The sequence below is a fragment of the Xyrauchen texanus genome, chromosome 9, assembly GCF_025860055.1.
Source record: "Xyrauchen texanus isolate HMW12.3.18 chromosome 9, RBS_HiC_50CHRs, whole genome shotgun sequence".
Classification (NCBI taxonomy): Eukaryota; Metazoa; Chordata; class Actinopteri; order Cypriniformes; family Catostomidae; genus Xyrauchen; species Xyrauchen texanus.
Window position 1 is genome coordinate 13,199,609 of NC_068284.1, and position 64,236 is coordinate 13,263,844.

The 64,236-nt window shown below is 40.0% G+C and overlaps 2 protein-coding genes across 3 annotated transcripts; one reads left to right on the forward strand and one right to left on the reverse strand.

Moving 5' to 3' along the window:
- The first annotated feature begins 14,665 nt into the window (after positions 1-14,665).
- On the forward strand, positions 14,666-37,570 carry mfsd8l2 (major facilitator superfamily domain containing 8-like 2). 2 transcript variants are annotated; one of them, XM_052133432.1, is made up of 14 exons: positions 14,666-14,778; positions 15,991-16,162; positions 16,510-16,535; positions 26,737-26,922; positions 27,087-27,149; positions 29,175-29,294; positions 29,398-29,477; positions 30,249-30,549; positions 31,167-31,240; positions 32,686-32,899; positions 33,107-33,229; positions 33,429-33,559; positions 36,257-36,365; positions 36,681-37,570. In XM_052133432.1, the coding sequence occupies exons 5-13, from the start codon at positions 27,095-27,097 to the stop codon at positions 36,335-36,337; spliced, it is 1,179 nt and encodes a 392-aa protein (XP_051989392.1). In that variant the 5' UTR covers positions 14,666-14,778; positions 15,991-16,162; positions 16,510-16,535; positions 26,737-26,922; positions 27,087-27,094; the 3' UTR covers positions 36,338-36,365; positions 36,681-37,570. The 2 variants fall into 2 exon arrangements, with proteins under 2 accessions (XP_051989392.1, XP_051989391.1); XM_052133431.1 differs by lacking the exons at positions 14,666-14,778; positions 15,991-16,162; positions 16,510-16,535 and adding an exon at positions 24,844-26,478.
- On the reverse strand, positions 18,726-23,245 carry LOC127649674 (putative nuclease HARBI1). Its single transcript, XM_052134916.1, has 3 exons — positions 23,120-23,245; positions 18,882-19,708; positions 18,726-18,729 (listed from the first exon to the last, which is right to left on the reverse strand). The coding sequence occupies exons 1-3, from the start codon at positions 23,243-23,245 to the stop codon at positions 18,726-18,728; spliced, it is 957 nt and encodes a 318-aa protein (XP_051990876.1).
- Positions 37,571-64,236: the final 26,666 nt, after the last annotated feature.

Sequence of the window (64,236 nt, forward strand, 5' to 3'; positions counted from 1 at the left end):
GAATCTCAATGACATGTCGCCCAGAATCCAACGGATGATGATGACATTGCAGCGCTATGATTTTGACCTAATATACACGCCAGGTAAATACATAGTGCTTGCTGACACACTTTCTAGAGCACCAGAACTCAACAGTGGCACAGCTGAGAACACCGCAGCAGAAGAAATTGAAACGCACATCAACATGGTCACTGCCACACTGCCTGCAACAGACACCATGCTGCAGCAGATTGTTAAGGAGACAGCAGTAGACTCTATGCTGCTCAAAGTGGCTCACTGTGTGAACAACGGCTGGTCAAAAGGAGTGTGCCCACAGTTTTTCCCAGTGCGGGCAGAGCTGTGTATGTCAAAAGGACTCCTGCTGAGAAAGAACAGGATTGTTATCCCACAGACCATGCGCAAGGACATGCTTCAGCGTCTTCATGAAGGACACCTGGGAGTGGAAAAATGTAAGAGAAGAGCACGTGAAGCCATCTACTGGCCAGGTATCAACAAAGACATAGAGGAAATAATTGCGAAATGTGACATCTGCCTCAGACACCACTACAAACAAGTCAAGGAGCCAATGCTGATGGCCGAACAACCCAATGCTCCTTGGTAAAAGGTGGGCACAGATTTATTTCATCTGCATAGCAAGGACTATCTTCTTGTTATAGACTATTACTCGAACTACCCTGAGATTGCACAACTCTCCAACACCACCGCACAGTCTGTTATAGTGCATATGAAAGGGTTCTTTGCCAGACACGGAATCTCACAATGTGTTGTGAGTGACAACGGTCCGCAGTATGATTGTGGAGAGTTTAAAGAGTTTGCGAAGCACTACGGATTCAAACATGTTACCTCAAGCCCATTGTACCCACAAGCCAATGGTCAGGCTGAAAAAGGAGTACAAATTGTTAAGAGGCTACTGAAGAAAGCCAAGGACGGTAAGACTGATCCTCACCTTGCTTTACTAAGCTACAGAGCTGCACCTCTGGACTGTGGAGCATCCCCTGCTGAGCTACTTATGAATCGCAAGCTCCGCACAACACTACCGCAATTGCAACCAGGACTAGACAATAACAACTAGATTAACAACAAAAAGAGACTCAAAATCAGACAAAAAAATGGCCTATGACAGAGCTACAAGAAGTCTGGAGCCTCTTTGTGAAAAGGACACTGTGAGAATTGAGGGACCTAATTGCTGGGACAGAAAAGTGACCGTGCTCAGTGAAGTCGGACCTAGATCTTACATTGTGGAAACAGAGGATGGACATAAAGTGAGGAGAAACAGGAGGAGTCTGTTAAAGACTCATGTGGACACTGACAAACACGGTGAAGCTGAATCTAAAAAACAAAGTGATACACCAAATGCACACCAAGCTGAGCCTCACACCACAGACTCTCAAATGACTGAACCAATCAGAAGGTCTACTAGACCTAGAAAACCACCTGAGAGACTTATTGAAAAAATATGAGGCTTTAGATGGTTGTTTAAAGTAGAGTGCCGTGTTATAGTTATTGTTATTTCTTTGAGGTACGAGTACTTTGCAATATGTTGACCTTTTGCATTTTCGTAAGGATTTATTGCAAGCAAAGTTTAAAGTTAAGTTAAACTGTTCAATGTCTTTGTTTTATAACTTTGGAAAGGGGATGTAACGATAGGCATTCTATTGAGTAACCACAAAGTGGCAGTATAGCCTTGCCTGTTGAGTGATGCTACAGGTAGTGAACAACAAGGAAGGCACCAGAAAAATGAATAAAGAGAGCCTGCTAACACACAGAGCTAGCAGCACAAATGTTCATGAGTGACTTTATTGAATAATATAAAGCAGAACATAACACTGTCCTAATCTGGAAGCGCTCTTTATTAACTGTAAGCCGTTCTACTCGTCGCGGGAGTTTTCTTCATTTATTCTGGTGAGTGTTTACATTCCTCCTAACGCGTCTGGGAACTTAGCGCTGCAACAGCTGGCTGATCAAATCTCAGACACAGAACAACAACACCCGGACTCAGTCATTATTATTCTTGGGGACTTTAACAAAACAAATCTCACACGCGAACTGCCCAAATACAGACAGCACATTACATGCCTCACCAGAGACAGGAATATATTGGATCACTGCTATACAACATTAAAGGATGCATATCGCTCTGTCCCACATGCAGCTTTGGGTCTCTCTGATCACTGTCTGGTTCATCTTCTCCCGACCTACAGGCAGAAATTAAAATCAACAAAGCCAGTTGTAAGGACTATAAGGAGATGGACTATTGAAGCAGAGCTGGAACTACAAGCCTGCTTTGACTGCACTGATTGGAGTGTTTTTGAAGCTGCAGCTACAGACCTGGATGAGCTCACAGATACTGTTACATCATACATCAGTTTCTGTGAGGATATGTGCATCCCTACTAGGACATTTTTGTCATTCAACAATGATAAACCATGGTTCACAGGGAAACTCAGACAGCTTCGTCATGCCAAAGAGGAGGCTTACAGGGGTGGGGATAGAGTCTTGTATAATCAGGCCAGGAACACACTGAATAAGGAAATCAGATTGGCTAAAAGAAGGTACTCTGAGAAGCTGAAAAGCAAGTTTTCAGCTAACGACCCTGCATCAGTGTGGAGTGGCCTGAAACAACTTACTAATTACAGGACTCCTACCCCCAACCCTGTGGCGGACCAACGACTGGCTGACGACCTGAATGTGTTTTACTGCAGATTTGAAAGGCCCGATTTCACACCCCACATGCACTCGGACCTTCATTTCACACAACCATTAACACCTCCTGCAACCCCCCTCCTCCCCCCTCCTGCTACACTACCTGCACTCAAGATCTGTAAGGACGATGTGTGCCATGTCTTTCGGAAGCAAAGGACAAGGAAGTCTCCAGGACCAGATGGCATCTCACCAGCTTGCCTTCGTTCCTGTGCTAACCAACTGGCCCCCATCTTCACTCAGATCTTCAATAGATCACTGGAGCAGTGTGAAGTCCCATGCTGCTTCAAACGCTCAGTTATTATCCCCGTCCCTAAGAAACCTAAAATCACAGGACTTAATGACTACAGACCTGTCGCCCTGACATCTGTGGTCATGAAGTCATTTGAGAGACTGGTGTTGGCCCACCTGAAGGACATCACTGGACCCTTTCTGGACCCCCTTCAATTTGCTTATCGAGCAAACAGGTCTGTAGATGATGCAGCCAACATGGGTTTGTATCATATCCTGCAACATCTGGACAGACCGGGGACATACGTAAGGATCCTTTTTGTGGACTTCAGCTCGGCTTTCAACACAATCATACCAGATATACTCCGGACTAAGTTAAACCAACTCCCTGTTCCCACCTCTACCTGTCAGTGGATTACCAGCTTTCTGATGGACAGGCAGCAGCTTGTGAGGCAGGGAAAATTCACTTCCACCACCTGTACCATCAGCACTGGTGCCCCCAGGGATGTGTGCTCTCCCACTTCTCTTCTCCCTGTACACCAATGACTGCACCACCAAGGACCCCTCTGTCAGGCTCCTGAAGTTTGCAGACGACACCACTGTCATCGGTCTCATCCGAGATGATGATGAGTCTGCATATAGAAAGGAGGTTGAACGGCTGGCTTTCTGGTGCAGTCAAAACAACCTGGAGCTGAACACGCTCAAAACAGTGGAGATGATTGTGGACTTTAGGAGGAACACCCCAACATTGTCCCCCCTCACCATTCTAAACAGCACTGTGGCAGCAGTGGAGTCATTCAGGTTCCTGGGCACTACCATCTCACAGGACCTGAAGTGGGAGATACACATAGACTCCATTGTGAAAAAGGCCCAGCAGAGGTTGTACTTCCTTCGCCAGCTGAGGAAGTTCAACCTGCCACTGGCACTGCTGATACAGTTCTATTCAGCAGTCATTGAGTCTGTCCTCTGCACTTCAATAACTGTCTGGTTTGGTGCAGCTACGAAATCAGACATCAGAAGACTACAAAGGACAATTCGGTCTGCTGAGAGGATTATTGGTTGCCCCCTGCCCCCCCTTCAAGAACTATACACTTCCAGACCAGAGTTTCCGCTAGAAAAAAATGGTGCCGGTCAAAGTGACCAGCAGAGGTTTCGTTTTACTGACATTTTGATGATATGCCGGTCAAATATACCGTCTCTTAATTAGTCAAGTTGAGGAAAACTGGAGGCAGTCTGTGTAGGCCTAACTTAAAAAATGACACAATCAGGCCGTATAGAATGCAACATATTATTATTAGCTTAACTTTCAAATAGACGAAAAAAAAAAACATGAACGTCCGATTGGCGTCAATCAACGCCAATTGTTTTTTACTGTGGTTTCACACACATTCACTTTTTGAAACATTGAGGCACGGATGTACCTTATACAAATAAATAAAACATCTCCAGTTAACTAGCAGATCATTCATTTAGTCCGTTATTAAATAAGAGATCTAGCGCTAAAATCTGTTGTTTTTGAAATCAAGCTGAGCGCTCGTGTCCGCTGCTTTCAGTTGCATGGACGACGCGCTGCGCGAGTTGCGCAATCTTCACTAGGACGCGCGTTTCAATCTATCGCCGTTGCGGAGACTATTAATTCCGGTGAAATCACAAAATAAAATGCACACAAACGTGTCCCTGCTTGATATAGACTGTAACCATGCACTGATGAACATAGGCTATTCAGTTTTGATGATAGAGAAAAAAAACTGCACGAATGCGCGGATTAGAAGCACTGATCTATCTATAATGAGATGTTCCTGATTCACCATTGTCTGGCCTCTGAAAAAAGCTTTTAAAGCTAGTCTGCCTGGGCCTGGCCATATTTGAAACGTCTCACTCAATCGTTCGTTGTTTAGGTCTATATTGCAGCCGTTTTAGGCGTGCGCTTTATTTGAAATGCAGCATGCGATGTTGTTTCATAACTTTCAAACGATAGAGCCTGTTCCTTTATAACATAGCAAGAGATCGGTGTATTTTTGCTTTATACATTTTAGGCTTATTCTCAAATTCAGATTGTGTTAGGGGGACGGGATTATTAGGCAATTTTAATCGGACAATTTGACCGGAGAGATTTAATTTTGTCGGACATTTAATTTTTTTACCGGCCAATGTCCGGTAATTACCAGACAACGGAAACCCTGTTCCAGAGTGAGGAAAAAGGCTGGTAAAATCACTCTGGACCCCACTCACCCTGCCCACTACCTTTTTGAACTGTTGCCTTCTGGCCGGCGCTTCAGAGCTCTGAACACCAGAACCGTCAGACACAGGAACAGTTTTTTTCCCTCAGGCCATCCATCTAATGAACAATTAAATTGCCCCATTGAGCAATAATTATGTGCAATACACAGTTTAATTTTAATTTATATTATCCAACATATCCACTTCTGCCATTACTTACATTGCTCTGTACATAATATACAGGTTTTTGTTCTTTATATAACAGATTGTATTAGATTTGCACTACGTGTGTGTATGTATGTATGAAGGTGAGTGTATGTACGTATATGTATAATTATTTATTTTGTGTTCTTTTTTGTTTTTAATTACCTATGTCTTGCTGCTGTGATGGACTGGCGACCTGTCCAGGGTGTCCCCCGCCTTTCGCCCAATGTTAGCTGGGATAGGCTCCAGCCCCCTGTGACCCTGTACACAGGATAAGCGGTTGACGATGGATGGATGGATGGATGTCTTGCTGCTGTTTTTGGTATTGTTTGTATTGTTGTTGACTGGAAGCTCCTGTCACCAAGACAAATTCCTTGTATGTGTAAGCATACTTGGCAATAAAGCTGATTCTGATTCTGATTCTGATCTTTGCAGATGCCATTGGTTCTCAAATGTCTTGTAAATTATCATGCTACTTTTGAATATGTGGACGCTAATCATATTTAAGAGCTACGACAGAGGGGAAAATTTTCAATTGACAACTGAAATTGAAATTTGATCTGTTCATCACAAAAAAGGTATCATATAGCTTTGAAAAATTTGAAATATAGCACTAAGGTATATAGACAACTTTTAGGGTACTTCTATAGGGCTCTTTGTCCTTTTTGGAGCTTGGCAGCCCCTGGTCACTCTATGCTTTTTTTGTATTGAAAAGAGCAGTGTGAAAATTATTCAGAATTTCTCCTTTTGTGTTTAACAGAAGAATGAAAGTCACACGGGTTTGAACGACATGAAAGTTTATAAATCATGGCAGGATTTTCAGGTATGGGTGAAATGTTTGCAGCTTTCTACTTTAAAATACTTTGTAGAATCAACAATGATCATAAATGAGCTCAGTACATTATATTACAATGGCAGATGTACCTTTGAGTTTGATTTGCCACCTCTTCATCATAGTGAAGTTGAAGTTCTTTTTCAGAGGACGCGATGTTCACCAAAGCATACAGACATGAACAGTTAGTAGTGATGCCACAGCAGTCCATTGTTTCATTCAGAAAATAAGTGTTAATCAATGAGCAGTTCGTAGAATCTTCCCAATCACTGTTGTAAATACAGCACACATTGAGAACGACATCATGCAGAAATGGTTGTTTAAAACAACAGCAGCAAAATAGCGCCCTCAGCAGACAACTGTTCTGAACAACATGGCTTAAAAATGGCAGTAAGTCTCAATCATTCACTGCAACTACAATAATATTAGCAGGGTTTGGAGGGTTACTTTTGAAATGTATTCCACTACAGATTACAGAATACATGCTGTAAAATGTAATTTGTAACATAATCCGTTAGATTACTCAAGGTCAGTTACATATTCTAAATACTTTGGATTACTTCAGTATTGGTAGATGTTTTCACTTGATTTGACAATAAAAATTCTGCCAGTACAGTAAGACAAAATACACATGTTAAAAATACATTCTCTGAAAAACCTAAATATCTTATGCAGTGTTGTTTCTAAAACAAGATAAATCAAATTGATCTTATTTTAAGGAATTTGAGATATTTTTACAGTAAAACAATACAAAAAATATTATCAAGAATAAAACCTTACTAGACAAAAATGTATTATGATCCAACAGGAATTTTATTGATAAAATATGATCATGCCTGGAAAGATGTGCATGTAAAATGGCTGAAATAGCATTTTAGCCTAGCGTAAATCTGTCAATTTCCACAAGGTTTTTAACTCACTGCTTAAATGCTCTTTTGGGTCACATCATTTATATGTATACATTTTATCCATCTGAAAGGGCCAAATATTAAATGAAACAAATGACAATAAAATACAAAGTAATCTCTGCTAATCAAAATCAATTTTTAATGTAACTGTACTCTAATTACCGATTATTTGTAATTGTAGTGGAAAACAGTTACTTATATATTGTATTTTTTTTTATTGTATTCCTGTTACATGTATTTCTCCCCAACGCAGAATATGAGAACGAGAAAAATTATTGTCAGGTGAAAAATGTCAATGTATGCAAACATTGTACTGTACAGATACTGTAATGTATTGTATAGATACATTTTTGTTTGCTATTAGAGTGTAGCTGTCACAGAGACTAGTGAGATATCTCAGGGCACATATTTCAGTAATATCTTACAATTTGTCAGACTAATTACTCATTTGAATTTTAGTCATTTTAATTTCCCTGGGATATTTAAAGAGATGGTTATGTAACCACGGTTCCCTGAGCTGAAGGGAATGAGACATTGCTTCATGCTCACGCATATGGGAAATCCTTCCGATGACCTTGTTGAAACCCTTCAACAGTAATGGCAATTCTAACAGTGGCTATGGTGTTTAAGCCCTGCCTTTTTTGGCCCGGTATTTACTGTAAGCGGCTGTTCAAACATCATTCCTCAGAATGTTCTGACTCGCAAATCTCTCGTACCTCAAAAAATGAAGAGTCTGTACTGTGGCCAGCTTACACAATGTCTCGTTCCCTTCATCTCAGGGAACCGAGGTTAAAGTTGTAACCAAGACATTCCTTTACGATTCAGTTTACTCGACACTTTATCATGCTGACACATATAGGAAACTGAGTCCCATCACGACGCACTACACAACATAACTCTCCCAGAGAGGGATATCGAAGCATAATACTTGAAAGAATGTGACACAGCAGTCCTGCGGGAAGGTGACCAACACGAATATGCCGCAAGTGAATAATCCTCATGGTGAGCCAGGAGGGGAGCACTTAGAATGGATATATGAACTATAGTCACATAGTATAAATTAACCCTATATTTGTTTTATTTACAATGAAAGTGCTTGTATCTTTATGAGAAATACAATGGTCTGAATGCAGGCAGTTGTGTAAAATGACAGGGAATCCCATACATAAAAAGGGGCACAAGTTTATGTTTGGTCAACAAAATAGCAAGCACTCTAGACAGAGAGGACAATCAGTGAGACATCTTTGCTGGGAGATGAATATTCCTTTTGTGCACTCACACAGGGCATAACAAATGCTGAATTCCTCTGTTCCTCTTCCAAATTAAATGGAGGAGGTAAAAAGGCTTGAAGGTGAACCACCTGCGTTCTGAAAGGCGTGGATAAAACCTTAGGCACATAGCCTTTTCTGGGTTTGACAGTGGCTTTCGAAAGACCCGGACCAAACTCTAGGCATGAATTGTTGACTGGTAGCACTTGCAAATCACAGACCCATATTACTGAGGCCAGAGCCAGCAGTAATGCGGACTTAAGAGAAAACACACACAATTCAGCAGAGTCCAGAGGCTCGAAGGGGGGCCCTGCAAGTGCTTTTAGAACCAAAGTTAGCTCCTAAGTTGGAATTTAGCCACCTTGCTCCCCTAAGGAATTTTATGATCAAATCATGTTTGCCTATAGAGGTGCCAGCTTCAGGTGCGTGATACGCAGAGATAGTCACTACATAAACTTTTAGCATTGATATAGTGAGCCCTGCGTTTAACTGCTCTTGAAGAAATGTAAGAATTTCAGGTATGGGGCAGTTCACTGTGTCTTTGCCATGTGAAAAGCACCAATTAGCCAACACATTCCATTTCAACGCATAAAGGTGTCTCGTGGACAGCACTCTAGCCTGTAAAATGGTTTTCATAACCGACTGAGTCAAATATGGTATGTTTAGTACACTCCATTCAGGTGCCACACCTGCAGGTTCCACAGCATGGCCTGAGGATGCCAGATTGCGCCCTGTGTTTGAGAGAGGAGATCCCTCCTCAGCGGTATTTCCCATGGGGGGCCGTCCAGAATCTCTATCATTTCTGGAAACCAGGACTGATTGGGCCACTTAAGCACAACCAATAGAATTGTTTCCTTGTCCTTTTGGACTTTGCATATGACAGAGTGAATGAGGCACACCAGGGGAAACACAATGCGTCCACTCCTAGAGAAGCTTGGAACTTGGAGTACCAGAGGTACCTATAGATAGACCTCCGTTTTGCAGAATATTTCCCAAATCCTCAGGACAGTCTGAGGATGAAGTTTCCATTCTGTCAGCATCGCTCCTTGGCATAACAGGTCCGCACCATAATTCAGACGTCCTGGGACATATGTTGCCCGCAAGGAGAGGAGATGGCACTGGCTCCACAGGAGGAGGCGCCCTGCCAGGCTCATCATTGACAGTGAATAAATTATGCCCTGGCGATTTACGTATGCCACCACTGTCATGTTGTCCGACTGAATCAGCACATGGTGATTCTGTATCTCAGAATGAAAAACCTTCAGGGCTAGAAAGATGGATAATAGTTCCAGGCGGTTGATGTGCCACACCTTCTTCGTACCTCTCCAGCATGTGTTGGACGTGTCTGTGGTCACTACTTTCCGCTTGAAAACCTGACCCAGCATAACACCCTGACGGTAGAAAGTTTGAGCTGTCCATGGTGCTAGAGCAGCCAGACAGCGGCAAGTTACAGCAATACAAATGCTCCCCCGGCGCCATGCTAGCCAAGGCACGCAACGCTTATGCCAGCACTGGAGAGGTCTCATGTGTAAGAGACCTAATATTATGATGGCAGAAGCTGCCACCATGAGACCCAATATTGTTTGAAAAGATTTCAGTGGAAGTGTTTCCCCCAATTTGAACTGAGAATACACTGAAGAATTGTCTGAATGCACGTGAGGTGCACACACATGCTCACCGTGTCGAGTCGGACCCCAAAAAAGAAATTTGTTGGTTGGGGGAAAGTTTGCTCTTGCCCAGCTGACATTGAGACCCAGAATGTTCAATTGCTGAAGTACTAGATCTCTGTGCTCACACAATAGAGCCTCTGATTAGGTTAGCATTAGCCAATCATCGAGGTAATTCAGATTGCGCACGCCGTTCTGTTTCAACGGGGCGAGTGACGCATTGATACACTTCGTGAATGTCCGAGGAGCTTTTAAGTTAAGATAAGTTTTTAAGTTTAATAAGTTTTAATCCCAGTGCGCCTTCCATCTAGAGGTCTGCAACCTGATCCGGGCCCGATGGGAAATGAGTACCCAATGTTTTTCGGGCTGAGTTCGGACAGTTTTTCAAGTAGGACTTTGGGTTTGGGTCAGGTTTGTAATTAATGAAAAAATAAACAGGCTTACCGAACTTGTTTCACGCTCTCACTCACATCACTCACACATTTCTTTTGGTGATGTTACAATATAACTGGTTGACAAAAATAAAAAACTAAACGTTTTTTTACTACAACATAACAACAACAAAAAACAAACCCCTCCCAGCCCCAAAAAACCAAAATGTGTGAATCTAAATTTACAATTAAAAATGTTTGAAAAGGAATTTTTGAAAATTCATAAAGATTATTATTTAAAACTAAATTAACCTGAATACATTAGGCTTCACAGAAGCAATTTTCAAATGTCAAATCAAGTAGAAAACACACTTTAATAACTGCAGACTGCACGTAGCCACTTTTTATGGTGTACTCCAATCTAACCATCTAACTACAGAACTTTTAGTTTTAAGATTAGTTCTTGTACTGCTATTGTTATATTTGCAAACACTCAATGCAAAACTCAAATTACAGTTTAATCTCCTCCTAGTTTCTGCAGAACTACAAAAATTGCTTTAATAAAACAGAACACAGAGGCAGTGAACTGATTTCCTTACTTACCACATGTGTCATCATCGAGTGCCCTGCAGGGTTTGTTAACAGGAACGCTGAAAGACCCCTGAGGGGACTGATTCAACAGCATTTCTATCTGGTAACTAGGTTAAAGAAATTAACATTACACTAACACGCCTGCATACTAAGGTCAACATACTAAATGTCCAGAAACAGGACCATACTGATACACAGTCAACAGACATGTAGTGCACCACTGAGTGCACTTAAGGGATTGTTTTGTTCTCACCCAGATTAGATGATGCACTATATCTTCTCCTTGCCCGAGAATGGATGCCACATACACTGTAAATAAAAGTTCATGTTTTTAATGGTAAAAGACTCAAAAAATTTGACAGTAAAAAAACATTAAGTGGTTAACATGTAGTTACCTTAAAATATATGATAACATTTTTAATTATTTAAAAAGACAATACAGGTTTTGTTATGGTAAACATATTTTTTTTTTTTTATGTAAAATGTATGATTTTATGTTTAATTAACAGTAAAAATGTATATTATGTTTAACAAAAGAGTACATGTACTTTTTACCATGAATTATTTTTAAAATTAAAGTAAAAAACAATACAGAATTCCCTGCTTGACCCAATTTATTGCATTTTATGGGAATAGTTCTGTTTCTTCTTATTTTTAATATCAGTTACATACATTGGTGTGTTCTGTTTTATATTTTATGTAGTTTAGTTAATGTTTATTGCATTATTTTAATATCACATGTGTTACCTTGATGGTGTTTAGTGTTTGTGTGAGTGACACTGAGCACTGTCTTTATATTGTAAAGGGGATAAAGGGAAAGGAGGAGGTGAGAACCAGCTTGACAATATAAATAATATTTTTAATATAAAACTGAACAAAAAGCCACAAACACACACATGACGGTTTGCTTACCGTAAACGATCTCTCTCTCTCCAGCACCACCATCCGCAGTCGGCCTTTATCCCTCTCGGAGGCTTAATTAGCCCGATAAGGGACCGGGTGTGTAGAATCACTTCCTGGCCCGCCCTCCGCCCTGTCACATATATGTTTATTGGTCCTGGATGAGCCACTATTGATGAACTTCATGTCATCGTGTGCCCTTCTGTAATTACTATGGTGATTAGCAATGCATTATAAAGTGAAAAGAAGCTTTTCACAATTTCATAAGGTTAATATATTATGTTTATCGCTTCATAATTACAACGGTAAACAACGGTAATACATCGTAAAATATACAGTCATCAAAATAACATTCCGTAAAGCCTGAAACGTGGTTACTGTAATTTTTACGGTGAATTTCTGGCAACCACAGCTGCCAGTTTTTTTTACCGTTAATTTAACAGGATTTGTTTTTACAGTGTGTTTCTATAGGAACTTCTACAACCAGGCACAGCCATAATTATTTCCTCTGGGACAGTGAGCACACCTGACAGTTTATTATTCTTACATAAATCCTGGAGCGTCAAACACTGCACACTTCCATCATTATGTTACAATCATTTCTATCATTTATACTCTATTTCATTAGTTTAATCACTTGTAATTTCAAAGGAGCTGGAATTAGTGTAAGGAACTACAATGTAAGTTGTAACATGTAGGCCTACATGAGTTCCCAACAATGATATAAAAAAATGCAGATTACTATTTTCTTCATTGTTTTCCTCTTTTCCATGTGCTGTTGTTTGGCTCCATGGTCTGTTTAGAATTCTGATGAAGTTAGCCAACTATCTAGTCAATTTTCAGTTTTTGTTATCCAATGTGTATGTTCATTCAACTGGATTACATAAAAATAAGCAAGGAAACAAGACAATTGAACACAGTTAAAAATGCATATAAGAAATTGTTATACAGTATCAACTTTCTGAACAACACACAATGTACAATTCAAATCAATCTACTCAACAGTATGAATCTCACTTAATAAATAAAAAACTTTTGTTTGTGTTTTTAAGACAGCAATGTAACAGAAGTGTTGAACAGTGTATAAACTGACCTGAATGCGATTCAGTTTGTAAAATTATATATTGTATGGTATCAGCATTGCTCAAATATGAAAATGCCATGAAAGTTTTCTATGTTCAAAGTGATTCTAAATACTAAAATGGTAACAATTTACAGTAAGTTTCTATTTGTTAACATTAGTTAATGCATTAGGTATACTTATCTAACAATGAAAAATATTTTGGGATTAGTGTCTATGCATGATTTTAATTCCAGCTGATTTTGATTGTGGTCGTACTGAACAAACCAAAATTGTAATTATCGCTTTTCTCCAGTGTTCAAATTACTTGAAAATACAGAAAATATAATGAAAATAATGATCTATAAATCAATAGCCTGCAGAAGCTCAATATTTTACTTCAAAGTAACATACATTCTGAAATGTTGTTCATTTCAAATGATATCTTACCTGAAAACGTGTATTCTTCTGTGCAATATAGACATAATCACTTTATAATAGTTGCAGTTATGAAACTGGACATTGGAAAACTGATTCAGTAAATGACAGAATAACAAAACTCACAAAATTTTAACTTTATGGCCAACAATAGTGTTTAAATAATGAATTAGGTTTTTATCCAAAATAACATTAATATTAATTGAAGATTTATATAAAAATGTGTACAAGTTCAGGGCTGAGTTTCCGATAACGTTGTCTCTTAGCGCGCTACGAAGACTCTTAAGGTATAACTGAAGGTATACCATTTCTAGGTGTGTTCCTCGAACCATGCCTTAGGAAGCCGCTTAAGATATACCTTCTTACGCGCGACGTTACCCGGTGCTGTCCGTGGCGATGGTGCTGAATTTGTTGATATCGATGGCTCGAGAATCAATTATTCTCTCGTGCAGGGGCTGCTTCACTGCGTTATGTGAGAAAGCGGTGTTCTTTTTAAAAGAAGCACTTCAGAAATAGTGGAAATTGCATTTATTTGGACTCATGGGATATTATAAAAAATTACAAATTACAAATTGCAAACTAAATTAAACCCTGGATATTTTATATAATTTCGGAAAGAGTGCGCGAACGCACAACCTCGTGCTCAAACGTGTCATGCGTCTAACCCACTACAGTAACTGTCCGTATGCTTTAATTGCATTAGAAAAGGCCACTTATATTATCATAATATATTTGCTATAATTTCTTTATTTACTCCACAACCAGGGTTGATTGCCCAGCAGCTGCATCACATTATTGGTGTAAATAAAAATGTTCTGTGATTGGATGACCTACTCAATAAAAGCGCAACACGCGAAACATTTAATCAATAGCTATGGCGGAGAAAAAAGAAAGAAAGAGGAGAGCCCCCAGCTTTAATCCAACTGAAATGGACATCCTTTTAGACGAGGTGGCACTTCACAAAGATGTGCTTTTTTCGAGTTTTCGGACAACTGTGTCCAACAAAACGAAAAAAGATACCTGGGAACGCATTGCCATGAAAATGGCAGCATCAAGTTCAAGCCCACAGAGAGAGTGGGAAGTTGTTCGTAAAAAGTGGCACGATTTTGCCAGTGCTGCCAAGGCAAGAGGTGCTGCAATCCGGAGAGACCGGGCAAGAACAGGTGGTGGGCCCACCCAGCAAACATGCGACGTCAGATAGACGTTCATATCGTGTCTATATAACTTCTGTCAGTTCAGACCCACTTTTGTATGTCAGTGGACGTGCAAAACAGGTTAAAAATCTGAACGTCTGACTAGGGAATCCTATGGACGTCTGTGGACGGGCAAAACTGGTTCAATATCTGGACGTTTGACTAGGGACCCTTACTGTGGATGTTTGTGGACGTGTAAGTAAGCCAGGACTCCTTTAAGACAGATGACTATTTCAGTATCTGAACGAATCTGAAACATGTCATTGTGAAATGTATAAGAAATAGAAACTTTCTGGGAAATGTCTGAAAAATTTGTATTTTGGAAATTTTGCCCAATTTAAATTGCAAAAGTGCAACACATTCAGTGCATGTACATGTAATTTCCAGCATTAAAAGCAATTCAGTAGAATTACAATCAAGCGGTGCAGAGCACACTTCATGATTCTCTGGATCTTGGGTTGAGCCCACAATAGGCCTAAAATTTTACAGATTTTTGGAGTGAGATCATATGCATTTTTTTATTCAATGCTTAGTACATATCTCACTACCACACTGCAATTATTAATATTAGTTTGACCATGTCATTGGAGGACACGGAATCATGTACTGATGAACAAATATAGCAAACGTTTATGTGTGAGATTAGGGTTAGGTTAACCCTAACCCTAGCACAAAATATTTCATTATACAGCAAAGTTACAGCATACAGCAAGTAGGAAAATCAGAAGCTAAATCGATAATAAAGAAGTTATTAGAATGTGGCAGGAACATTGGAATAGAGGAAAGGGAAATTAACTATTTTATAAACTCAGGTTGGGTAAAGAGTGTATGCAGAATTGCAAGATTACGGTTAGGACACACTGCAAACTCTGCATGATACTGGTTTATTTAAGAATTTTAATGTACAGCAGAGTTGTTATGATGTGCAATAAATATGATAGTCAAGAGGAAAATTGAGCACGAGACTTGCATTTCAATATGCATATAGATTGCATATAGCACTTATAGGCTACTTGCATATAGCTTGCATATTGCATAGCTTGCATATAGCACTAGCATATAGCTTGCATATAGCACTAGCATATAGCTTGCATATAGCACTAGCATATAGCTTGCATAGCACTGAACTTGTTGTCCTACTGTTAGTTTATTGTTCTCATTTGTAAGTCGCTTTGGATAAAAGTTTCTGCTAAATGAATGTAAAGGAGACTTATTATAAGACTATTTATTTAATATTTCTTTTTTCTTTTTTATTTAAATAAAGGATAAATAAAAAAGAAATATTAAATAAATAGTCAGGCCATAAAATAATTAAATATTTATTTGAGTTTCTGATAGCTACCAAGCTGGATATATATCCATATATATATATATATATATATATCTCATAATAATTATATTTGTAAGCAAGAGATCATTCATGGGGGTGGCGGTAATGAACTAAAACGTCTGCAACCGCCGTTAAAAAAAAAATCAAAAAGAAGAAGAATCGCCACGTCACACTGCAACGTCACCACAGGAAAAGGATCCTACCGATGCTGCAGATCGACACGTGGAGATACTGCGTGTACGAAAACAGGTAAGTTAAAAAAAACAACCATCAATTTAATATGTTATTCAGTTAAGTTTAGATCACATCAGATGAAGTGAATTATCTAAGTCTCATATGCCCCTTAATACCTTGAAATACTTGCGCGGGGTCGACAAATGCGCGGGCGCGTTTGCTGGTTTCCCCCACAAAATGCTTTCTTAAAATACTCTTAGAAAAAGTCCTAATATTAGGACTAACATGCCCATTATTTTTAAGAGTTTATCCTAAATCGGCAAGTTATAAGAGCTGCTTTTAGCCATAAGATGTTTTGTGAATACAAATCTGTATATTAAATAGTTTTGTAATTTGGATATTCGTCTTTATCTCTTTTTTAGGTTGAAGCAATAAAGATAAAAAAGAGGTAAGTTTCTGTTCAAGCAGAAAACCTTTGTTGTTTCTCAAACTAAACTGAATGTACTAGGAACTAGTTTGGACTGAGCACAAACTAGAGCTGCTCGATTATGGAAAAAATCATAATCGTAATTATTTTGGTCAGTATTGAAATCAAAATTATGTAACACGATTATTTCACATGACTTTGGGAACGTGTTGCATTTATTAAAAAGACACCTTTCAACAAAAAAATCTTAATTTGAACATTTAACTTTTTGAACTATTAAAATAAATAATATAACAGATAATACTTTAATAAGTGTTTTAATAATTCCTGCAGGTCTACCACTTATAATGCGGGAAATTCCCCCGCAAACATTGATTCACTTTAGCATGTAGATTGTATGAGTAGCCTAAATTAATCCACACATATTATAAAATCAAATCAATAATTTAAAAACTTTCTCCCAGACGCAATTTCCCAGATAAGTGTTCAGCGGTGCCGCGTCTTCTCTCTCTGTCTCTCAAAATGTGTAGCGTCGAAACTACACTCTCGCATTTAGGAGTCAGGACCAGGGATGTAGTGGAGGCTAAACGCACGTAAACGCCGTTTACGCACCTCCCAAAATTCGGAAATAGCGTTTACCCACCTCCAAAGTGGGTTTATCCACCTCTAAATTGCGTTTATCCACCTCTAAATAGATAGTTCCTAAGCCATTTTAAATGAAGCTTATGTCGTTTTAGTTTCATATTGTTCATTATTAGTTTCATAGGTTGTTAAACCTAAGACGAAGTCTTTCATAATGCGCTGCTGCCAGTGTTTCCCCATGCGCGTGCATCGATATTGACTACTACCAGCTATATACAGCGTGCTGACCTCAAAAATCCAGCTGTATTCTAACAATAACTTAGCTCTCCTTATTAGCTAGGCTCCTTGCATGCTGGCTAATAAGTAATAACTGACAGTGCTGTGTTGGACAGATTTATGCAGCGGTGTTCCATGTCGGAGAGAGAGCGCGAGAGGTACGGGTGAGAGAGAGAGAGAGAGGGACGAGCGAGAGGTAGCCTAGTGCTGCGCGAATACGCTACGGCTCTCTGCAATCAAATACGATTTTAAATAGGCTTAGTAAAAAATAAAAAATAAATCGAAAATCAATGTGTGGCGGTCAGCGTTGATATTGTGGCGGGCCGCCACAAATAAATGAACGTATGGGAAACCCTGGCTGCATTACTGTCAGTGTTGACCAATCAGCAGGAAGCAGCAGACTGCATCAAGATTCATCCGTCACTCACTAGCCCAAACGTCTCATGTAAAAATGGATATCCGGCAATTTTAAAAAAAATATGTGGCACCAGATTCATTCTTCTGTCGTTAATCTGCTCTGTGCCTGCACTCAGCCCCGACGAGGAAAAGGCCCTGGCAATCATTGGAGAAGCGGCCTCAGAGGGTATCTCAGGGGGTATAGATCTGAGAGCAGGTGTGGATACCACTCCATGCTCTCAAAGCAGGCCAGCCTTGCCAACTCGCACCCTCACGCCCTCTCCCCCAGCAGCAGCAGCGACAGGGCATCTCCGCGACCGGCGTCACCACGCCGGTCTGCACCTTCATGTGCCTCCACTGAGGTCGCCCAACACCAGCAGTCTGCGAGTGGCTCCAGAAGGCGTTGTTCTATCCGATGCGGCTGCAGTGAAGAGCTGGTGAAGCTCGAAAAGGAGAAGCTGGAAGTGCTGCGATGGATCGAGCAGGGGTTACAGGAGGCCAACAACCTCGCCCGGACCATGCTGGAGGTGAAGAAGGCGAAGCTCCAGATTTTGGAGAAGCAATATGCTTTGTCCGAAGCTAAATTTCAAAGGCCAACCATTTCTGTTCCAATTATAATGCCAGGTCAAGGTAAGCTTGATTATGATGCTCGGAACTACTAGAGTGTTGTCTGTTAACTTTTTGATCAAACTATTTGATTACATTACAGATGAACTATCAACAACCCAGTGACTGCGTGCTTCAGGAAAGCAGACTTTATATATGTTTATTTTCAAATATATATTTTCAGTGCTTTTGTTTGAATAAACACCAATTTGATTAGACAAACTTGCTGTCATCGATGTTGGGTCTGCAGAGCATCTTTATTGTAAAGAGTTCACTGTGTAATGATCAATGGCACATAATAGTGAATGATACGTTACTTTAACCATCCTCTACTGTGGAGGAGAAATAAACTCAGCTGTGCACAACAGCAAAAAAAAAAAAAAAAAAAGACAGGGAGAAACTGTGTATATCCACAAAAAGGGGAAAGTTTTATGTTGATGATGAAAAATAGGGTGCAAAAATACATTAACCAAAAATGTTGTGAATGATTTGCTGCCTCGTTTGTACACCAGCTGCGTGTAGGGCAGTTGGGGTGGGTTATGGACACCTTCCTCCTCCTCCTCTTCTTCTTCTTCCTCCTCCTCTTCTGGCAAAGCTGCACCTCCACTGAGTGCAATGTTGTGTAGTATTGCTGTAACTACTGCAACTGCACAACATCTTTCTGGCTTCAGACGCAACCCTCCAGCTAATTTATGCAGGCACCGGAAGCGCATCTTCCAGTGCCCAATCGAGCGCTCCACCAAGTTGCGGGTATGGATGTGTGCAATGTTGTAATTCTCCTCGGCCCGCGTGGTGGGGTTGGTGACTGGATTTAGAAGATAGGTTCTGAGGGGGTAGCCACTGTCTCCTATAAAAAAGCTCTGCCCAAAAAACCCTCTTTCTGCATCTTGAACCACTACTGAATTGGCCCATACAAAGCTGTCGTGTGCGCTACCAGGCCACTTTGCCACCACGTCTGCAAACATCCCCCTGTGGTCCACCACCACCTGGACATTGATGGCCGCGAAGCCCTTACGACAGATGAAGGCCTGGTTGAGTGCTGATGGGTTGGCTATGGGGATAAGTGTCCCGTCGACAAGCCCTATTATTTGTGGTATACCGGCAATGGCATGGAAGCTTTGATGCGCCTCCATTACTTCGTGCCTGGCGGAAGGCATGCGGATATAATCTATGGCATGACGGAGCAGGATGTTTGTGACTGAACGAACGCACCGCCACACCGAGGTCTTACTCAGTCCATATCCATCCCCAACCACCTCCAGAAAACTCCCCACTGCATAAAAACGGAGAGCAGCTGAATTTCGGGGCTGAGGGGGTGGTTCCGTCGAGTTTGTCTTGACACATCCGGACTAATATGATCTAAAAGCTGCTGAATTTGCTGTCGTGGCAGGCGAAATTTCTTTTGAATTGTATCTTCTGACATGGTAGCCAGGGGACTAAAGTTTTCACGAATATAATAGTGCACATACACTAAATGGCTTCGCGGACGGCGCCGTCTTTGATTTAGCACAACTATTCGCTGTATCGCTGCCATAGTTTGACCAAATTCCCCACCACAGTCATTCTCTTTAAATAGACGAATAAGCCTTTACTTTCGAATGGTTTGCCAGCTGATGTACCTTTGGATAATATAATTAAAAAGCTAACAACAATCAGTGTGATGACAATTTTATTATTTGCATGAAAACACTTGAATTAGCCTAATTGAACACTGGGTGTATTCAATTTAAAATAATATTCGTATAGACTAAGATGTAAAGAAGCTTTTTGCAGTGGTGCCCACTAGTGGAGTGAACTGCCAACAGTGATAAGGTATAGCTAAGAGTGCTCCAGACCAACCTTCCGAACGTATGACTTACAGAAGGTATACTTAACTAAGAACGTTTCGGGAAACACGTATTAACGATAAGGTACAGCTTAAGGTGTAACTTAAGAACGACGTAGCGTTAAGAAGGTTTCGGGAAACTCAGGCCAGAACAGCACTTTGCACCTGGTCAGCTCTATGGGTTTCCTAGGGTGTAACATGCTGTGCAAATGCAATTCCTTAAATGGGAGATATTTTCAAGATGATTGCCTGAGAAATGGACCATTTTATGTCAAGGTTTATTAATGAACTCCATTATAAACTTTACATTTAAAAGTGTACATTTTGTACACAGTGGACTCATGAACAGCTTATCAATCAGTGTTGGGTGTAATCCAGTTACAAATTAATTACATACTGTAATCGAATACATTTTTAAAGTAAAACAATTAGTGTAATGCATTAAATTTTAAATTATTGTATTCAGATACCGTTACTGACTTTCAATTAATAACTTTTATGTACATTATAGGGTTATGCTGATTTCTAATATATTATTAATGTAGAATACATGAATTACAGCCCTGTAACGAGTCATTGTGAAGTATAAATATGAGGGGCTGAGTGTATGGCTTGTGTGTAACAATGAACAAAAAAGAAATATAGACATTATTTTGAATTTGTTGAGCGGAAAAGTGTTCTAGAAAGGAACTTCAGTAAAGTAATTCGTACTGTGTTTACGTTTCCAATGAAATAATTAGTAAAGTAATGTGATTACAATTTTAGATAAATAATTATTAATTTGTAGTGGATTACTATTTTAATATAAAAAATTGGGTAAATAAATAATTTACCGAACACTGCTTCTCAGCTGCTGCATGAAAGATGAAAATAGATTTTTGAATTTTCTGAAGAAAAGCTGCCCTAATTCATCATCTGGTTGCCTGGCTGCTGCTATGTTCCGAGTGAGGGTTATCACATTGCTAGGCAGTTGCTAGGTTGTTTTGGGTTGTTGCTATGGCATTTTTGGATTGTTTTTTACTTTGATGTTAACCATGGTAATTGTAATGGTTATTTCCGTAACCTCCGTTCCCTGATGGAGGGAACGAGATGTTGTGTTGATGTAGTGACACTAGGGGTCACTCTTGGGAGCCTTCTGATCTTGGTTGGATTGGTTGGGTGGGGGAAAGACACCACGGAGACCACACTCCGACCAGGGAGAGGGTTTTTTTCAAGTGGATATACACCCTCTTGGGGCCCCCTACCCTCTTGATGGAGGTGAGCGCTGTCAGGACAGTCTTCATGTCTATACCGAGGGGTGTCTTGGTCAGGGCGTACCAGAGCGGGCAATGGTAGGATTCTGGAGAGGCGAACAGGTCTACCTGTGCCTGCCCGTATTGACTCCAGATCAGCTGAAACACTTGAGGGTGGAGTCTCCACTCTCCCTTGTGGGTAACCTATCATGACAGCGCAACTGTAGTGTTGAGGTCACCCGGGATGTGAGTGGCTCGCAGCGACTTGAGGTGTTGCCATAGAATTGACATAGAATTGGAGTGGAGGTGGTGTAGTGGTCTAAACCACTAAACTGTTAATCAGAAGGTTGCTGGTTCGATCCCCATAGCCACCACCATTGTGTCCTTGAGCATGGCACTTAACTCCAGGTTGCTCTGGGGGGATTGTCCCTGTAATAAAGGCTCTGTAAGTCGCTTTGGATAAAAGCATCTGCCAAATGCATAAATGTAAATGTAAATGTAGAATGGGAGCGTAAACCGTGCTGACGGTTGATATATGCCCACGTTGCCATGTTGTCTGTTCGAACCAACACGTGCTTGCCCTGGATCAACAGCCTGAGCCTCCGCAGGGTGAGCAGAATAGCCAAAAGCTCGAACTTGAAGTGCCAACGTAGCCGCGGGCCCGACCAGGAGCCGGTGGCTGCGTGCCTGTTGCATACAGTGCCCCAGAACATCATTGAGGTGTTGGTCATAACCACGACACACCTGGAGACCCGTTCTAGGGGAACACTTGCCCGTATAAATGTGAGGTGGTTCCAAGGGCTGAAAAGGCGGTGACAGATCGTCGTGATAGCCATGCAATGTGTCACGCGGTCTCATATGCCATATGCCCCAGGGGCCTCTGAAATAGTTTAATTTCAACTGTCGTCTTCTATCTGAATGCCTTCAAACAGATCAGCGACTGGGTGTGCTCGTTCATGAGGCGCGCCTTCTTCGAGACTGAGTCCAACTCCAGACCGAGAAAAGAGATGCTCTGAACCGGGAGGAGCTTGCTCTTCTCCCAGTTGACCCGAAGCCCTAGCCGGCTGAGGTGTGAGAGCACCAGGTCCCTGTGCGCACACAACACGTCTCGAGAGTGAGCTATGATTAGCCAGTTGTTGAGGAAGTTGAGAATGCGAATACCCACTTCCCTTAACAGAGCAAGGGCAGCCTCTGCGACCTTCGTGAAGATGCGATGGGACAAGGACAGGCCAAAAGGGAGGACTTTGCACTGGTACGCCCGACCCTCGAATGCAAACAGGTTGCAAACATAGTGATTTTCGAATTCAGGTCTATTGCCGCAGACCAATCTTGATGTCGGATGCTAGAATGTGCCTTTGCGTCAGCATTTTGAACGGGAGACTGTGTAAAGCTTGGTTCAGTACTCGCAGGTCCAAGATTGACCCCAACCCACAGCCTTTTTTGGTACAATGAAGTAGGGGCTGTAGAACCCATTCTTTATTTCGTCTGGAGGGACAGGCTCTATCGCACGTTTCCACAGAAGGGTGGTGATTTCTGCGCGCAAGGTAGTGCCATTCTCTGTACGAACTGTATCATGTAGCCAAGTCGGACGGTCCGAGTCAGCTGCCACGACAGGTTGGAGAGCGCAATCTCGTTGGACGTACCGGCGGGTGAGACTCACAGCGGGGCGGAGATATCGAAGCACTTACCTGACTCCTGATACTCACCAGTGGATCGGTCAAGGAGGGGGGAGGAGGTGTTTCGTCCCCATGGTCCGTCGAAACCGTCCGGGGTTGAGCATGTTTGTGCCACAGTTTGGTAGCACCGTCCACCATTCCAAAAAGGAATGGTGGACGGTGGTTGTTATGATGGACATACACACTGGTTATGTGACCCAGAGAATAAGAAAACCGCTCTTATGTTAAACGTTTGGGTACCACAGCTACTTGAGCATGTGGCGAAATTAAATGAGAAAGGAATAAAACATTCTCCTACCGGCCCTCCGGTAGGAGGGCCGTTCTAATTACTCACATACCGGGCTTGATCAATCCACAGCTGATCCCCATTTCATCTCCCTCTATTTAAGCTACACGCAGTCACACACTCGGGGCTAAGTCTTGTTTGTTCCGCTACACTACTGAGCGCTCTACTACCATTCCTGTTTGATTATCTGCCTACCGACCTTGCTTTCCCTGTTGACTACGATTGATTACTGCCTGCCTACCTGAACCTTGCCTGTCTCTTCGTGATTGCCCATAGCTGCCTGCCCTGACATCCTGCTTCCCTCACAACGCTCCTGCTCTGCCTACGTTTGCCCTGATTCCCCATTGCCTGACCATTGCCTGCATATATCTGTGAGTTTCAATGAAACACTGCTTATGGATCCCAGCCTACCTGAGTCTCTGTTACAGAAGACTTCGCCAAACATCGATCCAGCGGTGATATCACGTATGGCTGAAGAGCTCACCACCCAAGCGAATCAGCTATCTGCACAACACCATCAACTCGGCCGTCTGATGACCGCCGTGGATGAAATTATGCGGGCTGTACAAGCTCTCAGCCAGCCAGCACCGGCGCTCACCGCGCCTCCAGCCAGCCCAGCAGCCGACGCCATTCCTCACTACCAACCGATCACCGGCCCTCGCCTCGCACATCCCGAGAAGTTTGAAGGTACGCTCGAGTGCAAAGGCTTCTTCATGCAGTGCACGGTCTTCCTCTCTCAACAACCGCACTTTACCCCACCAATGAGAGTAAGATCCTCTTTGTATGTTCTGTGCTCACAGGCCGAGTTCTCGATTGGGCTACCGCGATCTGGACCAACCAGGGTTTCGCCCAGTCAACCTACGAATCCTTCATGGGCAGCCTGACCACAGTCTTTGATCACCCCGAGAGTGGCAAGAGCCCAGGCGAACAGCTGATAGCCCTGCGTCAAGGTAATCGCACGGCAGCGGACTACACGCTTTCCTTCCGCACTCTCGCTACGCAGACCGGCTGGCCGGAAAGCCCCCTCAAGATCCACTTTCAACAAGGGCTGAGTGCCGAGCTTCAGTCTGAACTGGCCTGCCGCGACGAGGGTATGTCTCTTGATCAATTCATCACTCTCGTCATACACCTTGACAACCTCATCCGCTCCAGGCGGTCAATCCGGTGGTTCGCGCCGGCAGCTCCGACTCGCTCATTCCACGAGGAACCCGAACCTATGCAGGTCAGTCGGACCCATCTCTCTCACGAAGAGAAGGAACGCCGCCTCTCGCACAACATCTGCCTCTACTGCGGTCAAGCGGGGCATCTACGCGCCAACTGCCCGCGACGCCCCCCACAGTCCGAGAGTCCATCCAGAGAGACCGGCCCTCCGCCCTCGAGGTCGACCCCGGCGCCGACCAGGTCCTCACTTCAGGAGCCGCTCATAGGAGGGGGGTTCTGTCACAAACGCTTTCGAGAGCACCTCCGCGGTCGGCCACCGGAGATCCGATTCATTAGTTCTAATTACTCACATACCGGGCTTGATCAATCCACAGCTGATCCCCATTTCATCTCCCTCTATTTAAGCTACACGCAGTCACACACTCGGGGCGAAGTCTTGTTTGTTCCGGCTACACTACTGAGCGTTCTTCTACCATTCCTGTTTGATTATCTGCCTACCGACCCTGCTTTCCCTGTTGACTACGATTGATTACTGCCTGCCTACCTGAACCTTGCCTGTCTCTTCATGATTGCCCATAGCTGCCTGCCCTGACATCCTGCTTCCCTCACAACGCTCCTGCTCTGCCTACGTTTGCCCTGATTCCCCATTGCCTGACCATTGCCTGCATATATCTGTGAGTTTCAATAAAACACTGTTTATGGATCCCAGCCTACCTGAGTCTTTGTTACAAAGACGTTCCAATGTGTGCCACTCTTTTAGAATAGATCTCTACAGTGCACCCGTGCAGAGAGGGGAGAAAGCCGCTGTAATACTCCTTATGTATACAGCAGAAGTGAATGGAAGCCGTGGGAATTCAGCTCGCTTATTTCTCAATGAAATAGCGACTGCTCGGCTCCGAAGAGAAAATCTGATTGAGTGGTAAGCACGCCCCCTCCTTTATATCCCTATGTCTGGGGGAGTGGCATGCAAATACCACTCACCAATTCCCATTGGACTTTTATAAAAGATCAGAAGGTGTCTCGGGCTCCCAAGAGTGACGCCTATTGTCACTACATTGTCACAACGTCGAGTGAGTGACAGACAGGGAAAAATATTTATTATGCTTTAAGGGTTATGAATATGAACATGGGATTAAGGTTATTTCCATATTCATGCACCATGACATTTGGGTTATTATTACATCATTTTATAATCAACTGTATGTCAATGACAAATGTAATTATAACAAATTATAAAGTATATATAATTTGTTATATATACTGTATATATAACAAATTATATATACAGTATATGGATGGCCATATTACTAAATTAAGGGTTTCAAACCTTTGTAATACATAGCCAATAAAGTAAAGATACAGCTTTAAGGGAATAGAATTACAGTCCACTTTACCTGAACAAAATAAATAATGGATACAAGCCCACAGGTAATACTAGATCTCTGAGGTTAGTGCTCTGTGTGAATATGGCTGAAACTGTTCGGGGTGGCTCTATTTATCTTAAATGATCCTTTAATGAAGAAAAAGGCTACATTATGAGTCATGAATGCAACTTCTACACATTATGATGGTAGGTGTGTTTGTCTAAAATCATCTAAATCCAATTTTCCATAAAAAAAAAAATATTTTTAAAGATGTTGCCGTTTCTGCTTGATCGTATTTCACAGAATGATACATTCGAAATGGCTTCAAAAAGAGTTTTACAGTGAGATGAGCAAAAAAGACTCAGTAGTCACATTCAGATTCAGTAACTGAGAACATCATCTCTCTCATTACACTAATTGAACCATGAGGAAGAGGAATGACCAAGCTCTGGGAAAATAACATATATAAGATACGATACAACTGATGGATTATCTACAAAAAAGAAAACTTTCTTTTCTTACTATTGGATTAATATTTCTTTTGAGCGGCGTGGAATATGGTAAGTTTTCTTTTTTTCTTTGTGATCTTCCTCATCTCTCTGGCCCATTTATGCAACTAAAATCTATGCTGCAGATCAGTAATTTTAATCGATGAGTGGATGCTTAATATTCAGATTAATTGGTAAATTCAGAAAATCTGAATGCATTGATCATTGTTAAAGAGGTCATTATTGCAACTGTTTAGATATGATTTTTCACAATACAGCTTAAATTGTGACCCTCCTCGTGCTCTTGGTCACTGTATTTCCCTCTCTCAGCTGTCATTCTACCTACAATATGGAGATATCTGCAGTTATTAGAGGCACCACCCTATTTTCTCGGCTTGGGTCTGTCTGCGTTCAGCTTCAGTGGACTGGTGACAGGTCCAGTGTTTGGCCATTGGTCTGACAAAACCAGAACTACAAAGACAATCATCCTTTTCTCCAACATTTTTGAAATCGTGGGTCAGTATTGAAAATTACAGACATGTAATGTGATGCAACTGGCCCTACAACAGATCAGATGTCTTGTGCTCTCGACTCATGCATTTCTGATCTACTTATAATGTTTTTTGTACAGTACAATGTTACCCATATCCATACATTAACTGCATACCTTTGACTCATAGGAAACTTTATGTATTTCATGGGATATTCAAAATGGCTTTTGTTGTCCAGTCGTCTGGTTGCAGGTGAGGATATTTTGAAGTTGCACTGTTATTTCAGTTCTTAAGCAACATTAGTTTGATCTAGAAGACAGAGACGTTCTGTTGGCATATTATACAAATATTAAAGGGTGAATACAAAGAACATATCCTGGTCATACTTAACCCCAAAATCAAGCACACTGTATTACTGTACTGTAATGCATTCAGGTGTGGTTTGTTTTTCTCATTATTCTCATTGATGGTTTTCATTAGATTCCAATTACTGTAATACACTAATGAATCATCCTGTCCAGACACTATTATCTGTTTGACATTAAGCCAGCACAAATTACAGATCGCAAATTACAAATGCAGACAAATAGTACCATGATGTATAAAGACTTTACAATGTATCCATTATAGTGTTACAGTCTGGGTTTTTTTCTGAAAACTATAGTTAATTTCATACAGTTGGAATAAAATTCCATTAATTTTATCACACAGGGCATCTGAACACACATTTATTGATAATTTGTATAAAATTTGATTGGCTTTATTTCACTTTGTTATACCTGTGTTGTTCCCAATATAAAATGAGCAGCCATGGGAAATGAATGGATTTAACAACAAACTACAGAAATATTTAGTGTTCAGGAGCATCCAATCATTTCGATGAGCACATATTTGGACACACACACACACACACACACACACACACACACACACACACACACACACACACACACACACACACACACACATGTTGGGTTTCCATGTTTTATGGGGACTTTCCATAGACATAATGGTTTTTATACTGTACAAACTTTATATTCTATCCCCTAAACCTAACCCTACCCCTAAACCTAACCCTCACAGAAAAATTTCTGCATTTTTACATTTTCAAAAAACATCATTTAGTATGATTTATAAGCTGTTTTCCTCATGGGGACAGACAAAATGTCCCCACAAGGTCAAAAATGTAGGGTTTTACTATCCTTATGGGGACATTTGGTCCCCACAAAGTGATAAATACAGGCTCACACACACACACACACACACACACACACACACACACACACACACACACACACATATGTTAAGTGGCCTTTTGTGCATCGTCTTTCCATCTACACTCTTTGAGGAAGATTTCAAGATCTACTTATCATATTATGTCATTATCTGTGTTATATGTATGTTTCAGGAAGTAATAAGGAAGAACATGACATAAAGACACTCCTGTTTATTTTATGTATGTGTGTCAGTGGGAATTTCATACACTAAATCTCACTACTGTTTGGCCTCTGACTGAAACAAATTTGCTCATTGGATTTTACTAATTGAGACCTTTTCAACGATATATAACACACAGCTATCTCATCTTTTTTATGTTTTTAAAAACAACTCTGAATAGGATTGTTGTGATGACAAATGAGCTAATTACATGAACAAAACAGTTCTAAATTGTCAGCAAATTAAAAGTATTTTTAAGAATTGGTAGGATCAGCTATATGCATGAAAGGTCAAAATGAATATTAATATAATATAATCTTCATAAAAGAAGTACAAAACCTGTAATAATTACTAAAACATTAATTGACAAAAATATCTAATGCAATATATTGGGATGATATATGGAATATGAGAATTATTGAAAATGTATTGGGCCACAATAGATGTTTGCACAAACAAACACAACACAAGGTTTAAATCATATCTAGTTACTTTTTTACATTACAGTAATTAGAATAGTTCTTTTGCATTACAGCAAGGATAATTATATTTTTGTTTGCAGTAGAGTAATGAGAATTTAAGGGGAAAATATGCTTAATTGTCATGAAAATAGTGTAAATGGTCCTTGTTAGAAAGTCCGTCCCGGACAGTCCTAAAAATAGGCTTCATGTTCTTTCGGCATTTTCTCTTAATTTTGAGGTGAAGCATGGCCTGGATGTTCTTGACAGGTTTTGTGAAATTCACCCCAAATAAATTACATTTCAAAATTGCACAAAAATGTTGCAATGCCTATCCGTATAAAGCTGTAGTTTATTGTACAAAATATTTACCATCTGTCAGGTATCGGAGCGGGAGCTGGTTCCTCCATCTTTGGGTTCCTCACAAGGACTACCCTTCCTGATGAGCGAGCGAAAGTCTTTGCTGCTGTCATGGCCTGCCGTCAGGCTGGACTTCTGATTGGTCAGTCAGTGGTCCTCCAAATTATGAGCAACAATAGACTATTTAAAAAAGACATTTTATATTCTATGTATTATATTTTGACAATGTGCATTTTCACTTTCAGGACCAGCCTTCAATATCTTTCTGAGGTTGTGTGATTTTAAACTGGGCCCATTTGTTGTAAACAAGTATACCTCACCTGGGGTAAGACTGTGCTGCTCATTTGTAGTGGTCTTTAGTGTCTTCTTTTTAGACTTACACTATTAGGAACACTATGGGCCTTAATAAAGTGCCCGACGTGGTCTTCTGCTGCTGTAGCCCATCCGCCTAAAGGTTCAATGTGTTGTGGATTCTGAGATGCTGTTCACTACAATTGTACAGAGTGGTTATCTGAGATACTGTAGCCTTTCTGTCAGCTCCAATCAGTCTGGCCATTCTCTGTTGACCTCTCTCATCAACAAGGCGTTTCTGTCCACAGAACTGCTGCTCACTGGATGTTTTTTGTTTTTGACACCATTCTGAGTAAACTCCAGAGACTGTTGTGTGTGAAAATTCCAGAAGATCAGCAGTTACAGAAATACTCAAACCAGCCCATCTGGCACCAGCAATCATGCCATGGTCGAAATCACTGAGATCACATTTTTTCCCCATTCTGATTGTTGATATGAACACTAACTGAAGCGCCTGACCCGTATCTGCATGATTTTATGCATTGCGCTGCTGCGAAATGATTGGCTGATTAGATCATTGCATGCATAAGTAGGTGTACAGGTGTTCCTAATAAAGTACTCAGTGAATGTATATTGAAGGACCTGAACCATATCTAGTGACCAGAATACTATAAAGACTTATCATAGACGGTGTGCTCTTTTGACTTGCACTAGTTAGGTACTAGTCCACTCACATTGTCTTTAAAAAAATAAAAAATTGCCTAATTTAAATGAACTAATGGACTAACCAATAGACTTAATGCAGCTCTTCATGTGCGGGATGTGGCTGCTCATGCAGTTAGCAGTGATGGTCCTGTACTGGGACATCCCACCACTAGACTCCATCTCTGAGCAGAACACCCCCCTTAGAGAGGTCAGAGGTGAAGAGGAAGAGGAGCCTCTCATGAGTCTGGAAGATGAAGACAGAGCCTTAGGAGGAGAATCGTATGGATCGGTCAACCCCGAACAGGCTGAGACCCAGCTCTCATCCGAACTCCCACCTTCTCCTCCCGATTCCCCCCCTACAGCTACTTCCGACCCCTTTGAAAACTTCAGTGCAAGCCAAGGTGAAGGCCAGAGGTTATTCTCAAAAAGCAAAAGTGCTTTGGTTTTCTAGGCAGAGCAGTATGAGTGTAGAATATTTCTCTCTCTCTCTCTCTCTCTCTCTCTCTCTCTCTCTCTCTCTCTCTCTCTCACACACACACACATCTATCTATCTATCTATCTATCTATCTATCTATCTATCTATCTATCTATCTATCTATCTATCTATCTTTCTTTCTTTCTTTCTTTCTTTGCCAGCCAGAGCCAAGGTCAAAGCCAGAGTTTGTTCTCCCAAAAAATAAATACAATACAAATAAAAGTGCTGTGTGTTTTTTGGCAGAGCAGTTTGAGTGAGTGTAGCATCGATTCTTTTTTTTCTTTTTTTTTGCTTCTGAGGGTGATAATGTGTGTGAGAAAAAGTCTGCTAAGTTCTCATCGATTTGCTCATTCTTTCTTTGCTGGACGATTCCAGTGTGTGTTTGTGTGTGTGTGTGTGTGTGTGTGTGAGTGTGTGTGTGTGTGTGTGTGTTTGTGTGTGTGCATTTATACTTCCATTATATTCAATCTTTTCTTGGCAGCATTGAAAAGCCTGAGCTCTCTTTCTCTCTCTCTCTCTCTCTCTCTCTCTCTCTGTTTTCAGAGTTTCTCAGGGAGGAGGTAGTGGTTCTCCTGACCGCTCAGTTCATCACGCTCTTCAATCAGACAGCACTCGAGGTAACAGCAAAAAACACTTACCACAGTTCTATTTACCTCAGCATTCAGCATCCCTAACGAAAATCAAGAATATATGGCAAATTTGCTGCAAACTTGCCGCAAATTCGCCACTGATATTTTTCACATGCAAATTGCCATACCCGTATGTTCGGGGGAGGGACATACAAATTCTGTCTGCCAATTTCTCATTGGGCTTTTCTCAAGTTCAGAGGTAACCGAGGCCTTCAAGAAAGACCCCCAGTGTCGGTTCATTCGACACAACGTCTCGCTTCCTCCATCAGGGAACGGGGGTTACGTTCCTAGGCGAAAGTAGCTCTAAAAACAAGTAACATTTTCTCCCCAAAAGATTATGTTTTTTAAGGTGAATAATCTCCCTTCTCTAAACCTTAAACCTGGAGTGTCAGAAAAAGTAAGCGATTTCTGAAGCAACTGCCTCATTTTGTGGTGCTTCTTTGACACTTTTGGCTCACGTGTCAACTCGCATGCTCTTCAGGACTTATATACGGTCCTTAGCAACGCTCTATCTGTTGAGCTACCACACAATTTGATTGTGCTTGAACAAGTTTGTAAATGTAGTTGAATATGTGATGTTAAAACCTTAAACAGTATTGTCTTACAAGACATGCACCAATGGCGTAACTACAGAAATGATAGATAGTAATAGCACACCTCTCTTCAGCAAGTATCTGAGGTAGTATGAGTTATGTTTAAGTTAAAGTTTCAGTTGAAGTTTAATACTAAAGTGAAAGTTTAGATGTGGAGTATTAGGCAATTTGGAAAGAAAAAACAATAAAAACAAGATGCAATAGCTGATTGGGAAACAATATAGTGTGGACATATGGGACATAAGTGTTTATGAATTCTTGATTTAAAAAAAAAGAAGAAAATTTAAATTTTGAGTTCTGGTTCCACGTTTTAATATGTGTCTTTAACTACTGTTTTCTTAATAATTTGATACAATGTACTTATTATGAACATACGTGTTGTTCCCATGTACTTACATTTAAATTACATAATTTAATTACATCTGTTGTTACATTGTTAACCTTAATGCTGACACTTATTAAACCCTAATCTTAATCTACCTGTACCTCAACTTCAGTAGCAGAAAATGTGAATCTTGAGACAATTTTGCAGAATAGCATTCAGTTACACAATAAGTACATTGTCTTGTACTTATTTTAATGTTAGTACGTATAATAGCTAAAGACACCTAATATAAAGTGGGACTGGAGTTCTTCTTTTCGAAGCATATTAAACAGTAATTTGTTTAGCATTCATAAAACTTATAGCAGTTAACACAGCACAACATATAATTATTTTATTAGCTGTAATTAAATATAGGCCTACATATAAATGTATACTATATAACACATATAATAATGAACTTAAATACAGTGGCTGGTGACTATTCTGACTCTGGTGACTCTGCTTTCTGTCTCCAGACCATGGTGACACCTCTTACGCAGAAGTACTTTGGCTTTGGTGAGCTGGGGAACAGTGTGATGTACAGCCTGTGTGGGGTGGAGGTAATTGCAGGTTTCTTCCTGGTGCGCTGGCTGAGTCATGTGCTGGAAGACCGGGTGGTGTTGGCGGTGGGGCTGGTCATCTGCAGTGGAGCTTGTGTCTGGTGCCTCATTTTCCTGGCCAACCCACAGGGTGAGCATGTGTATGTGTGTGTGTGGCAGACGTCCAGAGAAAGTGGCATACACCTGGGCATGGACAGACACAATATGTCTGCACAGTTTGGTGCCAGCACGATGATAAGCCTTATTAGTTTGGAACTGCTCTATATCTATCTATCCATCCATTGTCTATCTTTCTGTCTGTCTGTCTGTCTGGTTGTAATGGATGTCCTGTGATCAGGTGGTTTTGCATTTGAGTTGATGGAGTTCATCACTGGAGTGTTTCTGCAGTTACTGGGTCTTCCATTTGTGGCCGTGTCTCAGGTGTCCCTCTTTTCTAAAGTTACAGCTGAAAAGACACAAGGTGAGAAGCAAAGACAAATTCTGTGGAAATGAAAGCAAGAATACAAGAAAGAAAAAGATAGATGAGACCAATAAACCTAACACTCACATTTGTATAGGTGTTTAATATTGTTACTTTTTAAATATTTACAACTACATGCTGATTCTATTGACTCTCTGTGTACGTGTGTATGTGATTATATATGTGTGTGTGTTTGCAGGCTTTAGTCAGGGTGTGCGGCGTTCAGTCGGTGGTCTTGCTACCATCCTGGGTCCCCTGTGGGCAGGTGGTCTAATAGGAAATCTATACGTGATGCTGGGTATGATGATGTTTCTACTGACCCTCATCATGGTGAGTAAACAGAGTCATTATGACTCTCGAACAGTATCAGAGATCTGTCTGTCAATATTTTATCATAACAAACATTTAGTCTACCAGCTCACTTAAGTGTACACATAATACCTTAGAACGCGGAACACATCAAAACAAGGTAAGGATCATTTAAACCCACCAGACCATGACATTTCACATACAGAGATAGACATGTCACAAATTACATAGCCTAAGAAAACATAAAATCATACTTAAGCCTCATGTGTCCTCCCTGAATGGTAATAAGGTTTTCCTGTTGTGGAAACCATCCACAGCAAAGGCAAGTAAAATGTTCTTGTTTAATGCTAGTCCTTTGACTGCACATAAGCAACAATAACTATGTAATTTCTTTAGTACATCTAAATGTTGAGACATTGGTATGAAAAGTGTCATACTACAAAGTTTCACTAGCATCAGAATAGTATTCAAAACAGATTTAAGTGCAACAAGAAAGATTTAAAAAAAAATCTTTCTCGTTTTTTGAAGACAGAGAGTGAGTCAGCTTCACGGATGGAGTTGGGAAGGTCATTCCACCAATGTGGTATGATGAAACTGAAAGTGCGGGAAAGTGCTTTGGTGCCTCTTTGTGTTGGTACAACAAGGCAACGTTCCTTAGCCGTTCTGGCAGGAGTATAGCTCTGCAGAAATGATTTTAGGTGTGCTGACTGTTTTGTATGCCAGCATCAGAGCCTTGAATTTAATACGTGAATCAACTGGCAGCCAGTGGAGAGAGACAAAGAGTGGTGTAACATGTGCTCTCTTTGGTTCATTAAAGACCAGACGTGCTGCTGCATTCTGGATCATATAGGTCTAGCTGCACATGCAGGAAGGCCTGCAATGAGAGAGTTACAGTAGTCCAGTCTTGTTATGACAAGTGACTAAATAATTAGTTGTGTGGCATGTTCAGAGAGGAATGATGACGAGACTCAAGTTTTCCTCAGTTTCATTAAAGATAACATTACCTTTATTAATGGTTGAATATACAGTATGTGATCGAGAAACAAGAACACTCACAATTTAAAAAATTATTTCAGACATATACAGTAATAGTTTGAAGTGTTAATAAATCGTACTGTGCCTTCTAAAGCTGAATTCATAAATAATAATATATGATGTGATATAACTTTGTCTTCAGAAAACAAGGTTGATAGTAACAGGGTTAACGTACTGGGGAAAAAAGCAACAAACTAAAATGTGCTTTATGTGGTACCATCAAAATTAACTGGTTTTAGATGTCAAAATATTATTTAACATGACTGAATCTTATATACATATTCAGTTGGTTCCATCAACAAAACTAATTTTAAGGGTTAGATCAGGTAGAAATAGCACCAAAAAGTAACAGTTGGTGGTTTCACTTTTTACAGTGCAGGTTATTAGTTGACAGGGTTTTACAGACAGTTTTACCGTTTTTTTTTATTTATAGTCTAGTGCTCAAGGTCATGACACTTCAAGGTGTTCAGTACAAAGAGTATTTAATGCTAATATGTCTTTTACTAATATTCAGTTTTCAATTATCAATTGTTTACCACACAAAATCATGATTACAGACTTGACAATTTAAGTTTGTTCCCTGAAAAACATGACAAACCTATAAAATATTAATAAACTAAAAGGAAAAAAGAGAGAAAAAAAAGAGAAATTGTATTGTAATTAGCAGAGTTCACTTGCCAAAAGAATGATGTCATTATGAGAGGTCTTTTTTTAATCATTATTATTATTATTTATGCAATAGTACATTATTTTCATAAAGGAAAGTTGATTGTCTAGACTATTGGTGATGTGTTAAGTAAAACATCTCTAATAACACACATTAAAATTATGTGGCAAGTTCTAATTGCAAGTCATTATATTCTTTCATATGTTTTGGCAGTAGAGGACATAAAAGGCCCCTGTTTTCACACTGATAATTTAGCCTATTTTTTAATATTTACGCATTTCAATTTCATTATAAAGTTCCATAAAATGTAATTGTGTAATGTTGAACAAAAAATAATTTTTGTAACTTTATTTTTTAATTTTATTTGATTAAAGATTACTCAGTTCAATTTTTATGTAATTTTGCTATTAAATTTAAATACATAAATCTTAAGATGATTATTTTGACTTTGAGTTTCCGAATTCACTGGCTGACTTTTCTTGAGCCAAATTCGGTTTGCACCGAAATTCAAATCACTGCCCCCAGTGGCCGAAGCGGAAAGTGTTATTGAAAAGAAAATGGGCACTTGTGAGCTCCAGAATTTTTTCCAGTTTTGGGGTGAAATGCCCACCGAGGGGCGAGTTGTTTTTAGCTGTAAATTATGTCACACAAAGAAGAGAAATTCATATTTTACAAACCATACGCCCAAACCAAAACCCCAAACCTAAACCTAACCATCAGTGGAGTAAAAAAGTAATGTTAAGGGAAAATGCAACCTCTGAATCACACTCATCACTGATTATGCGGACACAATGCGGGACAAAATGCGCAACGCTATCAGACGCGTTACAGGAGAAGGTAAATGCACTTGAACCTGATGAGAGATGGTGCTTGTCGGTAACTAGGCAAAATGGGGACAATATCAAGGTACTGGAACATTCAGAAGCAACATGCTGACTTCCCGTGTTATCATATGAATTATCATTTTGAAAAATGCCCCTTTAACACTAAGTATAATGGTGGCTTTTTCTGGTCAGATCATGATGGTGTTGTCCTATGAGAAGCTGGTGGAGCCGCCCAGAGTTGAGCACGCACAGGACTCAGAGAATGGAGGATAGAGACCACCCTTCCCTTTACAGGACACCGGTGAGAGAGTGGCCTCTTGTGTAACTAGTGTACACTTTGATAACGTTCATGCTTATACATCTTTTCTGTGCTTATTGAGTTAAACGGATACAGACTCTAGCCACGGGGCTTTAAACCTTAATATAGGAATAGTCCAGAATTGAAAAACAGAACTACAGTAAATGTGGAACATGCCACATTGTGGGCTATTGAGTAACAAATGTTAATTTTCTAGCAACTGTCAGCATTATGGCATAAAATAACACTCTCTGCAATGCAACAGAAGCTGTCATTGGTGAATGAATCTATCTGTGTGATTTTCTTATTTCCGCACAGAGCCAGAGCCCCTCTCTCTCTGCGGTCTGTCTGCCAAAATTTAGTGCTCGTGTGGGGCTGTACAGAGCAGATGCTGAAACAGTGGGAGATAAGAGGTCCTGCCAGGCCCAGCAGACCACAAACAGCAAGAAGGGCATACACGCACACATTACACACACATATTACTTTTGGCACAGCATCTAATTAATTCTGTCATCATATTTTGGGTTTATGCTGCAGATTTTGGCATTCTGAATTAAAATGTATGTAATTTTCCCCTTATGTCTAACTTAAATTAGCACCTCTAAAGCACATTTTTATCATATTTACCGTGAGTCTTTTTTATGAAAATATATTAAACATATTTCACTTGAATATCTGCTAACAATTGTGTGATCTAGTGGTTCTCAAATGATGGGTTGCAGACAGCAAGGAAAAAAACATGATAAATGCAAATAATACACTGTCAGTATAATCGCACATTGTGAGGATAGCAATATAAATGTGTTTATTAATTATAAAAAGGACGAGAAAACTGTTCCTGTATCTTACATTGATGACGTTGATGTCAAAGGTTGTGCATCTAATCAAACACATCATTGTGGCACAATTCATCTGTCACTTGGTAGAAGCTAGCCAAATTAGGCAGATAGCAACATGGACATCAAAAACCATGCACAAAACTACACTTTTTTTGTCAATTTCTGACCACGACCCAGACTATTTAAAAAATTGGTTCGCTTGCAATGAGGATAAACATGGTTTGTGTCGACCGCAATGTGTTTTGTACTTCTTGGTAGTTCATAGTAATAATTTAGTAAAAAATCTCAATGTTTTATTTGACATACATTGCTCACGTTTGTACTGTAAAACATTTGAGTTTTTCTTCCAATGTAAAATCTGGAATTAAAACCCAGTTATAAAACACTGCTCTCTAGAGTATGGATGTTTACAGTGAATCAACACATGATGGTGCTCTTGTCCCTTAAAGAGATTCACATAACAGAACTGAAAAGAACTGCAGGACTCTGTACAGGAGAATGTGTGTGTGTGTGGGTGTGTGAGAGAGAGAGCGAGAGAGAGAGAGAGAGAGAGAGAGAGAGAGAGAGAGAGAGATGTTTAGACGGAGAAAGGGAAAGAGATAGAAGGAGATCGATGATAAAGCGAAGAAAATTGAGTTTCTCAAAAACAAATGATTCATGCAATTATTCTGCACATATCATCGGTCATTTCCCCTGATATTTACCCATACTTAAGAGGGAAATGGAGGATGCTTATGTCCTCTGGTGCCTAGGATCAGCTTTCTGTAGGTTGTTTTGAAACTGAATTACTGTAAACTCATTAAAGTATGTGTCCACCAAATATGGAAACTTTTAAATGAATGAGTAAACCTCAACTTTGTTGTGCCATCCGTCATACAATTATTCTATTTTTAAAATTCAGAGCTGTCCTTATGTATCCTGGTTTTGTAGCCAATACTTAAGAAATGGGACCAAACATGTCCCACAAATTTATCTGCCATTTGTCATCAGGGATGATTAATACAATGTTCCATTGTGCCAAATCTATCATATTATTTTGGTAAATCTTTATTTAATCAAAATTGTTCCATTGCATTATCACTCCCTATAAGAGTGTAATCTGATTACAGAGTAATTTGTTACTGCAATCGAATTACTTTCTATGTTAAAACAGTGGTCTAATACATTACATTTAAGCAGAAAAAAAGGTTGTGAGAGAGTATTTTAGAAAGTAAATGAAAGGTAAAGTTATTAGTAATGTGATGACTTAATCAGTAAGGTAATCTGATTACAAATTTAGAGAATTAATTAGTAATTTCTAGTGTATAATTTTTTTTTAAACTAAAAAAACCCACTAAAACCACCTGTCCTCAAAACATAACTCAATATTTTAAAAAGGCTATATTAAAATATTTATTAAACTTAAAGGTGCTGTAAGCGGTTTTTTTGTCACTTGGAAAGGTATGCAAAAATGTTTCTACTCTTTGAAAAATATTAATGAAATAAGTGTCAAGTGTCACTTTCTGCCTGTCAATCATTTTGCCTGTTCTAATAGTTTTGTAGTTGCAGCAAATTATTGAGGTTTAATGCCATTTTAATGCCATGTTGCTCATAGCAGTTGTCAGCTGAGGGTGCCATTTTACTGCTGTTGTTTTGACAACCGTTTCAGCTTAATGTCTGTCTCAAAATTTGGTATCTTTTGAGTGGAGAATGTGTATATATATATATATATATATATATATATATATAGAGAGAGAGAGAGAGAGAGAGAGAGAGAGAGAGAGAGAGATAGTTTTATTGTTGACACAATCAACAATCAAGATTTCCTTTTTGACAGTATTCATAAGATGGAGTTTTAAATCAGTTTGAATCCATCCTACATTATAGTCTCAATTCATCCATTGATTGATGTAAATGCTAGATTTATCAATTTTTAAAATGATTATTTGACTATGATTGTTGTTCTGATAGTTTTGATACATAATGAGTGATAGGCAAGGATAAACTAAACGTTGCACAGATTATTTAAAAATAATGGATTCCTTGATACATAAACTTTTATTTTGTAGCCTATTTTGTAACAGAATCATTGAGTTTACACATTGTCGCTGTTAGTTTATTGCTCTATTGTACATATTTTACTATAATTTGGATTGTGGCTCCAATTTCAATCAAAGTATTGAAGCAGAGCATCAGAGAATTAGCATTTAACCATTCACCCTGCAATCCAGATTATCTCTTAATCCCTCAACGGCTCTTTGTGGAAAAAAGATTATAATCCCAAATCCCACATACAAGTTCACATCTGTAGCAGTACTAAGCATGAAAACTGTGGACACACTGTGGCACAGTAATCACTGTAATTGAAAGCAATTTTGACAGTTATAATCATGACACCTTCATAAATCTGTCAGACACAACGTTCATCTCATTCTGAGTGACGGCTTGAATGTGATAGCCAAAAATATATTTTCTGATGGCTTTACTGTTCATAAATTGTTTATGAGTGACTCTCCTTAACTATACTGGCTGTGCCATCTAGAACACATCAGATGTTTTACGTTAATGAGAAGCATTCCTTGCTTTTGGACATGAGAATATAATGACATAAATGATGAAGGAAAAACAAGTGCTTTTCGAAAATGAATGCCAAGTTTATCCAGGATGTTCTGCATCAGAATAATGGGTTGCCAGTGGGTTGGCATTTTCATTCGGGTTTTCAAGAGAAGAGCATGCAATCTCAGCAAAGCTGCACTTTCTTCATTTGAAAATGTCATTTGGATGGAGCAGGTTGTGGCCAAGGCAACATCAGAGAATAACATTTTTCAAATCCTAATTTGACAAATATGTGTCAGACAGACATCATAAGCGGCTTGGGATTAACCAAATCGCCCAAGCAAGTTTAGCGTCGAAAATCACAGAGGGTAGCCCAAATGATTTGAGGCCAGAGCCACAAGGGAATTCAGGGTCTGGAAAAATATTTAGATTTTTTGTCACAATCGTAAAGTGGAAAGACAGAAGCATAGAATCATTCATCATAGATTGTGTAAACCTGTATAAAGTCATAGAATTGTAGACCTAGAATTGCAGATGTTATGAGTGGAATCTGGTCTGAGCTGTTTTGTGAAGGGGCATTTACTTGGAAAGCATTTAATAATAAGGTTTAAGGTATGTTCAAGTGTGCAATTGGTATCTGATTAACTGTAAATGTAATAAATCAACCACATTTGGAGCAATTATCCAAAATGAAATCACATTTACACAGTGGGTGGTGGAGCAATTAGCCCTATGCTAGTGTTGCACTGCATACGCTACATGAATGCAAAGGCAAACACTCATAACCCTCCTCCAGACCAAGACTATCCTCCCCTCTCATCTTGAAAACACTAAAAAGATACTGAAATTTAATGTTTGCTCTGACACTGTGGGACGTCACCTTTGTTCTATTTCCCGAAATTGTAGAAAAGACTAATGCTAATTATGCTAGCTGTGCATGAATAATTTAAAGAAGATCAAGATGAAAAAACAACTGGTTGGAAAAGTTGAAGGATCAGATGTTTAACTAATAAACTGATGTTTTTTGAAATAGAAAGAATAGCTTTGTACAGTAAATGATCCCTACTGTTCAAGTACATCACCTAGACTTCTATTTGATGTGTGTGTGTGTTTACATCTGGAAGACATACTTTGAGGTTGTTTGCTCATGGATACTCACAGATGTCAATAAGACATTCAGCAGATGTCTTTGAGATGTTTATGGTTTAGAATGGTGGTAAAACTTTTTAAGATGTTTTGCTGATGTTAATTAGATTGTGTTGCTTTCCCGATGAAAAGATCTAAAACAGACAACTCTGAGATGTACACTCACTGAGCACTTTATTAGGAGCACCATGGTCCTAATAAAGTGCCTGACGTGGTATTCTGCTGTTGAAGACCATCCACCTCAAGACCTGATATGTTGTGCATTCTGAAATTCTATTCTGCTCTCTACAATTGTACAGAGTGGTTATCTGAGTTACCGTAGCCTTTCTGTCAGCTAGAACCAGTCTGGCCATTCTCCGTTGACAAGGCCTTTCTGTCCACAGAACTGCTGTTCACTGGATGTTTTTAGCTTTTTTAACCATACTGAATAAATTCTAGAGACTGTTGTGTATGAAAATCACAGGAGATCAGAAGTTACAGAATTATTCAAACCAACCCATCTGGTACCAACAATCATGGCCATGGTCGAAATCACTAAGATCACATTTTTCCCCATTCTGATGGTTGATGTGAACATAAACTGAAGCTCCTGACCCCTTTCTGCATGATTTTATTAATTGCACTGCTGCCACATGATTGGCTGATTAGATGATCAAATGAATAAGTAAGTTTACAGGTTTTCCTAATAAATTGCACAGTGTGCTATCTGGGGAGCAAATTTGAAAATTCATAGCCAGTTTTATTTCTTGTTGCAGGTGGATTGACCTGTGTACCCATGCTAAAACAAGCATGAAAGTGCCCTAATATATTGGTGGCACTTTCTATGGAAAGGGTAATATAAATAAAATATGGCATGAAACTCCAAAAACTGAAGTCATATTTTTACAAGTGATTTTAAAACACTGTTACTATATACAATAATAATAAAAAATAAAGAATAACAAGGTTGCTAATATGTATAAATTAAGCTGTCATTCAGGGGCTAGCGAGTTTTGGACCAGATGTTATTTTGTAGTAGCTAGAACCTGGTCCCATATAATCAAATTTTTGCAAAATAATTTTTGCGTGGCTCATTATACGTATTGCGACAGTTTCTTGGTGAAAAGAACTTCATTTGTTTGAGAGAAAATGTTACTTGCTTTCAACGCCACACATTGGACATTTTATCTTGGAACTGCCATAATTTAAGTAAAAATTGAGAATGGAACAAGAATATACTTCCCACCATGATCCAAATGATGTTACTTGATTAGGAACAGACCAAAATGCTTGTGCTGTTATTATTTTATTAAAAAGGTTTTGGTATAATAATTTGTGAAAGTGTCTCGTTGGAATACTTTATACTTATCTATACTTACCTTACATTCTGCTATTTGTAAGATAGTTGTAAGATGAACTAGATTAGCTGGTTTAGACTTTTTTTTTCAGCAAGGATCCTTTTCACATCCAGTTCTGTGTGTCCTCTTGCCCCTCAAAGGAATGAAGAGTCAGCTCGTGTTAAAACCAAGATTTGTGTCTAAATTGTGATCAGCATTGTCTTTCTTTCTCATTAGCAAGGACTGGTTTCTATGGGAACTCAGAAGGATGTTCCGGTGCTGTGCTTTTCACAGCGAGGCTTCTTGATTGCATTAGAAGTGCGCATGGAAGTTATTACAAATTGATAAGGACTTCATGGGAGGTCAACAAGAGATCGATGACTAATCGTATTATGGCATCATCCTGAAGGGCACAGACGAACATACACCAACACACACACTGGACTGCTTGAAAACAAGGCCTGCCCTTTATGGAAGCCTAAACCACATTACCTGTGCTCATATGTGAGAGAAATACCTTTCATTAGCTCACTGATCAAAGCAGGGAATGTGTTATGCAGCACTGGTTGAAAAATGGTGAAAACAAAAATCAACCTTGAAGTGATGCGGGCGCCTCCATTTGTCTTCATTGTGTTTGGCAGGTAATCTATTAGTTTTAATAATCCTCGCTGCCATATTGTGGAGCCAAGCAGCCATGTTGCTGGGGCCTGAACCCAACACTTAGATATGTCATTATGACAGTGTGAGCCATTCAACCAGTAAGACGGTTTACTTCAATGAACGATATCATGACAATATATCCAGTGGGATGATATTAGAAACCCTTGGACTGAACAACAGACCATCCCTATGGAGAAACACTGACAAAATTTTATAATTATTTTATAATCACAAATTAAATAAAAAGACTTTTGGATTGCAAAGCCAGGAGGTCTTTAATACTGAGGATAGCTATCCATCAGCATTCCCATTTATCTCAATGACAGTTGCTCAGCTGATGCAGGACCCTCCGAAAGTACTCAATTTAACCCTTACCAGCCAGAGTGTTCAAATTTGGTAACAATTATTCCCATGGTTCCTGTCTCAATATCTTATTTTATTTCTGAAAACTGCCAGATACTCATGACAATATAAGCTAAAGGCACATGTGATTGGTTAAGGGGTTACTGGGCGTGAATAATAAATGTATCGTCATCATCACCATCCTCCATTTGCCTGAGTGGAGCCAAAGAGGATGCCCCTGAGATAAACTCCAGTGTTGGACTTACTGCTTCAAATTGAAAACTGAGGCAATCGTTCAAGGTAAGACAAGTTATTGAACATGTGTTGTCAATATTGCCTATTGAAAGTCAAAACGTTTTAGTTACGAAGCATTTATTTGTAGGAGTAACGCTAGTTATTTCTGGAAAAAATGACATGACCGTCTGCGTTCATCGGACAGGCAGCTAGCCTCTACATTTCTGTGAAACTTGCTAAAATAACATTAGCTAGCAATACTATGCACATTTTTAGCTAAATATCAATAACTTTTTTGGCCAATATTGTCACTTGTGGAAGATAGTCAAACCTTTTTGAGTAGCGCTAGCTATTTTTTTTCTGGAAAAACAGCCTCTGCTGTTTATATAAATGTTTTTTTGGGCAGTTTTTGTGAAACTTGCTAAAAAACATTAGCTAGCAATACTATGTAATTTTTTAACTAAATATCAATAACTTTTTTGCCTCTTATGAAAAATCTGCCTAAAGTAATGTGAAGCAGAAAGCAGAAGCTGTTCAGAACTTTCTTTTATTTTTTTCCCAGACCTGCCTGGAAACTAGCCTGCTAGTTAGATAAGTTATCTTATCCCATGTAATAAAAAAAAATGGTAGATATCTTTCTATAATTTCGTAGATAGCCTTACCCTTCCATCACACAGACATGATTTTAGATTGTGTGTAGCTTCCTGTTCACAAGGAAAGTGTGAGAGGTCTGTCTGCAGTTGGACATTCTGGTTAGACTATTCAGTGTACGGATTCGTGAAGAACACACTGCTGGCTACCAATTGTGTACTTTTTTCTGTTGTAGAGATGGATAGAGACTATGGCTCCCTGCTCAGCTCCCTCAAGACAAGGCTGCTGATGACGTGGCATGAGGGCATGAGCACACAGGAGGAAGATCTGCTGGACCAGGAACTACTGCAGGAAGATCCGTACTATGAGGAGATGGAGGATGAGATGGACCTGATCCCCAGCCAAGACCATAAACTGGGTATATATGATTGTGTATGTATTGTGTGTTTCTATTTCTCATATGACTGGTACGCACAGTAACACTAAATGTTACTCTTATTATTTTGGGTATGGCTAGCCATTCTCGCACAGGTCCCAAGTCAGCTAGAAAGCATAAATCCTTCCTTGACTCTGTATCTTATCCCTTGTATTCTGACATCGATTCACAGGCACCAAAACCTCTTCCATTTAAGCCTAGCTGTCCATTCGGTATTGACTTAGGTAGTGTGCGCCAGGCTGTGCGGTCACCCTCCAATATAATGTTTTGAGAAATTGACTTTTACTCAGCCTGTAGTTGCTAATAAACCATGTTCTGCCAAATTATTTACAAGCGTCATCCCCCTTTAGACTTTTTTGCATCAATTCAATCCTCTGCCACTACTGCCATCAATGTTTTTTTTTTATCAGATTGTGTACATCTACCAGTGGGGCCATGCTAACCAGCTACACCTTGACCCCTTGATGCAAAGGATTGTTATAAAAGAAATGCCTCTTAAAGCTTTCCAATTTTGTTGTGTGACACTGTCATCTTGTTCCTAGGCAAACTTCATTTGCAAGAGTCCAAGTTTGCATAATTGCTTCTCTGCCTGCATCTTAAGTAATATTTCACATGACACATCCACTTGATATTTTTAGTTAATGGCTGCACTGACACCTTCACTAATCACCTCAGCCCCATACAGATAGCAGCACAGCATACAATATTTCACCACTGTTTATCAATGTATTATTAAATCCTCATTTATATTTAATGCCGCAGGTCATATTGAGTTGTGCTTGCAAGAGCTCCATGCTCGCAAATTCACACCTACCACCTGGAGACCTGGTCAAACCAATCCCGCTGTCTCTAAATGGACATTGAGAATGGACATTTTACGTGCTGACCATTGATATAAAAATCAAATGGATTATGCAGTGGTAGAGTGCACTGATCTTGCTGCATGTCTGTAGTCCTGTGGAGGGGGGATTAATATGCAGTTGATATGCATATTACCCCCCTAGGTATTAATGGATTAATTCTGTCCTGCCACGACAACATGAATCTACATGTCTCATGAATCATTAGGACGAAAGGTTGTGAGATTGGGGGGGTTGTGAGGTGGAGAGGTAGGTGACAGATTGATTAATTTCTGTAGGATTTTAATATTGATTTTATCAGTCTCTTCCAGTGTAGGGGAAGCTACTTTAGCTGTCCAAGCTACAAGCTATTTGCATAATTGAAGTAGTTAAACTTCAGTCAAGCTGCTCTTTTAAAAAGTAGGATGTTGTGGTAATCAACATTATCCCACAAATGCTGTCATTTGAGCTTAACTTGTATTGAACCTGGAATATTTATTTAAGAGATGTTCTCACAGGAGGCGTTCTTGCACTTTCGATGTGCCTCAATGTGGTTCAGTTGCATTTAATTGTTTTTCAACATCTCTAGCCACAAACGCTGCACTTTTAGGACGCTGTGTCAGAGGCCCGGTTCTACGGGGGTCTTTGAGGGTGCTAATCACCCTCAAATCAATGTTAGAGCACCCTCAATTGCAGACCAGAACAAATTTATACAATTTTTTTATTATTAGTGTGGTATTCTGCTCAATGAAATGTGTGATGCAGCCACTCCGTGTCCATTCATGAGGCTCCTTGTGCTGTTTAGTGCTACTAAGTGAGCAAACCTTTCCAGTGATGAACTTTATTAAAATCCAAATAGATCTTCGCATCATTCGCACATATGAGTGGTGGTGGCGTAGTGGCTAAAGCACAGGGCTGTTAATCAGAAGGTCGCTGGTTCAAACCCCACAGCCACCACCATTGTGCCCTTGAGCAAGGCACTTAACTCCAGGTTGTTCCGGGGGGATTGTCCCTGTAATAATTGCACTGTAAGTCGCTTTGGATAAAAGCGTCTGCCAAATGCATAAATGTAAATGTAAATGTAAATGTAATCATTCACACGCGGAGGGGTAATTAATGACACATGAGCAAAAGCAAGTGAGAGAGGAATATGTTCTTCAGGTAATTGCAGAATAGTCCCATAAGTCATGTACTACACTGCTTGGCCAAAAAACAAAAAAAACAAAGTTGCATATTCTAGAATTTCATTGGACTGCCTTTAGCTTTGATAATGGCACACATTCATTGTGGCATTGTTTCAAAAACTTTATGCATCGTCACAACTTTTATTTCCATCCAGAGTTGCATTAATTTTTGTCCGAGATCTTGTATTGATGATGGGAGAGTCGAACCACTCCATAAAGTCTTCTCCAGCACATCCCAAAGACTTTCAGTGGGGTTAAGATAAGGACTCTGTGGTGGCAATTCATGTGTGAAAATGATTCCTCATGCTCCCTGAACCACTCTTTCACAATTTGAGCCTAAAGAATCTTGACATTGTCATTCTGGAATATTCCCGTGACATCAGGGAAGAAAAAAATCCATTGATGGGATAACCTGGACATTCAGTACAATAAGGTAGTCAGCTGACTTCATTTTATTGATGCATAACATTGCTGAGCCTAGACCTGAACAATTGAAGCAACCCCAAATCATTACACTGTCTCCAGAGGCTTGCACAGTGGCACTATGCATGATGTGCTTCATGCAATTCCCTTCTTAACGTAATGTGCCCATCGCTTTGGTATAGGATAAATCTGGACTCATTAGACCACATTACATTTTTCCATTGTTCCACAGTTCCACAGTTTCTGATTAGCCTCATTTACAAGTGGCTTTCTTGTGGCTGACACAACAGTTTAGTCTCAATACTTTAAGTTCTCATCGCATTGTGTGTTTTAGTGATCTCCGATCGCGATCATTCAAGATTTCTTCCGCAAAGCTGACGGTTCACCACTCTCCTTCCAGGTTTTAATAATGCGTTGGACAGTTCTTAACCCAATTCAAGTGATTTCAGCCAAAAATTATTTTCCCCTTCTGAAACACAGTATCATCATTTCTATCGGGAAGACACACAGGCTTGAGTGAAGTTTAAGATGCCATCTTATTTGATAAATGTAAAACAGAAAGTAATGTCTCTCTCTTTGGCATAGGCCCCGTCCGGCAGTCCGAGGGAGTTGTACCCGGAACCGTCATGTCCTGCTGGAGATAGGAGGCAGGGGTGAGGAGCCTACCCCTATGTGGGACGGGGCTCAACTGGTGGTGGTGGGGTGGTGGAGGTTGCCTGTGTTAGCACACTGAAACAGCAATGTGATAGATTGTGAGCAGACACATCAAGCAATGGCTTACATGCTTGGCTAGGAATTACCCAGCTAATGATGTGATGATGCACAGCTGCTAGTCTTCCCGCTAGAACTATGCTGCGCTTCCATTTCTGCAACCATGTGTTATGTCTTCTGAAATGGTTGTTTAAGAAATGAGAAGCGACACACTGCATCATTTAGGGTTAAAAGAATTGTTGCCAGCTGAAACATATGAATCACTGCAACATTGATCCAATCATAGACTCTTAAATATCTGCTTATTTAAATCCAGTAAAAACAATGACTTTTGTTTTGGCCAGGCAGACAGTTTATACACTGTATAGACAAATTGTGCATCATGCATTAGAATGAGTGGACTACTATTTCTGGGCTTAAAAGATGCAAGAACTGTGCAGAACTTTTTATCTTCTGCCTTCCATGCTCTACTTAAAGGCTGATGTGGCCCCTGAACCATGCAAGCCTCTATATTGGCAAAGCAGAACCGAGCCTGCTGTGTCGTTAAATGTAGTTTAATCACACTGAATTTACATGTTAAATTGACAGCCTTATATAAAATACAATATTTATATGCAATAAACCATGGTGTTCCAACAGTAATGGTGTTAATACACTATTGTAACCATGTTTAATATAATTTTGTGGTGTAACTATGATTTTGCTTCAAAACGCCATGAAGATACAATGGTTGAAATGAACCGTCTGAACAAACAGATTCTCCTATTGCTTGGCTCTGAAGCTGCATGTGTAATACAATATATCGTTAAAAACTAGTTGGAAAAAGTACCTTGTTACTGCAAAAGCTATTTTATTTTAATAACAACTAAATGACAACGTCATGCTACAACATTGTCGCTATGTTTAGGTCCTAACACTATTTTCTTCAGACTTGAACGTGTAACTTTTGAGGCTGCTTACCTCTTTTGTTCAATATATGTGTACAAGGGGACATTGGAGACGCCCACAGAAAGTTGGTTGGAGGGTTCTAGGTTCCCAACCCAGACTTTGGAGTGTGTAATCCTGTCTAACGTGCATGCAAATCCTATCTTTTGCCTTACACAATAGCCAGTCTGTGTGCTACTCAGCAATAACAAAGATAGCAGTTAGCTACTGACTACATCTCAAGCCGAAGGGGGTAAACGTATAAAAAATGTGCATAATCTGCTTTTGTCAGCCATCCAGAAGCTGTATAAAACAAAGATTTCATTTGTCCACTTCTGAAGTATACAATTCCACTTGAATAATACAATCAAAGGAATATATCACTGGGTCTTGATGATATTTCTTAATTAACTGTTGCAGTTTTGTGTTTTTGTAAGCGAACAGGTTTAGGTTTCGGTGGTGAGGCGAGGTGGGGCAAATTCTGCATGTCTAAGCCGCTGCCAAGCAGCACGTCTGGCTTTGTGTTTGGCTTATTATTTGCGCACCTTTCTGATCCTCTTTGTGCACAAATGTGTGTGTGCGATTATGTACGCAGGCCATTTTCTCAGGAATCTCTCCCATTTTCCACACAGTGGGAGACACAATGGCTCAGCTGGGGGGCTTCAGTCCAATTTGCCATTGTGTATCACCATTTCTCCCTTAACACAATCATGGTGGCCCTCCAGCTGTCCTCTTGGCACTAAGACTAAACCTGAAGTGCCGACTGCTTTGTCATCACAGACACTCTGAGCATCAACAGTATATACATCTATTTGTTTGGATTCCACAAAGATTCTAAGTCTTACTTGTCTTTCTTTATTCAAGCATATCTTTTAAGTACGCAAGTGTGGAAATTGCATTTCTTATGGGATGCCACCTCTGAGACGTTTTTGCTACACACACCTAATTTAATGAATTCTATGAAAATCTGATATTCGTTTCGCATTTTGTGATCCAGACAATCCCTTTCATGGATAAAATTAATATCTCATTCCAGTGTTGGGTGTAATTGGATTACAATGTAATTTGTTACTTTAATCTAAGGAGGGTCAAAAGTGACCAGAAACATTAAGAGTATCATTTTTTTAATTGCTACGAATTAAATGTAACAACTCTAACTTCAATCACATAAAAGGACTAGAGTTGTGTTAGAGTTGTGAGTTGTTGGTTTTTGGGTAGTTAGACCTTATTTATATATTTTCTCAAATACTGATCCAAATCTTAATCTTAAAGTCTCAAGAATCAAACTGTGGTGCCCTTTTTTTAAATATAAAAATAAATGAAAACCAGATGAAATTCCATGTATAAACATTAGGTGGCTGCAGAGAGCTACTTTTTCATCCCTGGCTGAAGAGAAGATCATTTCTAGATTTTGTTCTGCATTTAGATATATATTTAAACATTATCAAAGACTACTTTTTTCAGAATGTATACATTTATGTTTGGTTTGTTTGAGGTTATTTTTGTCAGTTTTTGCAATAATACCACATTATTATTACAGTCAACCCTAAACATGGTGTTACAAAGAGATGGCATGTAGAGCGAAAGTGTGTGTATATGTATGTGTGTGTGTGTGTGTGTGTGTGTGTGTTCAGCATTGTAGATGTGTTATGTCTCACCAATTCATTTTGGTGTGCGTGTGTTCTGCATTGTTGCTGACTGTTTTTTTTTTTTTTTACAAATTTCAAAAGAAATGTTTTATAGTCTGACCAGTTAGGCTTTATGTGTGAGAAAAAGAGTGTGTGTATGTGTGTGTGTGTGTATATATATATATATATATATATATATATATATATATATATATATATATATAATATATATATATCGTGAAACATTCATGATCGCTTGTATTACTACTACATTGCTAAAGCTAGGAAATAGCTTTAAACGGCTTTAAAAGAACAACTTCAGCATTATGGCTCATCACAGCTGAGAGACACAACATACTGATTAATTACACAATGGGTGCTGTATAAAATGGTGGAGGACTTTGCTGTTTCTATAGTAATCGACTCTTGCACACCGGCAAAAGAAATACCCCTGCTTGGATGCTATTTTTCCACTGAGAAAGATGACCTTCAGAAAGCTGACAGCATCTCTGCTTGGGTGTGGCTTAGGTGATCGCACACGCTCCGAAAGTAGTTTCAAGCACAAATGCATTTTTATGACCGTACTCTAGTTCATTGAACTGTTGTATATAAGCAATATCACACTCGCAATCATGCTATATCCCTAAATCAGCACTGCTGTGATTACCTACAGCCCTCAGCCTGCAGTCAAATTACAGCTGTGCTGATGTAGGGCCATATCACACACTTGCTCATGTGATATTGCTTAATAAAAATTACTTTTGAGCTGTTTCCATCACTTTGCGATTGTCCAAGAGAGAGATGGATTACATCGACACTAGTTTGTTCTTGTATTCCCGGATGAATTTTTCCACCTGAATTTCTCAACCCATGTTCAACAACCTGAATATTGAGACCTGAATTTCACGACCTGAAATCCACCACTTAAATAATGAAAACTTGAATTTCACAATGTGATTTTTTTCTGAGGTGAATTCACACAAAATGTTTTCAAATCCTTAAAATGAACAGCAAAAATTTTCGATAACATCAAATTACACTTCAAGATCATGAATTTGGAGGCTTCTGGTGATATAAAAAAACAATTCTGCATTGTGGCTGTTTTTTAGATTTTATATAATAAATTATTCAACAAAAAACAACCAAACCCCCCCATTTCCTATGGTGTTCACTTTTGACCAGGAACAGTAAAAGTATGACTTTTTTTTTCTACCACTTAGACTGATCGAATCAACTCCAATTTGATTGTGTTTTAATGTTCAGATATGAAATGGATGAAAAAATGACCTGTGCATAAGCGTTAAATAACATTCTGTTTAACAGCATAATATTGATGTACAGTTTAGCAAAAAATTTGCATTTTATAGCCTAATTTGCATAGAAAGAGGCGTGTTTACAATGGAAAGAATGACAAGGGCAAGGGATTTTGTCTGCGGTTAAACTGGATTGCTGGTGCTTATTGAATAAGATGCAGATTTTTGCACTGAAATACCACATTAAGAAGTGCCGCTGTTTAGTTAATTTTCCCAACGTTTTGTACAACGTGGGCCTGAAGTTTTGTGGTGCCAATTCCAGGTATTATTAAACCCAGAGTATGCCAGTATTTTCTGTACATGTTATATGGGCCCAGACATTATGGGCCCATCATTTAAAACAACATAACATGTTGAAATCAATCTCTGGAAAAACCTTCTAAAATTAATCCAAAATGAACTAAAAATAATGCAAATCTCATGCATCTTGCAAAGCTTTTTTTGGCACAAGTACTGTTGAATCTTTATCGTTAAGGATATTTCACAATGAAATAAGACAAACTCGGATACAGTGTAGGAGAAACAGACCAATGGAAGGTCACAGCACAACATGTCCCTAATTGAGTCTGCTGTCCCCATAATGATAACTTAATTTCCAAAGACTTGTGTGATTTTTCCCTGTGAAATGCCAGCTTGTGTGCGCCCTGCCACTGTGCATAATACCATGACAGAGACAGTGGCTGAAAAATAAGCAATGAATTCAGACTTCTTGAATTGGATTAAATGTCCCCATTGTGCTGCATACCAGTCCTCAGCTTAACAGGAATATAAAATGGGACACAACATTGAGTTGGAAACCAGCAAATGCAATGTTTTCGGCACTTGAGATCCAAGCACATAGGTGAACTTGTAGTTAATGAAGCTCTCAATAAACAACACTTTTATGTAGGGTTACAGTGGATTGGGCTTAAATATTTCAGAGTATTACAAATGTGTTTTTACTCATACTTATTGGCTTAACCATACAAACTCAAGTGGCAATTATGCATTTAATTTAATTTAGCCAATCACTTTTGTAGTCCTTTGACCTACCACTGAATCACAATGAACTTTGTACTCATTTCATTATTTTAATTTTAAAGACCAAAAGCGCTAGCATTTCTAATGGGCCTGCATAGTTATAGAATAGACCCATTGTAGTATAATGTATATAAACTCAGCAAAAAAGAAATGTCCTTTTTCAGGACACTGTATTTTTAAGATACATTTGTAAAAATCCAATAACTTTACAGATCTTTATTGTAAAAGGTTTAAACAATGTTTTCCATGCTTGTCCAATGAATCATAAACAAACATGCACCTGTGGAACGTTCGTTCAGACACTAACAGCTTACAGATGGTAGACAATTAAGGTCACAGTTATAAAAACTTCAGACACTAAAGAGACCTTTCTACTGACTCTGAAAAACACCAAAAGAAAGATGCCCAGGGTCTCTGCTCGTCTGCATGATCGTGCCTTAGGCATGCTGCATGGAGGCATGAGGACTGCAGATGTGGCCAGGGCAATTAACTGCAATGTCCGTACTGTGAGACGCTGAAGACAGCACTACAGGGAGACAGGAAGGACAGTTGATCATCCTTGCAGTGGCAGACCATGTGTAACAACACCTACACAGGATCGGTACATCTGAATATCACACCTTTGGGACAGGTACAGGATGGCCTAGTTACACCAGGAAAGCACACTCCCTCCATCAGTGCTCTGACTGTCTGCAATAGGCTGAGAGAGGCTGGACTGAGGGCTTGTAGGCCTGTTGTGAGGCAGGTCCTTACCAGACATCACCGGCAACAATGTCGCCTATGGGCACAAACCCACCTTCGCTGGACCAGACAAACTCGCATTTATCATCAAAGGAATGAGCGTTACACTGAGGCCTGTTCTCTGGAATGGGATTGATTTGGAGGTGGAGGGTCCATCATGGTCTGGGGCGGTGTGTTACAGCATCATCAGACTGAGCTTGTTGTCATTCCAGGCAATCTCAACACTGTGCATTACAGGGAAGACATCCTCCTCCCTCATACCCTTCCTGCAGGCTCATCCTGACATGACCCTCCAGCATGACAATGCCACCAGCCATACTGCTCGTTCTGTGTGTGATTTCCTGCAAGACAGGAATGTCAGGGAACTTGCAAATGCTTTGGTGGAAGAGTGGGGTAACATCTCACAGCAAGAACTGGCAAATCTGGTGCAGTCCATGAGGAGGAGATGCACTGCAGTACTCAATTGATCTGGTGGCCACACCAGATACTGACTGTTACTTTTGATTTTGAATCCACCCAACAATCATGCCATGTTCAAAATCACTGAGATACCCCCCCCCCCCCATTCTGATGGTTGATGTCAACAGTAACTGAAGCTCCAGACCTGTATTTGCACGATTTTTTGCAATGCTGACACACGATTGGCTGATTAGATAATCACAGGAATAAGTAGTTGTTACCTAATAATGTGCTAAGTGGGTGTATAGTCTTATGCCCCAAAATAGGGGTATTCAACAATTTTCAGGCCAAGGACCCCTTTGTGGGTAGAGAGATGGAGCCGGGACCCCATTACATATTGTATAAAATTGAATGTTGTATTTTATGCCTAAGAAATGTGTATGGTGCTACGGTACAGTATTATTGTATGTACATACTTCATGATGTTTACATTGCAAAGCCATTTAAATAATCATTAAATGCTGCCCTGCTAATAAGACCAGCTAAAACAAGCATAAGCTGGTTGTCTGGTTTTAGCTGGTCGACCAGCTAACGACTTTGGGGTCCAAAAGTCTGAGACAACTAGAGTAGTTTAATAATATAATACATTTTGTTTTCATTACAAATTGTCTTATCAGCATATCGATTTGAGCTATCAATAATCATATCAAAAGCTGATATATGTCAACATGGTCAAAGTCACATATTTTGTTATTTGATTAATTAACTACTGTAAATAGTGCTGTATCAATACTGGTCATTTTGGACCGTATTGAAAAACATTTAAAATGTATTAATTATTTATAAATGTACAAATAATAAGTAGTGTACAACTTATTGACAATATGTTTTATTGTTATATATATTTAATATATTAATAGAGTAACATAATTTTTTAAGAAGTTTATATTTAGAATCTTTATAATTTTTTTATATTTTAAATCGTCAATCATTGGACAATGATGTCTCAATTTACGTTTATTTCTTGTAGAAAATCAACAGTGTACATTTTAAAATAACATCTGGTCATTTTTCCGATCCATTGAAACAAATCCATACCTCCCCACTATTGTCAAATAATTTGTTGCAATGTTACATGTGTTTAGGGAGGTGCTGTAATAATGATTTCTGACATGTACCATTTAAGGAGGTTATTACATCCAATTGAGGGGCATTTAGCCCCATTGTACCCTTAAATGAATGCTAATAAACGTATTTACCAACATATTACCTATTCAATCATGTACATAATATCCTCGCTGTGTGTGTGGACATGTGCATGTGTGTACAAATCCTGTTTGAAAGTATACAACTTGTGGGAAACATGCAGTAACCAATGAAGCATGTAGGGAAGCTTGAGAACAGTATGTGGCTAGGTGCTTAATTTGAGAAAATCTGAAATGTCAAAAGGTCACATTTGATTCATAGATGTACAAAAAACTATTTAAAGCTATAAAACATCCAGAAATTTTGAAGGTAAAAGGTCACAAATATTTGTTTTTTCATTTATGGGTCAAAATAAACCATATAGGAAGCATTCGATTGTTATTTCTCTTAATCAGTTATACACAAAAATGATTTTCTTTTTTCTTTTGTTTGTTTTGATGGTCTTGACAAAGTCTCAACATTTGGTTCCAGTACCAAAAAATATGCAGTATTTATCACATATTCCTTGCCTGTCCTGGGTCACAAATGACCCTACGACAATAGGAGGTTAAATATTTCTTCTTCTTTTTACCTTATAACCTCAAAATCCTCAAACTGTGTCTATTTCCAGGTTAAAATGTGGTTTCAGACTTTTCAATCCATCTGTAAACAATCAACATGCTGAAATTCAGCATTCACAAAAATAACTTTTGTCCCCAGAGGTCTCTTCTTAAAGCTGTGCAACTAAATCATGTTTTTTAGCAGTTTTTAGAGACTGCTGACGTATTCAGTCAGTTGACTGACAGATGTGCTCCTCAGCAGTCCTCAGACAAATTCATCCGAGCTCATACAAATGTTAACTTTACAATGAGATGCACCCATTCTTTCATGCCCTCCCCCATCTTTTCTCCCTACCCTGCCCTCCATCCCCCTTCCCCCTTGTCGAAGCTCTTCCTTTGTTGACACCCACCGCGTATCAATGGTGCCTTTGTGCGCAGGAGAGTTTTCACTTTAGCAAATCTGATTAAAGTGACCTCGGTCTTGTCTACATGCCAGAGCTTTGAAGATCGTGTCACTGCAGGAGCAAAGGAAAATTCCAGCTAACCTCCATGTCACCATTAATCATATAATCAATCCAATTTATCCTGCTGCAGTGTCACTTTCATGATCTGTTATTGCTAATCGCAAGTACGAGGAGCCTCACTTTCTATTTGAAATGCTGTTCAAGGACAAGTTTTTAGGAATGTAAGGGGTTACAACTCCACAGTTGGTCCACAGCAGGTTGCTCTAAATGGTTTGTAATATAATGCTGTGAAATGATAGTATTGACGTTTGAAGGAGGGTTCGTCTCACCCCTGGGGCCTTTGGCTAATTGACTTCACACTGTCACCTGTGATTTGTTTAACTGAACTCAATGGAAGATTGAAGCACAATATAGCATCTATATTTGAGATTTCAATGTCGTAACTTCATAAACTCTCTTTTCTGATGGCATCTGAGTCTTACTGCAAAGCCGCTACATAAGATGCCACTAAATCCAACGTTTCAAACATCATATCTTAGACACCCACCTTTTTTTTTTTTTTTCTTAAACTCACTTTAAATTTTGACATTTCTCATACTACCATACTGCTTACACTATGTAAGTGAACTTGAATCTAATTAACACCTCAATAGAAAACACTTACAGTGGTACAGTGGATTGAGTTTAAAATGTTTCAGTGTAGTTCAAAATAATATGAATCAATCCTAATTTTCTTATCATACTAACTCCACCTACTTATGCACTAGGTATTTGCCCGAAGCCGAATACCTTATTTGAAAAGGCATGGATAATGACTTCAAAATGAATAACGGATTCATCCAAATAATAAAAAAAATATTTGTTTGACTAATTATCCAAGAAGCACAAGGACAAAGTGACATTTTAAATAAAGATATCCAAAATTGCAAATAATTTATGATTCTGTACAGCCAATATTTCTAAAAGTGTAAACCTTATGAATGAAAATATGTACATTGTCAAGGTTATTATCTGGTTAAGACTTTATTCCATAACGTTTTCATCTAGTTCATCCTCCTTATGTAAAATGAAGGAACTGAAACATGCTTTTCTTCTTCTTCAAACTGTGCTAAATTTGAGAGTGTTCTTGAACTGGAAAGGTGCTATATTTGGAATGTCCAATTCTCAATGCACTCTAAGACCTTGTGATGGTGTAGTGACTCGCCTTAATCGGGGGGGCAGAGGATGAATCTCAGTTGCCTCTGTGTCTGAGACCGTCAACCTGCGCATCTTGTCACATGGCTTGTTGACCGCGTTACTGTGGAGACATAGCGTGTGTGAAGGCTTCACGCCATCCACCGAGAGCGAGCAACATTATAGCGACCATGAGGAGGTCACCCCATGTGACTCTACCCTCCCTAGCAACCGGGAAAATTTGGTTGCTTAGGAGACCTGGCTGGAGTCACACAGCATGCCATGGGATTTGAACTCGTGACTCCAGGGGTGGTAGTTGTCTTTACTCACTGAGCTATCTAGGGTATTCCTTGCCGTGCGGAGGTTTCTCCCGCTGATTCGGGGCAAGCACGTCCTGATCAGTTCAGACAGCACCGCGACGGTAGCGTACATAAATTGCCAAGGCGGCGTGCACTCTTGTCATATGTCACAACTCGCCCGCTATCTCCTCCAACTCAGGTCGCTGCATGCCACCCATATCCTGGGCAATCTGATGTGACAGGTCTCGCTCAGCGGAGAGTGGAGGATCCACCCCCAGGCAGTCCAGCTGATTTGGGACCGGTTAGGCATTGCAAAGGTAGACCTCTTTGCCTCCCAAGACAATTCCCACTGCCCGCTCTGGTACACCCTAACGGAGGCCCCTCTGGGGACAGACGCACTGGCACACAGCTGGCCCCGGAGGCTGTGCAAGTACGCATTTCCCAGTGAGCCTTCTTGCACTGGTGCTGTGCAAGGTCAGGGAGGATGGGGAACAAGTCACCTTAGTGGCCCCTTACTGGCCCACTCGGACTTGGTTCTCAGATCTCACACTCCTCGCGACAGCACCTCCCTGGCATATTCCCCTGAGGAAGGACCTTCTTTCCCTGGGACGGGGCATCCGTGCCCAGACCTCTGAAACCTCCACATCTGGCCCTTGGACTGGACCCTTCGAGCACACTCAATGAGAAGTGTGGCATCCTCTTGGGCACTGGCCAACGGCACCTTCCTAGTAGACACCTGCAGAGCAGCAGGCTGGGCAACACCCAACACCTTTGCGAGATTCTATAATCTCAGGGTTGAGTTGGTCTCGTCCGTGTTTTATCAGGTATGAGCCGGTAGAACTCGGTAACGCGGAACAACTGACCGGGTGTACCGCTTGCACTCAGCACCTTTCCCCTCCACTGATCCCAGGAGATCCTGGGTTCCCTGGAAGACACCTCCCTAGCCCTCTGGCCTGTGAATTCAGCAGAGGAATTTGCGCCCAGACCCAGTACGAGTTTCAAATGCTCTCTACTGGGGTAGGGATCCACAAGCCTAATTCCCTTTTCAGGCAACTCCCTGTGATATATTTTACGCGGTACGGTCCCCCTGTTGGCGGTCCAGCGTCTCCCTTGGGCAGTCTCTCTGCACTGGTAGAGCTCCTCCCTTAACAGGCACAACGTCGAGTGAGCAACAGAAGGGGAACGTCATGGTTACTGTTGTAACCTCCGTTCCCTGATGGAGGGAACGAGACGTTGTGTCCCCCTTGCCACGACACTAGACCTACCACTGTAAATGGCCAAACCTTACTCTCGGCTCCTCAGTGCAAAAACCTAACTGAAAGACGCACATCCGCTTCCCTTTATACCTGTATGTCCGGGAGACATGCAAATTCTTTCTGCCAATTTCTCATTGGCCTTTTCTCAAATCCAGAGGTACGCGAGGCTCTCAAGAAAGACCCCTTGTGTCACTACAACCAACACAACGTCTCGTTCCCTCCATCAGGGAACGGAGGTTACAACAGTAACCATGACATTTATTCTGGTGAGTGTGTACATCCCGCCACAAGCGTGTGTGAGCACAGTGCTGCAACAGCTGGCTGAGCAGATCACAGACACGGAACAACAACACCTGGACTCACTTATTATTCTCTGCGATTTTGACAAAGCCAACCTCACCCATGAACTGCCAAAATACATGCCCCACCAGAGACAGAAATATACTGGATCACTGCTTCAAAACATTAAAGGATGCATATCGCTCTGTCCCTAGAGCAGCTTTGGGACTCTATGATCACTGTCTGGTACATCTTCTTCCAACCTAAAGGCAGAAACTAAAATCAGCTAAACCTGTTGTAAAGAATGTATAAACACGACCTATTAAGCACAGCTGGAACTACAAGCTTGCTTTAACAGCATTGATTGGAGTGTTTTTGAAGCTGCAGACACCAATCTGGATGAGCTAACAAATACTGTAACATCATATATCAGTTTCTGTGAGGATATTTGCATTCCTACAGGGACTTATTTTACATTCAACAATGACATACCATGGTTTACAGCAAAACTCAGAGGATGCTTACAGAAGCGGGAAGATAATCTTGTACAATATTGCAAAAAACACTCTGGAAATACTAAGGAAATTAAAGTGGCTAAAAGAAAATACTCTGAGAATCAGAGTGCATCAGAGTGGAGAGGCCTGAAAGACATTACTAATTTCTAGACAACATCCCCCAACACTGTAGGGAATCAACAGCTGGCTGACAACCTGAATGTTTTTGTGATTTTAAAAGCCTAGTCTCACATCCCGCACCCGCTCTGACCTGCACTTAACGCAAACAAGTCAAGTCAAGTCAAGTGGTTTTTATTGTCGTTTCAACCATATACAGTTAGTACAGTACACAGCAAAACGAGACAACGTTCCTCCAGGACCATGGTGCTACATAAAAACAACAAAGGACCAACACAGGACCACATGAGACAACACAACGAAATAAAATACCTATATAAAAAACCTATATATACCTATATAAAGTGCACGTGCAAACATGTGCAAAAAGTACGGGACAGTACAACAAATTTCTGACAATGAACAGGACAATAGACAGTGCAGCGCCGACCAGTACTCAGTAGTGCAAAAAGATGACAGTTTCTAAAAAATGTAAACATAACATACTATGAGATAATGTTCTATGCACATAGCAGTTATTGAGGTAGCAGACAGTTATAAAGTGACAGTAATTAAAGTGCAACTCAGGACATGTGTGCGTGTGTCAAACCAGTCTCTGAGTATTGAGGAGTCTGATGGCTTGGGGGCAGAAGCTGTTACACAGTCTGGCCGTGAGGGCCCGAATGCTTTGGTACCTCTTGCCAGACGGGAGGAGGGTAAAGAGTTTGTGTGAGGGGTGTGTGGGGTCGTCCACAATGCTGGTTGCTTTGCGGATACAGTGTTTTTTGTAAATGTCTTTGATGGAGGGAAGAGAGACCCCAATGATCTTCTCAGCTGTCCTCACTATCCTCTGCAGGGCTTTGCGGTCCGAAACGGTGCAAGTCCCAAACCAGGCAGTGATGCAGCTGCTCAGGATGCTCTCAATAGTCCCTCTATAGAATGTAGTGAGGATGGGGGTTGGGAGATGTGCTTTCCTCAGCCTTCGAAGAAAGTAGAGACGCTGCTGGGCTTTCTTGGTGATAGAGCTGGTGTTGAGAGACCAGGTGAGGTTCTCCGCCAAGTGAACACAAGGAATTTGGTGCTTTTGACGATCTCCACAGAGGAGCCGTCGATGTTCAGCGGAGTGTGTTCACCTTGTGCTCTCCTAAAGTCAACAACCATCTCTTTTGTTTTGTCGACAAACACCAACACCACCAGCTCTATGTTCCCACTTTTATCTGTCAGTGGATCACCAACTCTCTGACAGACAGGCAGCAGCTAGTGAGACTGGGGAAATTCACTTCCAGCAGATGTACGATCAGCACTGGTGCCCCCCAGGGATGTGTGCTCTCCCCACTATTCTTCTCCCTGTATGCCAATGACTGCACCGCCAAGGACCACTCTGTCAAGATCCTGAAGTTTGCAGACAACACCCTGTCATCTGCCTTATCCAAGATGACGATGAGTCCGCATACATAAAGGAGGTTGAACGGCTGGCTCACGTGCAGTCAAAACATCCTGGAACTGAACACTCTCAAAACAGTGGAGATGATTGTGCACTTTAGGAGGAGCACCCCAACATTGACCCCCCCCTCACCATTCTAAACAGCAATGTGGCAGCAGTGGAGTCATTCAGGTTCCTGGTCACTACCATCTCACAGGACCTGAAGTGGGAGACCCACATTGACTCCATTGTGAAAAAGGCCCAGCAGAGGTTGTACTTCCTTCGCCAGCTGAGGAAGATCAACCTGCCACTGGCACTGCTGATACAGTTCTACTCAGCAGTCATTGAGTCTGTCCTCTGCACTTCAATAACTGGTTTGGTTTGGTCTGGTTTGGTTCAGCTATGAAATTGAACATCGTAAGACTACAAAGGACAGTTTCTTTCACCAAGAATGTGTAAGCATACTTGACAATAAAGCTAATTCTGATTCTGATTATTATTATTTTTAGGCATATACAAGGCTTATTCTATTAACAGAAACTATAAATGTAATAGTAACATTTAAAAATGGGCGTTTCATTTAGTTTTGATGCACTTCTAGTTAAAGCACCGTCCACACCCGTTTGTATCCAAATACAAAGACTGATAACATGGGACAAATACTGATAATGGTTTCACTGCACACCCCTATTATGCACAATGAGTTATTTACTTTTCCAATCACTTTAGTAGTGCTTCATCTAAAGATCTACCCTCAATCAATCAATCAATCAATCAATCAATCAATCAATCAATCAATCAATCAATAAATAAATAACAATAATTTTAAGATTTACACATTTCAATTTCATAACAATATTCCATCGAATCGAATGAGTAATCTTTAGTAAAGTAAAATTAAAAGAACTTAAAGTTCATTTAAATAATAAAGTTTTATTATCTTAATTTTGTCAAACATTACACAATTTAATTTGATAATGCATAACATATATCTTTTTTTGAGTGTACCTCTGAAACACAGTGAACGTTTGAAGAACATTTAATTAACTACTTTTTCATTTTAAACAATGCACTTTTTATTAAAAAAGATATTCTACGTTTGTCAAAATGTGCAGTTTACAACAGAGGACCTACCTATATGGAATACTGTATCAAAGACCTTCTATTTCCAGTATGACTAATGAACCGAAACAATTAGCCAAAAATTTTAATTTTAATCAGCAATATTTTTCTTGACTCATTATTTGATCAGACCAGCATCAGAAATTAAGAGGGGCTCTGGCCAAACATGCCACCAAAGGTGACAAAAATGCCCCCAAAATTCTAAATATCGGGAAAGAATTGTACCCGTTATGAAGTTTCATATTAATAATATGATAGAGTTATTAATATTCTATTCTAGGCCTAGTTTTAATATTTTATGGGTAAGAGGTAATAAATTCTCAATTTAAGTATTCAGCAAATTTGTTAATGAGTGGATTAAATCAAGGATGACACAGTATATTTTATGGTTACTCTTGAAAGTAAATATGGCCCTAAAATACATTTACATTTAGTCATTTAGCAGACGCTTTTATCCAAATCGACTTACAAATGAGGAACATAGCAAGCAATTTGTCATACAAAGTTCAACAACATCTTCAGTGTTGTACTGCCAAGCTCTCAAGGTGGCTGGAGTAGTATAGGCGCTAGAGCAGAAGAAAGAGACAGAGAAATATTTTTTTGTTTGTTATTTTGTGTACAGTAAGTGCAAGTTAAGTTCAATGGTAAGTACAATTAGTGTTGTCTGGTTAAGTTCTTGTGGAACAGATGTGTTTTCAGCTGTTTCTTGAATGTTGAGATGGTATCAGCAGATCGTGTGTAGGTTGGAAGCTCATTCCACCACAGTGGAACAAAGAAAGTGAAAGATCGTGAAATAGACTTTGAAACTCTTTGTGATTGGACCACCAGGCGCCGCTCGTTCATAGACCGTAGAGAGTGAGTTGGAGCATAGACCTGGAGAAGTGAATTGAAGTAAGACGGTGTGATTCCATTGGCTGTCCTGAAAGCAAGAGTCATTGCCTTGAATTTTATGCGGGCAGCTACAGGTAGCCAGTGAAGTGAAATCAAGAGTGGGGTGACATGAGCCCTTTTTGGCTGATTGATAACCAGATGCGCTGCTGCATTCTGGACCATCTGCAGTGGCTTAATTATGTTAGCTGGGAGGCCAGCCAACAAAGCAAAAAACTAAAAAAATCCCCAAAAATGATTACCTAGAATGACTGGATGCCACTTGCTTAATTAAACATACAACGCAATGAGGTCATGCGACAACAATGTAGCATAGAATCGTTTGAAATGTTTGCTATTTTATAATGCATATGCTTCACATAATATTTTTATCACAAATAGTAGGCAGTATGCAGTGTATACTCTGTAGTAACATTCGCTTATTATTCCATTCTAAACATAGCATCTGTCTCTCTGTATATCACTCTGTCCCCCTTCGTTCTCTCAGCCATACAAAGTTCATGTAATTGGGTATTATACCCATGTGCAGACACAGCTTGTGGACAATAGGAGTTCATTTGCAGTCTGTTTATTTGTTGCAATCATGCACCTGGTCCTCGAGTGCAAGAGTTCATATCTGAATACGTGTATACTCAACATTGTGTGATCAACTGCCCAAACAGACGCACTTTGTCTGCCAAAAACTAATCTCGGGCCACATCTGTCCCACCGCTTTGAAGACGGTGATGGCGGTCTCAAGGTGGTAGAAAGCACAGCTGCTGTTTAAGTGGCCTTGCCTGATGGGATTGAAGTATGCTTCCTCCAAACACTGTAAAAGCAAGCAAGCAAACAAACAAACAAGTAAACAGATAGTCATATCCAATTAACACAAAATTGTCAGTCCAAGTCTCAAAGATTCCTAAAATCGTTATCTTTCTATGCCACTGACGTCATCAAATTGAATGAAAAAAATTATTGATTGTTTTCAAACAGGTTTCCCAACACTCCCCACATTTGCCATTGGTTGGTCAAACAGAGTCTGCCCCAAGCTCACACCATTGGTTGAGTCATTGTTGCTGTGTTGGGCTAATTGGAAGCTCAAACAAATAATGTTTTTAATGCGCCAGTGTTTACGATTTTTGGCAATATCAAGCTACAAATTACTGTTTTATAGTTGTCTCTGAATATCATGCTGGAAGAGGAGAAAATATTTTCACATTTAAAAAAAAAGCACACTTCAGCTTTAAATGCTACTCTTGAAGATAAAATAAAGTAAACAATTGTACAATCTGGAAACAATTTTGCAATGATCTGTAATCTGTACCCTGACAACATTTTTCTGACATCCCTGGAG

What these genes read in the sequence shown, in the direction of transcription:
- LOC127649674 (XM_052134916.1), bottom strand. Translation starts at nt 23,245, where the DNA reads ATGGTGGACGGTGCTACCAAACTGTGGCACAAACATGCTCAACCCCGG. An exon ending in TGGTGAGTATCAGGAGTCAG is followed by an intron (nt 19,709 to 23,119) that starts GTAAGTGCTTCG and finishes GGATGTGTCAAG; the next exon opens with ACAAACTCGACGGAACCACC.
- mfsd8l2 (XM_052133431.1), top strand. Translation starts at nt 26,403, where the DNA reads ATGGATTATCTACAAAAAAGAAAACTTTCTTTTCTTACTATTGGATTA. An exon ending in TTTGAGCGGCGTGGAATATG is followed by an intron (nt 26,479 to 26,736) that starts GTAAGTTTTCTT and finishes TCCCTCTCTCAG; the next exon opens with CTGTCATTCTACCTACAATA. An exon ending in TACAGCTGAAAAGACACAAG is followed by an intron (nt 33,230 to 33,428) that starts GTGAGAAGCAAA and finishes GTGTGTTTGCAG; the next exon opens with GCTTTAGTCAGGGTGTGCGG.